General features: G+C 39.7%; 1 protein-coding gene across 1 annotated transcript; it reads right to left on the bottom strand.

Annotated features, from left to right (window-relative positions):
- Positions 1-32,910: 32,910 nt before the first annotated feature.
- On the bottom strand, positions 32,911-50,220 carry KCNG4 (potassium voltage-gated channel, subfamily G, member 4). The gene is made up of 2 exons (XM_010010661.1): positions 49,471-50,220; positions 32,911-33,696 (listed from the first exon to the last, which is right to left on the bottom strand). Exons 1-2 carry the CDS (start codon positions 50,218-50,220, stop codon positions 32,911-32,913), a joined length of 1,536 nt encoding a protein of 511 aa, XP_010008963.1.
- Positions 50,221-72,089: the final 21,869 nt, after the last annotated feature.

The following is a 72,089-nucleotide window of genomic DNA, read 5'->3' as shown; positions in this document are numbered from 1 at the left end:
GAGAGGTCTGATGTGTGTGCTTGTGCCTTCCAGCTCTGAGTGGAGCGTGTTCTCACGGTAAGCTAAATTATGGTGCCCCATTATCTTCTTACTGTTCTTAGGTAGTGCGGAAAAGGGGAAAACTTCCAGGAAACTGCTTGACCTGTCAAACTATTGAGGCCGTTTCTGTCTCTTCCAGCATCCTGAGCAGAGGCCCATAGGCCAGGTGCCTGGCAGGAGAAGACATGATGTCCAAAGTCCCTGCAGCAGTCTCCCAGGTTTCAGTAAGTGACAATGCACATGCTGTTATCGGTTCTCCATCATTTAGCAAGGAAAATACATGATTGGCCTGATTCTCCAGTTAGTTTCTTGTAGATGGTTTTGTTATAGCTTGACCCTGAGAATGAGACATTGCTGATAATAATACTGTTACCAGCGGTGTCAAGTTTAGATAAGGTGCTTTATAAGTTCAGCTTTATAGGTGAACTGTTCTGGATCAAACATGCCCATATCATGTTCCATTTTAGGGGATAGACAAGCCCTAGATGGTTTTGACATGCCGCTTAAAATGTGTGTCCCCTAAATTGATGTAATGCAGGGAGTCAGATCTGACTAACAAATGGATTCCTTAGGTCATTAGGGTTTTTAGTAAGTGTCAAATGGCTGCACTCTTGTTCTCATAACTTTAGGAACTGTTTTCATGTCAGGATAAAACATTTTCATTATTCATTTGCTCTCTAGCATGGAACAGTGACTGAAAATTTACAGGGTTTTGTCTCCTTTTTGAGACTGGGCTAAAAGAAAATGCTGTGCAAGGAGGACTGCTAGGATTAATGATCCTTCCACAGTGGTGTTCAGAGATTACTAAAATGGATGGAACTGTAAAAGGATGAATTCTCTTGCTAGCTTTTTACTGACAAGGTCTTAATTTACAGTATTCAGAGAATAAGGAGAGAATAAGTTTGTTGTTTTCTTTAAAATAAAAGGAAATTTACAAAGATAAATTTAAAAACAGCTGGTGAAACTTCTTTAAAATGCAGGGATATGTAGTTCCATTGCGGAATGATTGTACCTCGTATAGCAGTAAGTCATGGTCAGGCTCTGTACAAAAGCAGGCATATTTTCAGTTTTCCAGAGAACTCAAAATTAACTTTGCCCTTGTGAAAACATGATAGAGATTCCTGGTACTTGTGTCCTTAGGTCTGATTCAGTTCCTGTTTCCTTTGGTGGTGTAGAATTAGAGCTCAACACCATGAAAAAAGGCTGTTAATTTAACAGCTTATTTTTTTGTGCCAGTTAATGCCACAATCACATTAAGTAGTTAATGCTGAGGTATTAATTGTATATTTGTTGATATACAATTAATGTTGTATGTGTTAATATTGATATATGTTAATGTTGATATCTTTCCAGTAATCACAACACAGGGATTGGGAGGCAGCTAATGAAATGTAAATGTTAAAAGGCAGAATAAAATTTCCCAAAGGCAAGTTTTGCAAAGACCCTGCTCTTACCAAACCCGCTGTTGTTGATTGTGTAATGATCTCAGAGATGTGGAGCAGTCCTATATTTACCTCTGTTTTAAATAGCAGCCCTTCCAGAGGACTTTGTTCCTGATAGAAGTCCAGCACATTAGCTCAGTGGTAACAGTTTAGAAAAGATTATATTGTTATGTCTGTGTATTTTGTCATGCAATAAATAACAATTATGCTTTAATTACTTTGACTATCTGATCTTATTTGATCAAAAGCCAACGACTTTTGATGAAATCTTGAGAAATCTTTAATGTCTCAATTGCAACCTGAGTTGCTTGCAGCAGAAATTCTCAAGAAAAGATAAAAATACAACAATTATATCTCATTTATTACTTCCAGAGGAATAAACCCCCTTACAGGCTGTCAAACATACGTGAGGTCAGAACATTTTAAACAAGAGCTGCGCTTAGAAAACAACTGTCAAGGGAGAAGTAAATGTTCAGTATTATGACTCCTGAATATTTAACTGGATAAAGCAAACCCAGGTCTGGAATAGATATGAAAGTGATTTGAATCAAAACAGAAACAATTGACTGCTTTTTCAGATTATTCTTCAGCAACCAAACCAGATAACTTTGGTGTGAGTAGTTCTCACATGAAGTTAACTGCTGTTATGAAATGAAATAATTTTTGTGGCAGTTATTCCCCTCCAGTAATTTATCCCATATTTTGCATTTACAGTCTTTGATTAGCTTGCTATTGCCTGCCATCTGAACTGATCAAGGAGTACTCCCCTGGGTGCCTTTGGGCTGTGTGAGGGAAGGGAAAGACAGGCAGGGATTCATTAGGAGTAGACAGACTTCATTTTAGAAAGTTGGACCAAAGAAAAGTGAGCAAGGTAAGAGGGATATTATCACATTTCATGCATTAAACTTTCACTGTCTCATTCCTCCTCACTCTCCCACTTTGTTCTTGTACACAGACACTTCAGAACATTAGCTTAATAACTTCCTTATCATTGCTTCTAAACTTTCTGTGACTGGGAGAACAAAAACTTTTGTAATCTATACTTTTACGAAGGGAAAAGCTTGCTGATGGTCAACAACCACAAAGCCAAAAATCCTTTCCAAAACTCCTCTTGAGGTGCTGGAAGGAGAAGGATGTTACACTGTTCTTCCTTTACATCTACTAACCTGTCAGCAGCATAAAGCAATCAGAAATAATGCCAGAGTGTGACAATGCAGGGCACTATCTGTGGCCTAATAATACCTACTTCGTAATTCATGGTAATGTATGGCACTGCTTACTGGCATATCTAGGGCCAGGACAAGAGGAACTGTGCTCAAGTAACAACCTGTAAGAGGACAATCACAGAATCATAGAAATCAGCTAGGTTGGGAAAAACCTCTAAGATCATCAAGTCCAACCATAATGAAGACAATAGTGACAATGAAGAGATTACAAGATTATTTTATCTTTGTTATCTTCAGTGGAACCAATAGTTCTGTAAGGAAAAGGAGAAATTATGTGTACAACACCAGACATTTCGCTAGTAGAAAAGGCAACTAACTGTAGATACTCTCATTGTTAACAGGTGAGCCTTAAAACAAACTACTAAGATATGTTTTTCTTCACAAGGCCATCTGTCCTCTGGTAGATTCAGCCTTTGGAGATGTTGGTCAAAGAATCCATGACAGCACATGTTTAAAAACATGTACACAATCTACGTGATCAGCATGTGCACACTTCATTTGGTAGCAGTCCATTAAATGCAATAATTAAGCTATTTGAATTTTTGTATTTTGTATGTAAGGAGATTTTAAATTGAGCATGAGAAAAGACTGAAAGATAGGAGAGGTAAAGAAGTGTGGACGTTAAAAAGAGGCTTGACTTTAAAACTGCACCTTCCAATTCTAGCTCTGCCTTGATAGAATTTTCATGAGGACCACTGAATCCAGAATCCCATTATTTCTGACAGGCATCTGCACAGGAGAGAAAAGTTGGGCTGTGGAATTGTTTGAGTGCCAAAGGACCTGGAGGAATTCCTGACAAAAAATCTGCATTAGTGTAAATTTGAGTTGCTCCTTGCCTCAGTGCTACTGCAGTTAAGGCAGTTTGAGGAGAAAAGTAAGGGCCATACTTGGCTAGCACAAACTATTGCTGTGTTGGTCTCTTTTGGACAGTTCTAGAGATAACAGTCTTGCTGACATTCCTCTCTTGCACTGACAGTTTCAGGTTCACCCCTGATTTGTTGCCCTGTAGCACCAAATACCAGCTGATTTTTCTGTGAAGAGTCATGGAGTCGAACATCATTGGAAGGGAATGAGCAAAGGAAGGATGCACAGTACCTTACAAGTAAGATGTTAATGTAGATATATGAATCTTTCATTGCAGCTGTGTGCAGTGTGGACCGTGCACCAAAATGAAATAGTTTCTTCTCACATACATTGACATTTATGACCTATAGCACCTGAAGACCTTCATTTTTAGAAACTTGAAGTCCATTTTCTCCTTCAATTATAAGCATTCCAGAGGGCATTTCATTCAGGTTCCCCAAAAGAGCAAGCATGCCATAGATACAAGGAATAATTTTCTGTGCAAATTAAATATAAGTGATTGGATTTTTCAGTCAAGCAATTAGTAGTCACATTGGCTGGAATTCTCTGGAAAAAGGAGATTTGCAATCCAGGAAGAGAGAACTTCTTAATAGAGATACAGTTTCTTCTCTGGGTAGGGATGCCAGTGAAATTTTACCTTGCTGAGTCTGGCTGTGGTGCAGTGTTTTTAGTACAGATCACTACCTCTGTTAAAGTCACTGATGGGCTGCTTTAAGAGGTACCTGCATGACCATTCTCATCCCAACCTAGGAGCTGCAAGGTCCCAGCGAGATACAAAACTTGTGCCCAGCGAGATACAAAACAAAAGGTCGCTGCAAGTTATCTATCTTTGTCTTGAATTCTGGAATTTCCTGGTCATCCACCTTCAGAGGAGAGATAGATGAAGCTTTTTTGTAGATTGTACTGCAGCGAGAAGAATTGGCTTTTAACCACAAAGAGATATAGCTATGCATCAAGAGACATTTCAGTGCTTTATTTGCAAACATTGGGGTGTCCTTAACGTAAGAGGGACATGGAGCTGTTGGAACAAGTCCAGAGGAGGCCACAGGGATGATAAGGGAGCTGGAGCACCTCCCGTATGAAGACAGGCTGAGAAAGTTGGAGCTGTTCAGCCTGGGGAAGAGAAGCTGCGTGGAGACCTCATAGCAGCTTCCAGTGTCTGAAGGGGGCCTAAAAGGATGCTGGGGAGGGACTCTTCATTAGGGACTGTAGCAATAGGACAAGGGGTAACGGGTTTAAACTTTAATAGGGGAAGTTTAGATTACATATAAGGAAGAAGTTCTTTACTGTGAGGGTGCTGAGGCACTGGAATGGGTTGCCCAAGGAACTTGTGAATGCTCCATCTCTGGCAGTGTTCAAGGCCAGGCTGGACAGAGCCTTGGTTGACATGGTCTAGTGTGAGGTGTCCCTGCCCATGGCAAGGGGTTAGAACTACATGATCTTAAGGTCCTTTCCAACCCAAACCATTCTATGATTCTATGATACAATGATATTACAGCCTTGCTACTGGGTGCTCAAAGATGGAGGTCAAACTAACATCTGGCCCACTTCAGTAGTAGTGTTTGAAGATGTAGACAAACCATTTTGAACTTGGCTTTGAGCATGCAGTGTTACTGTTTATGCTCCCCAATTAAGCAAAGGATAGGCAGTAAGTGCTAAGTAATGTATTCAGATTTGCAGTAGTTTTCTGAGTTACAGAGTGTGCCAGACACTAATTAAATGTTGGCCAGTTTCCGGTTTAAATACTGAAAGTGCTCTCAGAGATGTTTGGGCTACAAATGAGGTGATAATATTTGGTCTCAGCTGGAAAGTTTGAAGAGCAAAAATTAATTTGAATACAAGGTTAGAACAGCAGCCTTTAGTAAAGGACACAAATTATGTTGATTTATTCTTGTTTAAAATCCTGTGTGGGGTATGGGTAGAGGAGCACTGTGGAGGTTACAGACTCCAGTGGGCTGAGGGGGAAATTTCCATCCAGTAATTGGAGGCATGAGTGCTGTAAACTATATCCAAATTGTGACTTATAACTACATGGTATGATTTATTTCACTGTTTTTTCCTGTAAATTATCATCACTGTTAATTGTTAGTGTTTTCTTAGAGTCATCAATGCTGTTGTTCTTGTGTCTTCTAACTCCATTTATGATATTTGTCATCCTATTAAAAGAGCTTCTCTGCTCTAATGATTATACATTTTTGTTTGAACTTCAGCTGTTGTCTCTGTTTAATGTATCTCAATGTACAACTTGTTTGCTGAAGTCTTCATTTCTTTCCACAAAGTTAATATAATGATTTATTTCCTAGTTTTAGTGTTTTTATGCACAATAATGAAATGTTCCTTTATGTTATTTCTTGCCGCCTTTTGGATGAGCAGTTAACTATAGGTGCGTCTTACCTTTTGAATGTTAACAATCTATCCATAATTTGCTGAAAATCTAAAGGATGACATTTTCTTGAATATTTCTTAAAGAATTCATTGGCATTTCTGCTGCTTCAAACAGACAAAGCTGGATGTATTTAATTATAAATACTTCCTGTGTGGAGGAGAATAGGGGATAATTCTCAGTGTCTGCACCACTAAAATGCTTTTTCCGCCTGTTATTGAGTTAAAAGTTTGGCAGATCAATCAAAAATTTACATATCTTAGACTAAGGACAGTCAAAATTTTTCCTCATTGAAATCTGAATTTGTTCCTTCCAGTTCCAACTCTATAAAGCAAAGGGAAAGATATCATCTGTAAATGGACAGAGATGTCACCTGAAAACAAATGGACAATCATGGAAGCCAGCAGGGAAGCCACATGACAAAAGGGGGCAATTACATGGATGTGCAGCCACTCTGAATGACAGGGTAATTAAAGGGCTTTGCAGAATGTGTGAAAGTGTAATACTGGACCCCTTGGGCAGTGATAGCCAATTCCTACTCTGCATGAATCTGGTGTTAAATTCCCACTGATTCCAGCATGATCACACTGAGTTCAATGCTGAGTTCTTTTGTAAAATCCACCCACTGAGGAGTGAATAAAACCAGCATTCATTTATTCAGTGTCATGATAGGAAAGGAAAGACTTTCTGACAGCACCATCCAGGCAAACATGTCTCTACATTTAGCTTCCCAAATTACTCATTAGAATGACTTCTTCATTTTCTGCCCAAACTGTGCACCAGTGCTCTCATTGCATGAAAATTGACAGTTGTCGCATCTGTTGTACGTAGACTGTGATATTCCCCAGATAGATCTGCTTTAGTATACTCTTCTTTAAATGTCAGCAACCTAAAAACAATGCCTGCAGTTTCCTGTCCATGTGCTAAAAGAGTTCTTGATGAGGGACAACAAAAAAGAATTATTCTGTGTTCATCATCCTTCTCCTAATTTTTGGGCTATGTTGTTAGCAATTCAGCATGATGCATAAGCAGTAAATACTATTCTGTGCCTCAGACCTAGACAGCTGGTTCCCCAGATTTTGTGCAGAACTGTTTTACAACCTGTTTGCTTGGCATAGAGCAGTTCCCTGCTAAATTATTCATTTTGTTCTGTGGCCAACAGACTGGATGCTTGTGACATGTCAAGTGAAATTCAATCACTACATCTGATGTAAACAAACTCTCAAGACTTGTCTCTTTGAAAGAATAGAGCTTTAATAATATGATCATCTTCTCCCTGTCTGTCTTTTGCCTCCCATTAATAAACTGAAGGCAAGATCCTTGCATTTGAATGTGGTGCAGTCCCTGCCCTTAGGCCAGTTTAGATCAGGTTGGGGTGCGAATGAGCAGGTATCAGAAAAGAAGGCAGTGTGCTTACAAGAATCCACACGAGAAACCACTGAAGTGAAAGGGGTCTCTGAACCCCAGTGGGATGGGGTTCACAGGGATCCTTTTCAACTGATAGTGGGGCAGAAAGACATAGTGCATTTGTGGACATGAGCATCATTTTATTTTTTTCTTTGGTAAAACCTGTCTTGTTTTGGAACAGCCACATGGATTTTGGAGTGTGACTTTGGATTTTTGAGTCTTCAAGCTGCTGGCACACAAACCAAATCAGTTGCCTCTGTGTGGTAGACTGATTTATTTTTTCAGCTCTTCAGCCAGGGGCTAGAGGATAGAGTGGAATATAAAAGGCGGATGTATTCCTGTTGTCCCTGCTGCAGGAGGGGAAGATTGGTGTTTAAAAAATGGCAGAATGGTAGTGTTAAATGTAAGCCTTGAGATTTCGATTTCCTCAAGTTTTAAATGTGGTGTGGAAGACACATGTATCATTTGTTCTACAACACAGCAAAAACCCATAGCACAGTTGCTGTTGTTCTTCTTTTCTTGAGGAAAAATCATCATTTGATTTAGTACCTTCTCTTCCTCAGGAAAGGCTTGAAGTGTCTTCAGTAGAAAAAATACAGAAAATTATTATCAAAGACAAACTAGAAACGCCACTACTGAAAAATAAGTACTTCTTCAAGCACATAATTTCTGGCAATATGAAGTGCTTCAAAGGAAAAAAAACCACTAAACTTGCCTTAATTATAGGCAATATATCAGGATAACATTCCTAGAGTGTGTTTTGGGGGTTTTCTTCTCTTTATCTGCAGTAGGAATGAAAATTTGTCACCATTTTCCTGAGCCAGACTGTGACAACCCATATCGTGGTCAGACGATGGAGGAGGGTTTGTAGGAAAGATGGCAGCTGGCAGATCTGTTCCCTTTGCAGGCACTCCTTGGAGAGCGAGAGCTGGCCCAGAAGCATGCACCCCTTGTTGCCACGCAACAGCCAGACAGAACCCCGGGTACCAGACGTAGCTCATCCATCATTTCATGGTTTTTCAGTATCTTTTCAAATGTGGCTACCAGAGCTGCACACAGACTTCCAGTCTGCCTCAGCCGTGCTGTAAAATAACTTTCTTACTCCTACTTATCAGTCCCACTCATATACACTTAAAACATGCTGTTAGTTTTTTATCCTACCACACCTCATCAGTTTGTGTCTTAGTTTCAGATTATGTCAGTGTTGTTCTGTCTCTATTCGTCATAATGCAACAAGGTCTCCTCGTGTGAATTTAACAGCACATTGGTCCTAACGCTGGACTTATCTCTGCTAAGATAAAGAAGACTCTCAGAGCAGGGAAAGTGTCATGGCTGTGAAAAAATACCCACTGATCCAAATTTCTTCTTTTCTACCTCTAAGTAAGCATTTCCTATGGGAAGCTGTGGCTCCAGCTCCTCATGGATTCAGTATGTTGTTATTTCTGTGACACAGTGCTAGGAATATGTTTTAGGGCTCTTTTGTAGCAGATTCAAAGACCAAGTTTTAACATCTTAATCTAATTTCCCCTTTTATCAGTAATAGGAGTGGCTAGTATTGAAAAGAACTACTTTTTTCTTTATGTTGGTAGAAACTGTATGTTCACAGCATGTGATAAGTGAGAGTTACACTTGTCTGTGTGTGAGAGAACATGTCTGTTCTTGGGTCTCAAAACACTGCCTATTTTTAGACTGCACTGATAGTACATGAGTATTTTCAGTTCTTCAATGCAAAACATTTCCTTTGATATTCAGTTGTGAGTGCTTATTTATGCAGTAAAATGTGTAACAATATACAATATCAAGCTGTAAAAATGTATGCAGGGCTGCTGCTGTAATCTCCAGTTTCATGAATGTAGTTTTGTCTAGCCCTGTGCAAAAATGCGAAGCCTGTGCCAAGCAGGTTTTTGAAAGGGTCACATAGCCGTAGCCCATTAGGTGAAACAACCAGCAAGTTTAAGAAGAAACTAAACCATAACAGCACCCTAATTGCATGGCAGTAAAATTCAACTCTTCTAGTTCTGGTTACATTATCTTAGAAATACTTTTACTTTATCTCGAGCTATAGAAGAAATCCATTAGAAGCATAATCTGAAAGGGACATGAATAGGTCATCTTTCGTTTCCTTCCCTTAAGGCTATGTGGGCTGAAAAACTTCACACAGTGTCTTGTTTCGAAAGTTGTCTGAGCATGCATGACTGCCAGGGGAAGAGTTAAGGTTATGTACTCTAAGTTTCCCACTTTCAGATGTCAAAATACATAACTTGAGCAGGGTCAGTAACACGTAGTCATGTAAGTAAGAGAAAGAAACTGAGAGGTGTCACATTTTGGAAATGGAACTGGAAAACCATATGATAAATGCTTGTGAATCAGTACTTGTCAACCTGTTATTTGTACACATTGTGATTTCATGATTCAGCCACCCATGAACAAAACACCATCTAAAGCTAGTGGTTATTCTCCTGCACTTTCCATAATCAAAGGCTGCTGCAATTAAGCTAGTGCAGAGTTAATAACATATGCTGGCAGTTTTAGCTATCACTTCTGTTCAAATCTGCACCAGTGGAATCTAGGGAACACAAACAGTGGTCGAGTCAGAGCACCTGTAATTATCACTGCAAATTACTGAATTGACCTTGCCAGAAAGAAGATGGAGCAAAAGTTCTCTTGTTAATTAATATCCTCAAACGCTTTTGTAACTTGTGTGTATAGTATGGAGATAGGCCAGATAAAGAAAAGGCAGGACCCAAGAGATACACTTCGGGTGGTAAATGATGGATGGGATACTGTCAGCAGTATGGGCATTGTATTTTCGCATGTGCTAATCTGTGGAATACCAATGTCTTAAGAAAAATTGTTAAAATGCTCTAAAAAGCTTACATAGTGGTGGCAATTAAAATTAATTGTTTCTTCATTAAGGTTTGCAAGTGAAAGTTCTGCTCTAGTGTCAAGGAACTCGTGGAATATTCTTGTTTGAGATGGTTGATCTTGCAATAGAGCAGTTTCCCTTATTTGCCACTGGCTTGCAGATTACAACACAGATTTGAAAGCAGCACCTGCAGGTAATACCTTTCCTTCTGTGGGAAGCAAATTTCCATCTCTTTGGGCCGGCACAGCTGAATGTGCAAGAGAAGAAGGGGTCACCAGATTGGATTTCTGACCTGCTGTTCAGTTTCTGTTCTACTTACAGAGTTACTTAGCTACGGATGGCTGTTATGCAGGACAGTTTGCAAGGTATTGTGTTGATAAACTGTGAAATCAAGTTGCTGATAATCCTGGGGATATTTGGAAATGCCAAAGGTATCAGAAAAAATGGACTGATAAGATTTATTTATTTTTTTAATTGGTATTTCTTATCATTCCAGTGTGTTCAGTAATTTAATTTCTGAGGCCACAGGACAATGGGCTGGGCTGTGGATGAAGCAAGTGCTGGGGATTTGGCTTCATCTAGAAAGAAGGAGGAGGAAAAGTTCTTTCATCCTTTAAATCAAAGCCAATGGCAACCACTGATCTCATCAGGAAATTACTGGTACTGTCAGAAGGAACTTCAGGAACATTCCTGCCCAAAACCACCTTTGCTTTAGAAGGATGAACGAGTTGCTTCATTTCACAAAGTTTCTTGTGTTGCATTTCCTGCTCTGCCTTCGTTTATTCTGAGTGGAGAGCACCCCTGCTTCTCCATACGGCAGTCAAGCTGCCTCATTTGGCTTTGAGTAAGATCACTTGAGCCCTGCCTGTTGCTCTCTGGGGCAGAACTGAGGCAAGGAGCTGCCCAGGTGAATGGTGAAGGTGATTTGTGCTTGCAGCAGTCTCCCTCTTGGCAGAGATTTCTGGTGCTTTGTCAAACTGTCTGGCTGCATCAGTTAATTGCTTGTTATAAAGTCCTATCAGAGCGCTTAAAGTTTGCCATGCACTTGTTAATTTGATTCTTTGAATAGTTTAGAAGTCCTCGGTTGTGCTGGGGTAACACAAAAGCAATGTCACAATGTACCTGCAGCATGCCTGCCAAAGGCAAGGGTAATCATCACTGTGTTGCCACCACTATTGATTCTGCCCTCAACTGTTTGACTTGAAAGATAAAAAGGAAATTAAGCATAACAGAGTGATAATAGAATGATCAATGCTGCTTGCCACAGACTTTACGTGTGCATTGAAAAGGAAGATGTTTTGCCAATGCTAGCCACAGACGTGTAAATGAGGTGATAAGTCTTATCTGAAATACAAAGCTAAATAGATGCGGCTAGTATGGTAGAATTAACATTGGTGCTTTAGTAACAAAGTGAGAAAAACAAGAAAGATGAGATGATGTCCTAGACTTTCAGGAAAGCACAGATGGTTCTGGTGGCTGTCACGAAATTTCTTTTTCTCAGTATTTGAATCATGGTTCTGTTTTCTATCATAAACATTGAGTGTGAAGAAGGAATTAGCGGCTAAGTCATTTTCCTCTGGCACTTTAGTAGCCTGGCTTGTGAACCAGAAACCTGTTGCCATAAAAGCTCTTTCTTGTTGCTAAAAGACTTCTTTCGGTGGCAATAAGGCCATCAGTTTGGGAGAAAATTTTTCTTTTCAATGGGATAGTCTGTAGAAGGAGCCTTCATTCAATACCAGAATTTGTGCTGAGCATCAGGGGCCTCAGATTCACCTAGTATCAAGCCTTTTGGTCACCAGAGTGTTCCAGAATACTGCTCTGGGGAGGAATACATTTGTGCCTCTCCTTGAGAATCCTCTGCAGTCAGTGGGTTTGGTTTCTGTAGCAGGCATGTTTGCAAAACTCTATCTCCTATCCTTCCATGTATGTAAGAGTTTCAGTGTCACTTCAACTAAGCTATTTTCAGCGTTCTGACTTGCTGCAAAAGCTAAGGGATGGATTTCCACACCCTGGCAGGCTTTTTTTCCACAGCCATTGATGTCCTTATTCACAGCACTTAATCCACTCTCTGAAATGTTTGTAGCTGTTTCCCTTAATAACATCAGATGATGAACTCGATAATGGGATTGCCTTATCCCAATCACAGCTTCAAAATACCTTGTGGTGTCAAAATTTCATTATTTTAATCTTCTATTTTCCACTATATGAACTCTTTCAATTCACTGTGGCTTTTCTACAAAATCACGTGGCATTGGCTTGTATAAAATATTTTTTTTAATATCCTCCAATGTTCAGTATCTTTTAATACAAGATTTTGTTCTAAAATTCCTTTTCCACATAGTAAACGGTTACTTCTTGTCATTACTGTCCATTACAGTTCCATTTACCTTTGTTTTTCATTTACTTTTAACCTCAGGTTAAAGCCATTCACACATCAATCACCACTTAGCTTTAAATCTGTGTAGATACATTTTATAGAACTTTTAATTAGTTGAGTAGATATCCACAGTGAATCATAGCAGTCTTCTAAGCCAGAATTACTGTAGCAGACTGACCACCACCTGAGCAACTCTATTCATGGTTTAGATGATGACAATCACTACATTATTGCTGGTGCTCTGAAATTGGCAGTCTTTATCAAAACAGGGCGTTCTGAAGCAAACAGGAAAAAATTGAATTGCTATTTGGGGAACCGTTCGAAACTGGAGGCCAATCACCAAAACCCAACATGTTTCAGAAATCATTTGAGTTTCAAAAGCCTTGGATGAGTAGGAATTTTTCAGAGTGCACTACAGTGGAATGGGCATTCAGAGAGCATCAGTGGTAGGTAGTAAGAATCTCACCCAAAAATATGGTCTAACAATCCTATATCTTTGAAATGAGCAAAAAATTGCAGGAATCACAGTAGGTAGATGACATGCTTTAACTGAGCTAAGTTCTAGAAGAATTAGTCTGGTGATTATGGGAAGACTACAGCTGAGTCTCTTTTTAAATCAGGTAATTTGAAATGAAGTCTCTTTTCTTTATCTGGTTAGTAAAGTCCATTGTTCTGAGTTTATGGCTCAGGTTGCTATCTGATGTTTAAAACAGCATTTCCCAGTGTCTCCTGACGAGTTTAATGTGATTTGAGACCCTTTCATTCTTGAATGGTGAAATTGCAATGAGATTAGGAAGCCGAATGGTTAAAATGAGTTTCCATTGCCAAAAAAAAGGTATTAGTAGATAATTCAGATTCAAAAGAGAAAAAAATTAGGTGACTAGAAGGCTGAAAATAATCCATATTGAGAGACTACCTGCTGTGCAGAGCAAGCATGGAGCATGGACTCCAGCTTCTTCAAGCTACAGTTCCTTTTGCTTTCTGATAATATGCCGGATGTAAGATGAATGTTTCCCAGGTCAAGTGTTGCTTGATTAAAATGGATTAGAGAAAAGAAATGTCGTGAGGGCTTGCCACATGCTGCTCTATGCACCTTACTCTGCCTGCCAGGCAAACAGGGACCTGAGCTATTATTCAAATAGCAATGACGTGTGATTTAGGTTTTTCAGATCTCTGCCTTTTATACTCTCATAATAGAAATCATTAGGGACCCAATGAAATGTTCCATTTGTCACAGTAAATTTGGGTGACTGGTGACATTAAGTGCTGTTATGGGTCTGGGTCATGATTACTGCTAAGCAGACTCCTGTTCTTGCTGAGCGACTATGCATTAACTCAAGTAGCTAGCTTATTATCTGTTATAGCTGTTGAATAAGGCCCAGTTTTTCTAACAACAGGGTGGGTAGGAAAGTGTCCAAGAGAAGTGTCAGCCTCTTGCATCTGAGGATGAATTCAGGATCAAGTCTTCATGCTTTTGCTTGGGTAAATCAAAAGTGATTAAGCTAATTCAGCTTTTCCAAATTGCACTTTTCTGCTTCTGCACACAGACTGAGGCCAACTCCTATTTATTCACGTTACCTATGTGCCTAAGAAAAGGAAAGGAAGAGGAAGGCATCTCTGGAGCTACACAGTGATGAAGATACAAGGAAATTACACTTCCAGGTACAAACATACAGGATTATCACATACCATTAAGTGATTTTCTCTTCTGTTGCACAGTTTATGTCCAATCTGTTGTGGCAGTCTTGCTCTGGAATTTTAATGAATCTCGGCCTTTGACTTCCATCCTCTCCAGACAGGTTTTTAGCTTTACAGCCAAAAATCAGGTAGCTTACAGCATAAATTCGCTATCTTGATTTCCAAACATGGGCGTTAGGAAAGAATTTTACAAATTCTTTCATAATTTTAAATAAAGGAATTTATATCTATTGACAGTACATAAAATGCTTCAGTGCACACTGTTTGGCTTGATGTATTTGATAGCTTGAAACTAGCTGCCTTCCAAACCTACAAACCTACGAGTGTTTATACTGCTACATGATCCTTGTGTCTGTGAGCAGTAGCCTGCACATCTTCCAGAATGAAGCAGGTCAGTTTGAAATTCTGAGTTTAGTCCTTTTAATCTGGAATAAAATGCATGGATAGAAGTTAATTCATTTGTATTACTGGTAAACCTCAGGCTTCTGTTATGACTGCTGTTCAGAAATAATAAATTCATGCAGTTTTCTCCTCTGAAACACTGACAAGGTATAATTATATTATGATTTATTTTGCTACCTTAGGACCAGAACCTGAGATATTTACTCACACAAAATTAGAAACCAAGGAGAGTAATAAATCATTCACAACTAGGGAACTAATTCTTTCTGTGTCCATTTAGTAGCCTGGGTACAGAATAACCCTGTTGTTACGACTTCTGACAAATGCGGAGAATAAAAGTTAGGTTTCTTGATTTCTGATTCCCTTTCACTCTGAGCCCTTTAATGCACCTCAGCCTGAGTAACAGTCATAAACAGTACTTCAGCCTTTCTGATACCAAGGATACAAGTTATCAGCAGAAGTTGTGATAATTTGGGACCCCAATTACCAACCTAAATGGGAGCGCTGGACAAGACATCCTCCAACTCTACCATTTCCTTCCATATGGATATGGCACATAGGTGGGATTTATCTCACTGGTCAGATCTTCTCCAAAAGCTACCAGTTGTGTAAGATTGTGTTTGGTTTGGGGAAGGAATGTGTTACTGTTTTTTGCCCATGATATTTTTCTCTTCTGCAGGCCATCCTATGCATTCCTGGTCAATAGCTGTACTACTGTGTGCTTTAAGATCACAACCAGTCACTACAACTAGTGATGTAAACCTCTCATGGCATCTAACCATATGGAGATGCAACAGTAGATCAGCAATGTTTTCAGGATAAAAAACGTACCACCAAGGAACTATTAATGTATAGGAAAACAAGCTGATTTGAGAAAACACCGTTACTATGTCTCTGAAAGAATCATCCCTATTTTCAAGCCTGAATTTTCAGGTACCTGTAAATCAGTATGTAGAAAATGATTTTTCATGACTAACTTATGTTCAGTAAGAAGATCATAAAATTCTCCAAATTCTGCATTCTTTTAATTTCCATCTGTCTCAGGGCATAACTCTGTGTGCTTAGTTAACAAAACACTTTTTTACATCCCTTCATAATTCTTGACATTAATGGTCAATTTTTCAGCTTCTTTATTCGAGTGAATGGTGAGCCTAGAATAATAAAATACAATGGAATCAGTGTCAACCAGAACGATTATTTAGTGAAAATTTGAGTAACTGAGCAGGCAGGTAGCCAGACCTGAATCACAGAATGACAGCTCCTGAGATGTGATGGATATTTCCTTGGATTTTCCACAAATCACTGCAAATACAGTATTTTGGGAATACATACCTGTGAATGTGAATATGAATTTGTGACTGTGTGGTTTTTGAGATATGTGTGGAAGGATCTAGGCCCTACGTATCAAATATGTGAGGTGCATTTTGGCCAAACCACCCTGGAAATGATGCTGTGTCTACCTTTGATTTCAAAGTGGAATTCACTGAAATTAGAAGGATGCATGTAAGATTGAACAGATCTTCTACCTTCTGATTTTGGGTCTGTTAGGAAAGTTATTTTCCAGTGGGAGAAAAAATCCACCAACTCTGCCATTTTATTCAGGCTTCAGGAACTGTTAATCCTCCAAAATGGCTGTTTGCAGACAGTAACGTCTGCTAAGTTCTTCCTCATGGCTTTTTTCATCTGGCCTGCACAGAACATGGGTATAGATGTGCTCATCCCTTACTCTTTTACAGATGCTGCTTTGGCAAGTGTGACTGCAGCAACGTCCATCAAAAGTGTCTACTCAAGAGAAACATTTGCCAGGTCTGTCTGCCAGCATGAGCTGAATTATCTCACTGAGGATATAATGAAGTTTGACCTTGCCTTTCCCTCTGTAAGACAATCATTAGGGAGCCATAGTAGAGCTGATAACTAGCCAGGAGTGACTTGCAGCAGATGCTAAATATTGTAACACTGATAACAGTTAATTTTTTACTATGAGATCTGAAACTCTAGAAACTTTATTCATTTCTGAGAAATGGTTACTCTGATTTTAAGGGACTTGATAGAGGAACTTTTGGGAACCGAATAAGCTAGTAAGTGAATATATGATCTGATTGATAAACATTCCATACTAGCCGTTAGCCTGGAGTCTACTGACTTTAAAGCTAGCTCACACTCTCACATCTAACAATGATGCTTAACATATGGACCTGGCTGAAAGTATGGATCAGTATGATGCCTCCCAGTTCTTCACTGAACACTGATTTGGTTCATGTTTCTTGAGAGGAGGTACAAGGCAACATTAAGTCAGGTTCTGTAAGAGGGATACATAGGAGATGAGGAGAAAAACAAAACAGAGAAAAGGAACAAGGACTTTTAAGCTTGTAATTTGCCTAATTGAGATGAATGTTTCATGTGCTTTATTTCTGACAGGTAGTCTTAACGTTCTTCTCCTGCAAGTTACCGCTATCTATGTCTTGTCAATCTATGCTGAGTTTCAGTCTCAGAGGATAGCCAACTGTGTGCTGCAAGGCTGACAAGAAGTATTAAAATTAATCAATTCAGGAAGTCTAAATTCTTATATTTTCCAACATAGTCCTGCTGAAGGGGATGTACTGAACAGACGTAACACCTCAGCCCTGCTGCTTCCAATTTTGTAGCAGATCGCTGCATCCATATCAGAGCATCCTTGGAGGCAAAAAGTGCCCACTACCAACTGCTGGGTCCAGACCTTGCCACAGGAAAGGTCTGACCCTGGAGCAGATGAGCAGGAACTTCCTTTCCAGCTGTCAGAGAGCTGCTCCCTCCGAGGTGCCTTTGATCCCAAGGAGAGGCATGAACTGATGCATCGCTATTAAGAGAACTAATTTCGGCAGCTGCATCTGTTTAATTGGGTCTCTCAGCAGAACATGACTGTAGAGGCAGCCTGGAGGGAAGTAAGCGATCACTCAGGTGTGAATTGCAAATGTTTGAAAGCTTCACTTGCCCCTGGATAAATCCTCCCAGGAGCTGCAATATTTGTGCAACTGCTATTCCTGGCCAATTTGCACTTGGATGGGAAGTTTCTTTTAGTTCAGGAGATCATTTAATTGAAGTATGCAAGAGATCCACTTCATATGTGACATTTCACTGTCATACAGCATGATACTAAATATTTTCCAGAGCTACTGCAGATATTTGGACATTTCAAAGGCTATTTTTGACCATTTTCATAATTCTGTGCGTAAGCTGAGCACTGAACTCCTGGATTTTTTGTTGGTAGCTTTCAAAGGTCCCTTAAATACTAAAACTCTCTTAAAAATGTCCAGAACTTAAGCCACCTTTGGAAATCTTAAGTATTATGTAGGAGGCATATCAGTTGTTTGTGTCTTATGTTACCAAGAACTGTATCATTGTTATCTTTTACCTGTTTATCAGAGTCCTGACTGCCACTGATATTTCCAGTAGAGAACTTGGTGAGAGGTGCTGCTGAAAGTATAACACCTAAATATAAAAAGAGAATAAAGAAGCATTGCTTATAACCCTGAATATTTTGATTTCAGGTTTTGCATCCAAAACTCTAGTTGTTTTTCTCTTCTGAGAATATATAAAGGTTGGCAGCACTCGCAGTTCTGTGAAAGCAACAGTCCCTTGTAGTAAGAGACTTTTGGTAGAACACGATGTGCCAAACTGATCTCCTTATTCTGTTAGATGGGTCCTGCAGCTGATAAGTCAGTGGTGAGAACTTAAATATGCTTTATACTGTGCATTCATATTAAAATAAATGTTGATTCTGCCAATAGTTTCCTTTAAAATAAACAGAAACACTTTTCACAGCATTTTCTTTCTCAGTGGTGTGCTGAATACCTCTTCAAACTTTGCAGCGACCTGACATGCCAACCTTTGTGTCATCTCTGACCAGCCATGCAACAAGAGAGTTGTCTGATTCATAGAAAAATCCATTATTATTAGTGCTAAGCTGTCTAAAACATGAACAATACTTTTTCCTTCCTGATCCCTCGTGTTCTGTAACACACAACTGTTGGAAGCTGCGTTCCACTAGGAGAGGTAGATGGGAAAGTATTGCTGTTGAGAAAAACTTTATCTTACCAAGACAGCGAGGGGGAAAGCCAGCTTTTGGGAACCCGCATGCTGTGAATTCTTTTTCCTGAAAAAGAAACAAAGCATTTTGTCCTACTTTTTCAGAGATTAGCTTTTGTTTAATCTTCCAATCTTCTGGCATTCTGAATCACTGACTACTCTAATAACATGCTAGTTAATCCTTATGAAACATGTAGTGATAATTCAGCCTAAGAAATAATTCATGTTTTACTGCTGCCAGCTAAAAGCTTCTGTTAAAAATTGTGCTGTTACAGGGAAAAGAAAAAGAAATGTGGTTTTTTTTTTGTCTCCTCAATTTTATGGTTTTTTTTTTTTTCAGTGAACTTTCTAATCACAGTGTTCTCTTTTGTTTTCAGGCATCTTCAGCATAGATAGCCAGTTCTTACTGGGTTTCATTTATATTCTCTTATAGCAGACCGAAGTTCCACCCTTTCAGTTAATCAGTAAGCAAGTAAGAAAAGAAAACCTTTTAATTATAGGTGGTGTTTATGTCAAAAGATCTGAGCTAGCGTCACATAAATCAACAATTTTAATTGTCTTGGGACAAAAAGCAGCTGTACAGTAAAAAACAAACAGAAATCTATAAATAGAAAAAATCTGCAAAATACCATTAATACTTTTTGTTGCTGTGAAGTATATTTGTTTTAAAGACAGTTTGAGACAAAAATGTCATATCAACAATTTATCTTAAAGGTATTTCAGCAATATTTTGCTAGTTCAAAGGATATGTATTCCTAATCTGTCACTTTCTGCTCTTTTTCTGCATAAAATATCATCCTAAGACTCCAGGTTCCAACAGCAGCAATCATACAAGCTGTCCAAAAGATAACTTTAAGTAAGTTTAAAAACTACCAGGTCAACATCAAATGTCTCATCGGACTGAGATGCACACTGTGAGCTGCTCTTCGTGGACCTGCTGTGCTGCTTCATGCCTGGTAAGTGATACTGAAACAGCTGAGGGGCTTTTCCAATGCATTAATATGTAAGGAGCAGAGAATTAGAGTTGGGTCAGGACGGAGCTTTGTAACCATAAGTCAGCTGTCAGCTTTGGCTTTCAGCTGGAATTTGTGGACATCTTGTGTGATGGTTTCCCAGGGTTTGACTTTTCACATGTTCTCAATAATGTGATTAATGATTTTGCAATGTTCTTGAAGTGGGGAAAATCTACTTGTTAAACAGTACTAATGAACACAGTGCTTCTACTGTTAACCTTACTGCATATTTACGGCTGTCAGATGGGAGGGGAAATGGTCACATTGTTTTGTTGGGTGCATGCCACAAAACGCACCCGTGCTTCACGGGCAAGTCAGGGCAATAGTGAGAATTGTGGAGACCTGGTGGTGACAAGCTTTAGGGCTACAATTAAAGCCACATTTCAAAAGTGCTTTCACATAGTGAGACAGCTCTTCTACACTGTACGTGTTCCAGCCCAGTTCCCTGTGCATGTTAAGACTTGCCTTCTTAACCTTGTCCACTGGGCTTCATTTTTCTCTTTTTAATTTGCCTCCTTCAGCTCTTCCCACTGGCTCACTTACTAGAACATCCTGCTGAGAGGTTTAAAAATAGTTGGCTGAAAATAAGAACATTACATAAAAATGGACCTACGAAGACATGTGGAAAATGTTCATAATAAATCATTCTCCTTCCTTTACCTTTTGCATCGACTGTGAACTATTTAAGCAGACATCTTAATTCTTTCTACAGGTAATACACTCAGTATACAATGTTGCTGGACCTACAGATAATTAGTGGTAAGTAACCCTATGTCAGACTTTGATTCAGTCATTTTAGTGGCTTAATGTGAAGGAAAAGTGTGTAGGCCAGACCAGATGGTCAAAATCACATTTTTGGAGGCTTCCAGTTCAATGGAACCACATTTGTAGGTGCTTGTCAATATAACATGGTACAGTCATAACGACTGTGTTCAAGAATAATTGTTTTAAGAGTTTTAGGCTGTACTTAAAATAGCATTGGAAATCACTCAGTGTAAAAACAAGCCATTGTCAAAAATAAATTTAAAGTAGTATAACAATGAACTGAAATCTTTTAAACATGGCATTTAATCTTTTGCCAATGTAAAGATACGAGCTCATTTTCAATATTCTCTATTTTCCTATTGCTCTTACATTACTAACTTGAATTATCTTTTGGTTTTGTGGTTAGGTTTTTTAATCTTGTTTACTTGTGTTTAATTTCAGCAGAGATTTATCTGCAGAGAAAAGGCAGAGGTCTAAAGATCTATTAATTTTGTTATGTTTCCTTCCCACCTACCTTTTCAAGTTTCAGAGGGATTAGGAGTAATTTGTTTGCTTTTCTTTATGCTTGCACACACTGTATTTGCATTTGTAAATGACAAAATACTACCCTGATTTTTAATACTTCTGTAATTTCGTTCACTTGCTCTGATACATTAAAAAAAGAAGTAATTTGTTTCACCAGGAGCTCCCAGGTAGCTTTTGAGCTGTTAGTTAGAGCTTCCATTCTGGAAAGGTACACATTAGTAATCAAGTCTATTTACCTTTTTCAGTGTGAATTCATTGTGAAGGAGGGTCTGTCCTGAGAGCTTTCTGTGATTGACGCCTCTGAACTGTGAAAGGAGCTGGTAAAAAGTCCATGACAAAACCCACTTCATTTTAATAGGAGCAAAAAAGCTGTATTTCTTAGAGAGTGCATAACACAGCATTCTTCTACTGTGCTATCTCATTGGAAAATTAATGTCTCTGTTTTCCTCCCTAAGGATATTATCTTCCACATCAAGATACATGTTTGTATGTGTGCCAGCTAGAGATTTTTGCTTTCTCTTCTTTCTTTTGATTGCTTGCAGAACTTCATAAAGGTACATAGAGCCACAGTAAGTGAAGAATTAGTTGTTAATTAATCAGGCTTGGGGCTAAAGGCAAGCTGGGATCATTATAAATGGTGAGGAATAGCAGCAGCTTTGGCCTCATGGAAGGTTCAGATGCCTGGGGCTGAGTGGTCAGCATGCTGGCAGACAGGAGGAAGACTGTCTTCTTTTCTGTAGGGAATTGAGGCTGGAGGATGTAAGGGGGGTTTCTCTGTCAATTGGTAAAGATAAAACTAGTTTCTCGTGTGTTGTTTATTGGTTGTAGGGTTTCTTGTATCCCTTCTGAGTGCTGGAGGAAAACATTGCACACGTTCTCTACATGGTATCTCTGCTGAGGTAAGCTGAGGGGTTTAATTAAGTTAGGGCTGGAATGTACTAAAAGTAGAGGAAAAACAAGTGTGAAGGCCAGTATTCTGGGATCTGCCAATGCCACTGTCTTTGTGGCTGACCAGAACCTGCATTCCTTCAAATCTTGTTTACAACATTTCTTTCCAGAAGGAACCCTAGGCTGAGCAATCTGCCCGATGCCACTTGGATAGTAGTTTGGCTAGTTACTGTATTCTGGGGTCAGATCATGCTTTTGGCAATGAGGTGTTCCCCTGGACTGTGTCACTCTATCTACTATGAATTAACCCCTACCTGTATAGCTAAAGGCATGCACTGAAGGCAGTTGTTTTTCTTTGGGTTGCTTGTAGTATATGGGGTAACCTGACTCTGAATACTTATGCTGACTCTTTAAATCTTCTTTTGTGTTTTTAGTTCCCTTAACACTAGAATACATTCCTGCCTTCTGGGTAAACCGAAATAAAACTTACTGTTAATTTACAATCTTTTTGCCTTCATGCTAAGCTGCCCAAGATATTTTACTTTTAATTTCACAGTTCTCAGAACCTCAGGGCAATGCAGCACCTCTAAACAAGCCTTTACGTCTATATTATGTCTAGTAGTAAATTAATGCCTATAGTTAGGAATGAGTGCCATGGTCTGCTGAGCTTAGAAATGTGCTCAGTGTTATGTGGGTTTCTGTAACTTTGTCATGCAAAATATCTCACAGATGTGGTTTTGCTTTCATTGCTTCTGGTGGGAACAAGGCTCAGGTGAAAGATTAGAGAAGGGGGTATGAGAAGACAAAAACATTACAAAGATCTCTAAGTGACTGTGGGCAGGTGGTGTAAATCGGAGCATTTAGAATACAGAAGGGTACAGTTGGTAACTGAGGAAGGAACTAGAAAAGCACAGGTTGTATTTGTTACAAGAGTTCCTTTGAGTCAAATGGAAATAGGTTTAGCAAGGAGTTTAGTCTGCAGAAGGAATCTGACAACTTTCATTGAGTTGTACAAGATGCATGAAAGCAGAGGAGGGATAAGAGGGGCACTGAGGAGGAGTATGCAGCAGATAAAGGCAGCTGTAAAAATCACTGCCACGTGTTTCCTCAGACTAGAGTAGTGTCTTCAATGTCTGCATCCATGGCTGAACCACTTGTATACCGTGTATATGTCCTGGAGCAATCAGCTGTTGGGCAGGAGTGCAGGAAGAAAGCAGGAATACCCCATGCTTCATTTCCTCCTAGAGAGGAAGAGAGGCCTGGCTGCAGGAAGGAGGGAGGTCTTGCAGCAGCATTGGTCTGAAGGAAGGAGCAGTGTTAGTCCTGTTACCTCACCTCAGGGGGCAGGATGCAATGGAGGCAGCAACCATAAAAAGCCATGAACAGCATTCTGGTGATGTGTTTAATGTGTACAAATACATAGTAATTTTTTTATAGGATAATGACAAACAAATAAAGGATGTAAGTACATCCTCCCAGAACAACTTCTAGCTCTATAAGGAGAGGACACATCTGTCTAAGCTCCGAGTTAGCTGCTCCTTTACCTTGCAGAATAGTGCAGGTACCACTAGGTGGCTGTCAGACTGAAGGTGTGAGAGAAAATTTGGGAGAGCACCTAGGGCAGACCAGGATTCAATGCGGGGCTTCTATATAGTGGCTTTGAGGTGGAGTCTTAACTATCAGGAAGTTTGGGGCAAGGAGGGAGACTTAATCATGTGAATTGGCATTGTACGATGCGAGTCATCACTGATAATTATAAATGGACTGATGTTTAAGCTTGGAAAGCAACAGGTAGTGATAGAACAGGGGGGCTTTAAACTGAAAGGAGGTAGATTTAGGTCAAATATAAGGTAGAAATTCTTCCCTGTGAGGGTGGCAAGGTGCTGGCACAGGTAGCCTAAAGAAGCTGTGGCTGCCCCATCCCTGGCAGTGTTCAAGGCCAGGTTGGATGGGGCTTGGAGCAACACAGGGAAGGTGTCCCTACCATGGCAGGGGTTTGGAGCTAGGTGATCTTAAAGGTCCCTTCCAACACAAACCATTCTATGGTTCTGTGTTTTAGAGGCAAGATGCTCATGGTCTGCTGTGGGATTTCATAGGCTGGAGACATCTCTATGAGCTACCAGTGTCAGGTTAAGTAAACCCTAGTCTGATAGTTCATATGTTGAAGAGATAGAGATCCCAGAATCAAAAAGAGATTAATCACTGAAGCATTTTGCTTTTTTCAACTTAGTGTTATAATTTGTATATCAGTATTAGAAGTGTATCTTAAAGCCCTGTAAGAATACAAAATGTTTGTCTCAGAAGGGAGTAACAAAATAGAGATGTTAAATAAGAAGGGACCAGCACAGTGGCTTGACTTTGGGAGTCCTGTTTGGCCCCTAGTCTTAGGCTCAGATCTGGCTGGAACAGAGCTGGAACACAGCCCCTGAAGAGTTAGCACATCATACATCCATCCGTGCTTCACTTTGTTGATGGACTGGAAGAGTGGGATAAAATCCTGAACAGTGATGTCTTAATATTGACTCAACACCAAAGTGGTGTTCCTGCAGATTCAGTTAAACTCATCTGGACATTTGGCACATATAGAATCATTGAATGGTTTGGGCTGGATAGAACCTCGAGATCATCCAGTTCCATCCCCCCTGCCATAAGGGCTTGATAAGATGCTTTTTCAATGATTTTCTTCAGTCAGTAGAAATACACTGATTGACTGTGTTGGGAAGGGAGGCCAGTGCAGTGTTAGAGATGCACTTCGCTGCTCGTGTGTAACTGCAGGTCACAGCTGGGGAGATGTTATCTTGAAAGCTGTCTGCCATGGCACAGAGTATTTACTGATCGTCTCTGAGCCTGTGAATAAAAAATGGATTGGCCCCAAGCAGCACAAAAGGCGTGAATGGAAAGAAAGAAAGAAGAAACTGTATCTGTGGCAACCAGTGAGCTGTGGTAATTGGAGTAATTTCTTACAGGCAAACCCACGGATTTCCTGAGGGAGAAACTCCATTAGTACTTGTTCCTCTAGACCTGCTTCCCTGCTGTCTCATGAGACCCAGTCATGCAAATACAGTTCCTTGGGACAATTTCCATGCATAAATTGTGCAAAGTCCTCAACTTAGAAGCTGCTTAACTTACCCACCACATCTTGGAAGAGAAAAACTTCCAAAATTAATACAAGCTTGATTATGCAGCAGAAAAGCAAAAGCTCGGAGAAATGAGTGCTATTGCTGGCTTGTTATGTGCAGGGTGCTCCAAGGCTTTTTGGCTGGTCGATCTCTTTATCTGAATAAAATGAGAATCACATAAATACTGGCAGTCCTCGGTGCTGCCTTTTAGCCAGGGTTGAGTAAAGAGCTATGACATTGCCAGCCTCTCTCAAATGAGCATGCCCTTAAGGAGCAGGTTCAGCACCTCCTTGTAGTTCTAATTGGAGTGTATTCACACGCAGGAACACAACACTTGTCTAATAATGCTTTACAGGCTGGGATATTCCTTGACATTAGAAAGCCTTTGGTGGCCCTTCTTCTCTTTAGTGGAAACAGGATTAATCAAGAACTACATCCCTTCTCTTCCAGTTTCCCAACCAGAATCAGCCACACTGGATATCTTTGAGGGTCTTATGAAACTCTCTTGCTTTTGGAAATGTGGGTATTTGGGAGCATTCAGTGTAGCTGTTTCAAAGAGTGCTTATCATGGTCATGGCAACATGGTCAGTGTTTTTAGGAAGATCAATGTGTATATATAAAACTACAGCATACAGTGTCAGGAGTGTAGATAAGCACAGAAAAACCAAGGCTTGTGTTTGTGTCTGGGTTCTTGTCAGCAGGTCACAGGGATCACAGTCCAACAAACTTGTGGAACCTGAGTGTTGGTTACCATTGGTGGTAAAAGGAAGGTTGATCTTTGTCTTCAGCTTTGTGACTGACTTTTTTGCATTTCAGAATCCCTTGATGAAGGAAGCGAATGACAGTGAATGCATTGCAGCAATGTAGAAGTGCTTAAAGCCTTATTCTTAACTGTGGTAAGTTGGATTAAGTCTATGGATTTGAAGAGTGATACTGATTTACACCATATGTATGATGCTTTTCTTTATTCCTTTGGTATCTGAAGCTGAGATACAGAAGCAGGCAGTGTGAAACACGGAGGTCTTTTATAAACCCAGTCAGAATCTGTGTTACTTCAGTGGAATTAAAATATAGTCAAGTATAAAATTTAACTGCCTTATCATAATATTTGGTTGCACTCCTTAGAATTTTCAGTATACTGGGTGATTCAAACTCTCTAGACTGTCACAAAGCCAGAGGCACTTATCAGCTCACAAGAATTATCAAACAACCTGCAAAAATGGGCCTTTAATTTGTTATTTCAACAAAGAGTGATTAAAGACCTGCAAACCTGTGCTGCTGACATATTTTGCTCCTTGGGGAGAGAATTTGAAACTGATTTATCTTTTGTTCTGTGTAGTCTTCCTTCCAGTGTTCTTGCTCTTGAATTGCATTTCTGTGGGTTTTGTTGTTTGTTGGGTTTTGGGAGTGTTTATATGCCACTTTTTATAATAACTCTGAGGAACAGACCCTTGGTTACAGTTTTATGCAGAAATGCAAAATTCTGTAGACAGAATGCAGTTTTAAATTCTGGTAGAACACTTCATAATCTTTGAATCACTTATGCCATAAATCTATTTGACCTTCAGTTTCCCTTGGGTATCTTCGTACCACTATGAAAGTAGTTTAATTTGTTGAAGTGTGCATGCTTACACTATAACAAGCTGACAACATTATCTTTATGAGCTCTGGAGACGACTGTACTGAGTCCTGCAATCACCATTCAAGGCATGGAGCTATGTATCAGGCTTAAAATTACAGATAGGTAAACTTCCATGGGTTTTCCCTCTTTTTCCTAAAAATATACTGCAAAAACATAGTAATTGTGCTGTACGAGTCTATTCTAGTATCTTTGCTGAACTGTGTAATATTTTTTTTGCCTTTAATCATGAGTAGCTTCATAGCTCTTTCTTCTCTCTGAAGCTTTGAAATTTCCTGGAGTTTGTTGTCTTGTGTTTGAGCTGATTTCTGTGAAATTCTCAACTAAGTCTCTCAGCGTTAGAGAGGCTTTAGCTAATTTTGTGTGGAACTAGGCAGTTTGGACAGCTTCAGGCTAGCTGGGTAAAAAGTAAAACATCAGACCGATGAAATATATATAATTTTGAGAAGTGGAACCTCAAGGCACAAGGTTTTGTGTTACCTGCTTTGTTGTTCTGGTGAAGATATTACAAGAACAGTGACTTGCAAGTGAAATTTTAATTAGAATTTTTTAGTGGGGATTTTCTTATGATACCCTCTAAGACACTAAAAGGACGGTTTTGTTGTTGGATGGACATGAAAGCACTCCCTTTGTTTTGTGAGCATTCTCTATTCATGAGTGCAGTTCAATTATCTTCAGTATTTGTCATACAGTACCTTTAAGGTTGTGAATTTTAATAAGAAAACTCTTTAATGAGATGGCTTTTTTTGTAGCAAAGTAGCAGATCTTCATGTGGGGTTCAAAGTGGGCAGGCAAAAACAAAAGCAGCAATGGAACTAGGAAGGTACTTGGTCTGCGTCCTGTCTGTGTGGGAATGTGCATCTGAATGTGCATCTGAATGTGGAGTTAAGGGCAAATTATTATGCTGTTTGAAATGAAGTGAAGCATCTTGGATTCTCACAGAGGCATTGTGAGAGCTTCATTGCCCTGCAAGGTCAATATAAATTGTACCTCATCTGTTTTAAGTTTAAGTAGAAGAAAAATTCTTCATCATTCCGTTTGTTCTTACTGAGAATAGTCACAGTTCCCTGGAAGCTGATGAAAAGAAATTATTTTGAAGTAGCTGAGATAAAACCTGTTATGTTGTAGTTAGTGTCTAGCTGACTAATACTTGACTGAATGTGAGAACTGGCAAGCAGGAAATTTCATAAGATATTATGACTTTATTATATTTGTGCATGGAGCTCTAGACCAATACTTTAAGTCCTAATGGATTTTTTTAAACGCAATTATCAGGCATGAAGCAGTAGACCTTTTCATTTGAGATTTAAAATTCTAAGTGTTTGTTTCAGGATGATTATGTTTTATTACTTAGTTATGGTACTTATTACTGACGATATAACAGACTGTAACTTTCAGAAGAGAAATACCCTAAGGGTCTTCTACAGCCCTTCCCTTTTAGACATCTGTTTGATTTTTACAACTTGTGTAGCTATGGCAGGAATCAAGTATGGAAATAATGAAATCCGAGTTGGATTTTTATCCCTCTTGCTGAATCTACTGTAATATTCTGCTGAAGTGCTCCTTAAGCAGTTCTATTGGTGCTGATGGTCCAGGCCTGGATTTTCACATTTCTTTGGTACTATTCTGAATGAAGATGTCTCTTAGAGTGAAGTAGCTTTGGGCTGGGCTTTTTTCCCCTCTGCATGAGCTTTTCATGGAGATCAGGTACTGGCATAAGCGAACTATAGGAACACTAAACTTTGGAGAAAATAAGTTTTTTGAGGACTAGCTTCTATTGGAAGTACAATGGTAAAGACAGGAACACAGGGGGAAGGAAAACGCCTTAGTTCTTTCTCTTCATCATCTTTTCCTCGTGAGTACTGTTTTAGTCAATAACTGAGGTAACCTAGAGTATGAGCTTGCATCCTAATACTGAAAGTAAGAACTGAAGCTTCTTGACAAGATCTGCAGCCTGTCTGCAACAATTGGTGTGCCCAAAGTAGCTGGGGGAGTTCTGTAGGCGTTGATGGAGCTGAGTGCTGGTGTCCTGCAAGGAAAGAGGAGCATTCAGCTATTCAGCTCAGTCTCTGTGCTGTGCCTGCTTGGAAAATCCAGTTTAATGTCCTGTGCCAGAAGCCAGCAGAGAACCCAGTGTACATATTGAGCACGTCATACATTCACAACCTTGTCCTCTTTCACAGGGCTTTGCCAGGTATTCTGCCATGGCTAGGACTCGGGGAATTGGTCAAAGCCTCCTTTAGCTCAGATAAGCCATTGCTACAGAAGCAAAATAGTTCACAAGGAATTCAATACTTTCAGTAAAATGTGCTAGAATATCTAGATTTTACAATGCAGAAACCACACTCCATTTAGGAAACGTGGGTATTATATCAGCCTTTTATCAGTTTAACATGTGGCTAATAATTTATTACTTGTTGAAGTAAAAACTTTCTAATGCTCCTTCAGGGAATGTGCTGTACTTTTCATTTCCTTGACCTTCTAGATCCTCATCATTATTTATAGATCACTGCAATGTATTAAAATAATTTTCTGAACAAAAAGAAAGGGGGAAAAACATCTTTCATTACAAGTAAAATCAGAGGGTAACTTCTATCAGCACATGTGCTTAATTGTTCAAGATAACTACAGAATGCTGGTTGGGTATGTTTGAAATAAAAATATGGACCAATGCAAGTTTTAAGTACTTCTGCTATAGTTTATGCAGAGGATATACAGTCCACTTAGTGAATTCTTTTGCATTTTACCACTGAAATAGTGTACTGTTGCCTCCAATGAGTTTATATGACTTAAAGAATAAACTTGGTAACTTTATAATAAATAATAGTGACTGCATGCAAACTTCAGATTGCCAGAGTTGGATGAAAAGCAAATTTTAGGTGATCTAACAGTAGGCAGAAATAAAAAAATACCGAACCTGTGAAATTAGAGTTCATTACTGAAAAATAATAATATATCCATCTTATGTAATGCTTCCCTACCAGAGGAATTAGTGAAAGTCAATGAGGAGAAACACCTCGAAAACAGCCAGGACGTACAAGGGCTGCAGAGAGAATATGAAACAATCTGCAGAATCCTTAAAGAAGTGAGTTAGGTAAAAGCAAAGGTCTTAGCCCCTCAGTGCAATTCCAACATTATAGGAAATTTGCATTTAGTCTTTGATCAAAACCCATTTACTGTATTTTGGTTCCAAGTCAGACCAGTAATTGGAAGAGTCCTGTATTGTGTTTTCATGTGACTCTGCCACACTCTGGTGTCAGAGCAGAGTATCTGTCAACTTCCCCAAATAAAGCCTCATGGTGCGGAGTTTTGTGCATCTCTTTACTATACAATAGGAGTTGTTGCTACATCAGAAGCTTAAAAAGAGATGCAATGCATTGATGAGGGCTGAACAACATGGTTTCCCCTTGGATAATGAGTGCTGTTCCTCTGCTGCTTCTAGAATTTAGATTCAGGGAAAAGGCTTTGAACTAAATGAAGCTGGATGCGAGGCATCTACACTGCTCTTTTAATTATGTCTGGTTATGAAATGATAAGATCTTGGCAACAACAATATCTGCTAATTGTAACTGCTTGTTCTGAATTTGTTTCTCAGTTGAGTTATACAGCACTAAATGTTCCTCTCAACATATTTTTCCTTCCCTAGTAACACAATGAATCATGAAGGACTTTTTCTGTGAGAGCTGGTGCAGCTCAGACCCAGCTATAGGAAGAGATTGAGTTGGAAACAGAAATATGTTGAAAGTACAGGCACTCACATCACTGTTAAACAGTGGTGATTTGCTTGTTTATCTCCATGTAAAGAACATACTCCATGGAAGAACTTACACAAGCTTAAATGGTGAGTCAAGGTTTGGGCTGCTGTGAATTTGGATGCATGTTATGTCCACAACCCCACCTACATCACAGAACCTGTTGGATATTAAACTGATCTAAGTACTTGGGCAGTAAAAGACCCAGTATTTTTTCCAGCCATCTGCATGTTTAGAACAGGGTAGCTGGGCTAATTTTCTGTGGGACCACATGTTGAACTAGCTCCTGCACTAGTAAGAAAAGTGTTATTTAGAAAAAGCAGATCAGTTCCACTACCTGATTGTATTTCCAAAGTGTGAGTCAGTTGGGACAAATAGCTTTTAAAAGATGCCTGTTCCGCACCAGGATACATGTTCTAATAGGCTCAATCAGCTCTGTCTTTGGCTTTACCAGACCAGAGGGGCAGCAGTGGGCTGTGCTGACTGTTGTGGCAGTGTGCAATTGTTTTTCCTAAGAAACTGGAATAACTGTAAAGAAATACAAACTATACCAGAGAAGTGCAAGTGGCAGCACCATGTATAGGACCCTGGAGTGGCCTGGGTCATGCTCCAGATTGTGGTTGGAATTTTGTCTGGTTTACCACCTAAGTAATCCTACTAAGTAGTTCTACCGAAGTAGTCTTGTTGTAGAGAATTGTTGGGAAAAAAAAAAGCTAATTGTAAAAAATAAAAAGTAAAATGATTGAACCTATGTATAAACCAGCAGAAATTCCACCCTTTGTGTGGCAAATATAAATGCCTGTCATCTAATGTTGGCTTGTTTCAGTTGTGTTGGAGCATCCCATCTGTAATCTGCTACGGTTTCTGTGGCTTAAATCATAGGGTCAATAGCAAGATAAATCCAAGAGATTAATTTGAGTCACGTGCTCCAAATTGTGCCAACAACTGTGCTTTTCTGTTCTTAAGCTATGCAGTGCGGCGAGGATAGTATCTAAAACCCGAAACTCCCAAATGCCTCTGTGAAGTTGCATAACTCTGCAAGTGACTATGTTGGTACATCCACGTGGGAGACAGGTCACAACACTGGGAAGTATTCCCTGGGCTCCAAATGGCATTGTACCATGCAAGAGCAGTGCCTGCTGAAAACGGGAGCTGGGTGGTCGCTTTGCTGCACTTTGCTCCATCACAAGGTTATGGGGATCTTGGAAAGATTTAAGAAATGGAATAATGAAAGCTGAAAATATGATTAAAATGTGATTTAGTCCTTGATTCGTCTCCGTACTTAAATACATGCCCAGCATTAAGCATGTTAAAGTTCTGCAGGTATCAACAGCAGTCCTTGCAGGCTGAGGAGCTGTGAGTTGACACAGCTGTTTTCACTAACTGCATTCACAGCATCTAAAGGGTCAAATTGTAAAAGATCACCTAGACTACCCCATGAAATAGAACTATTGAATTCTTAGTCCTATCGCTCTCTTCTGGGTATATTTGGATATTCCAAAAAGGATATCTTCCATTTGCGCTGGGAAATCACTCCCACTACCTCTATTCACCTCATTCTTTACCCTTTTAATACTTCTGAGCTATCATCTCATTTTCAGTAATTCTATTTTTTATCTTTCTTCCAGAGAAGCCATCACCATTCAGTAAAAAAGATAACACCAACTCTTTTCAATATGGTCAATAAGCTTGGTTTTTTTTATTCCTTGTTATTTTTATTCCCCATTATTATTTTAAATAAGTATATGAAAAAAGTCTGAGAACTTTTGCTTTCTAGTGTGAAATGTTTACAGTTTGCACACTGCAACTGCACTTCAAGCAAATTCTCTTGCAGACACAATGTATTTCATACAATAACAGTGCAAATTGGTATTTATAGGTTGATCATCTGGCTACAGGCAAACTTTGAAAGCTTTCACATACAGTGCTTTTATTTTAAGCTTATTAGTGGCTTTACATACAGAATTCACTTTTGTATCACAGCTTCTTCTGTATGCCTGGTGGATGAGCATTGTATAAACACTGGTGCGTAGCCTTGAAAGAGTGCATTCTAGTGCTTGGCGCAAGATGTTAACTGCAGGAACATTAGAAGCTCAAAGGCAAATAAAACAGCAAGTGTATTTGAGCCAACAGAAGCTGTTTTGTTTGTTACTCATTCAATAATAGGTATTCACCAAGATACACAACTGGCAGAGTTTATTCTTATTAGTTATAAAGAAGAATGAATATTTATTATTGAATAAACTGACTTCTGACATTCTCAAAACCTCCAGCTCCATAATGATGTGCTGGAGCTAGATGTGTTGGCTTGAGTGCTTATTATACCTATGCTGGCAGAAAGCAGTGTTGTAACTGATGTTGTTGCTTTGCTTTTGTTATTATGTTGTCATACAGATGTGTATATTTCTGTTCCTGTTCTTGGAATGCTTTACAACCAGGCTTAGTTCCCTGTGTAAATGTATTTAATTGGTGATGCTGGATCCTCCAGAATTAAGCTGTCTGTCTCATTGAAGGTGTCACTTTCACCAGAGTGATTGGCATTTTTTACTCTGTTAAGCCGAGACTGCAATCGTTCATGTTCCTTTCTCAACTCTGAGTAGGAATGGGAGAAAGTGTGGAATATTGATGTTGCAGGAAAAGACATGATAAGAATTCCACTGAGGATGCTGCTGAGAGCCACCATCTGGCCTGGGACACTCCGTGGTACCATATCTCCATACCCCACGGTGGTCATTGAAATGATAGCCCACCAGTAAGAAGCAGGTATGCTCGTAAATTCGAGCAGCTTCCCAGATTCATTCTCAGCGAGATAGACCAAGGGAGAAAACAGAGTGACAGCAACGCATAAGAAGAGTAAAAGCAAGCCAAATTCCCGTGTGCACCTCCGGACTGTGAGGCCCAAAGTCTGCAAGCCCAAGGAGTGTCGGGCAAGGTGCATTACATACAGGATCCTCAGGGCTCGTAAAACCCGTAGCACCAAACTAACCTTCTCCAAATACGTGTTGCTGCTTGGCCTATTTTCCTCCTCATTTGAGTCATCCTCTGAGAAGATGAGGGAAATGTAATAGGGTGAAATAGCCAAGAAGTCAATTATATTTAGGGGTCCTTTGAAGAACTGACATTTGCTCCTTGCCTGAATGAATCGGAGGCAGAACTCAAGGGAAAACCAAGCCACGCAGATGGTCTCTATGACGAAGATGTAATAGCACTTCTGGGAACACTCACCCTGGCACAAAAACAAAAAGAGAATTAAATAAAAGAACAGTCTGAGAACCAGCATCCAGAAATACTAAGGAAGAAGCAATATGTACCTGTTTGAGTCACTAGTATCAGAAACAGACAAATCCCTACCAGACAGTTGTATGGTAGCCATCTTTCAATGGTGTATAGGCAATAATAAACACATGGGATATCTGAATTAACAGATGTATCTACCTGCTTATTTTTCATAGAATCATAGGATTGGAAGGGACCTTAAAGCTCATCCAGCTCTAACCCCCTGCGAAGTTCATTGGCAGCAATCTGAACCTGTTTTCCATGGTGTGTAATTTGAAATTTCACGCAATCATAGAATCATGGAATGGTTTGGGTTGGAAAGGACCTTAAAGCTTATCCAGCTCTAACCCCCTGCGGTGGGCAAGGGCTCCTTCCAGTAGAGCAGGTTGCTCCAAGCCCCTGTGTCCAACCTGATCTTGAACACTGCCAGGGATGGGGCAGCCACAGCTTCTCTGGGCACCCTGTGCCAGCGCCTCAGCGCCCTCAGAGGGAGGAGTTTCCTTCTAGTATCTGTCAGCTTAAAGCCATTTTCCCTTGCCCTGCCCCTACAGGCCCTTGTCAAAAGCCCCTCTCCAGGTGCCTTGTAGTCCCTTTAGGCACTGGGAGCTGCCCTCAGGTCTCCCTGGAACCTTCTTTTGTCCAGGTTGAACAATCTTAACTCTAAGTCTGTCCCCGTAGGAGAGCTGCTCCAGCTCTCTAAGCATCTTTGTGGCCTCAACTGGACTTGCTCCAACAGCTCCACATCCTTCTTATATTGGGGCCCCAGAGGTGGATGCAGGACTGTAGCGGGGGTCTCCCCAGAGTACAGAACAGGGGGAGAATCCCCTCTCTTGACCTGCTGCTCACGCTTCTTTTAATGCTGCCCAGAACACGGTTGGCTTTCTGGACTGTGAGCACACACTGCTGGGTTGTGTTGAGCTTCTATTTTTATTATGTTGCTTCTTCCAGTCTAAATGAACGAAACTTATCTCTGTATAAAGTCTTGGCATGCAGCCTGTGAGTCCCGAATAAGTCCCACTTTCTGCCCTCAAAGGGAAATTAATTTGAACTTGACTGGTTTATAAGCCTGTACAAAAATCAGCTTCTCTTTGAAAGATTAATGTTTGAATGTCTCTGTAGAGTTCTGGTGCTGTTTGATGCATGGTGCTTTCACAAATGCTGTGTGCACTGGTGCAGTTAAATGTTGTTCAGAGATACTCATTGAGTCATCTGGATCTTTGGCTCAGTAGTGCCATATATAAATTTTGTTTATGTACATGCAAATGTGTTAATCTAAAGGAAAATAAATATCAACCCAGTAGTTGACGACTGCATTGAAGTCTGCTCTTCCAGTTTTGAGGCTACATGCTACAAGCAGCATTTTCTTGGTTCTATTGAAGGAATTGCTTTAATTGAACTACCTTGTACTCATATTCATTATTTTCCTATGCTACACTTAAAAAAGGAAACTTAGTTTGGCCTATTCCAGGGAAATGTGGAGGCAAATGTAAATGAACTTGTAATTATTTGGGCAAGCTTTGTCCTTTAGTGATGGGCAGCTACTAGATAGCATCCATCCAAAGAGCGAGCTAACAGATGCACATATCGATTACAGGGACTGAGGTTTCTGCTTACTGTATTCCAACTGGCAAAGAACAAACTAGGTCCTGCCATCATTTTTCGCCTTATAAGAGATAAGAAATAGCAATGAGAGCAGCATCTACTGCTTAGCAGCTGAATACCTCCCCCTGAAAGAAGCGCATTGTTTTAAATACTGATGTCACTGTATTTTTATGCACCCTATGCTATTGATACATACATTCTTATACCTGTTCAGAGACTTACTTAATGGCTTTAAACTTAAACAGGGGAAGTTTAGGTTAGATATAAGGAAGAAGTTCTTCACAGTGAGGGTGGTGAGGCACTGGAATAGGTTGCCCAAGGAAGTTGTGAATGCTCCAACCCTGGCGGTGTTCAAGGCCAGGTTGGACAGAGCCTTGGGCGACACAGTTTAGTGTGTGGTGTCCCTGCTCATGGCAGGGGGGTTGGAACCAGATGATCTTAAGGTCCTTTCCAATCCTAACTATTCTATTCTATGTTCTTAAGAAACCTGGTCTTGTGATTGGACTAATGCTGGTTGATTTTTTTTTTTTTTTTTTTTTTGAGCATTGTGAATAAGTTTATTGAAGAATTCCACCAAACAGGTACTTGTAAGATTTTTCAGTGGTATGCTGCTGTTTACATTAAGTTCTTGCATCAGTGCAAATATTACAGTTTAAGTGAACTAGAGTCTTTCATGGACTTTGGCTAACTTTGAAGCAGCCTTGTGTGATTTTTCTTTACTGAGCACATTAACAAAACACTGGCATATGAAGTGTATGGGCTCTGAGTTTTTGGTTAAGATGAGAAATCTCAGCTATAATTGGGAACCAGAGAAAGGGCTTGACCAGTATTGCAACCCTTTGAAATTCCAGGCTGGACTTAGAATGTGGGTTGTCACTGCGTGTTCAAAACAAATGTAGGAGGCGGTAATTTCATTTTAGATTTTTAAGCTGCTTGAAAATTAATATTTAGCAAATAGCTCTTTCTAGCTACAACTGAGGTACATAAGGGCTTAGCAAGGTTAAAGAGTCTTCTCATATTCTTGCTGAATAGTGACACATCTCTGAGGTATTCACAGCTGCAGAAGATCAAGCAGAATTAGAGATGTTGAAGGGCTGTCCATGCAGAGAAAGGACTTCCTTTTGGGAAGGCAACGGTAGCCATATCTTATTCAAGAATCACTGCAGACCCTTGGTTTGTGAAAGGCTTTTTGTAACCCCTGTAGAATGAAGTCAGGGCTGCTGTATGTGTCTTTCCTGACTGCCTGTCTCTGGAATTAAGTGATTTAGAGGAACGGTTCCTCATACAGTCTTATCCATTCTCACAAGGAATGTTGATTAAAACCACCACAGGAAACACATATCCCTACTACTAATTAAACTTGCTACCAATGCTGTTACCCTCTGCATTGCAGAGTGTCCGTTGTGATAGAATTACTGCTGTTCTCAGGAGTAACAAGTCTCTTTGTTCAGGCAGTGTTTATGTCATTGGCTATCTGAGGTTCCCCAGGTAAAATATACCTGATGTATGCGTTTTCCCTATCTAAGTCTCAGAATAATTTAGCTCTATAGCACCATTTGGGGATTTTTCCATTTTCTACACAGTAGACTGTCAAGATCATAATTTATCTCTTAGTAAGCATTGCCAAAGGTACAGAAGACTTGGCCCTGCTAGGGGATCAGGATATAGCTCCATTTGAAGTCATTGCCACGGCCATGCCTAGAGTGCATTGATGTTTGCAGTCTGCTGACTTGGCTTGATAAGAGTGCTTGCAATCAGCAGTTGTGTTATGCAATGTTTCTCTGAGTTGTAAATTACTTGTACAGTGCAGCCTGGGATCTGCAGAGACCTGCCCAGGGTCACTCTAATGATGTGGCCTGGGAATTAGTCATTGTTGCCATCAAGGTTGCTTTTATTTTGTTAATGGGTTGAATTTCCAGTACATCTGTTGTTTATTTATCTTTATACATTTATAGGTGACATTGCTCTCAGATCATGATGTAGCTTTTGCTGTTCCTTCCTTGGAAAATGCAAGAAAAGAACTGCTGCAAGTTTTAACCATTAACATCTAGGGTGTCTTTTGAATTGAGTATGAAATTTCAAGGTGTAGCATTGTAAGGACTGCTTGGGAGATTGTTTTTTTAATTTTTGCCATCCTCAGTTGCCTCAGGTTTCCCCATGGAAAGTTATATACACTTCAAGAAAGCAATTTCATGCAGTCATCTTCCTAAATTATTTCATTTTTCAGAAGAGGGTCCTTCACATCAAAATTTTCAGGAGTGTTACTTGCATTTTATTTTTCCTTGGTGCATAGTTGTAAATGTAAAGGACAGGGAGCTCTCCCCAGTTAGCACATCGTCTGTTTTGCCCTGTTTCTGTTGATTTATCCATGCAGCATGGTAGTTTCGTATGGAGGTGACTACCTCAAACCCTAGAAATAATGCAGCTGAGCTACACCTGCAGCAAGGCCCTTTCACTCTATTACACAGTGCAGATGTACCATGACTTATTCAGTCCATATACAACATCTGCCAGAAACGTCCAAGCCTCTTCCTCTGCCTGTCTTTATTCCTCTGTCACCAGTGTCTGGATAAAGAGTATAAGACCCTAGCTCTGTGGTATTAAGTGAGAACATGCTCATTGATTTCACACTGGGAGATTGTTTTCCTCCAGTGAACTTGTATGTGAATGTTTTATATATTAGGAATACTTGTATATATTATAGGGTATATGTGATGTAGTTTATCCTTTTGAACATCCTGTTCAAAAGCAATGAATATTGGAATAAGAGGGAAAAAAAGAAATATTAACTACTGAAGCCAATTTCTGTTTCTCTCGGTATTTCTGATGATTTTTAGACCTCAGAGTGCTTTATATTCCCCTTACAACTGTTGTCCATAGAGCAGGCAGAATAATATACTGACTTTAAAATACTGTGTTCTTACCAAACTGTGGATGCCTGTATGCCAGAAGTAGATTTCAAATTTGCTTTTGTCACAATTCCCATTAGATGCTAGGTACTTTCAGCAACCCGTCAAATTATGGCCCAAGTGCTCTGATCCGTGAAAGTTTGTGGGTTGGTTTTTTTTTTTTCCCTAAATGATCAATAAACCAATTTCTGCGCCACAACAACTTCTATATATTTTCTCTTTCTGAACAAAACAAACACATTTGGGAAATTCTAGTGATCAGTGCCTGCCAACGCAAACCACAGCAAACAACTCCCTCCCATAACCTCACCATTAACTAGAGCAGAATTCTGAGTTTCTATTTTCAGGTCTTTGGGACAAATTTGTCACCAGTTTTAACTCCTGTGCACATTTTTGTACCCAGAATATCCTGGTGTAGTGGAAGGAAAACTCCAAGCCATGTGGTGTTGACTGCGAACATGGAGGGGAGGATGAGGTTTTATTTATCACTGACCACAACATATTTCAGACGGGCTTTTCAGCGTAACCCCTTGACATGTTTTACTCTACTGTAACGTTAATCAATACTCAAATTGTCATTGACTCTGATGGGAGAACTGTTATCACAAAGCTAGTGGTGAGTGAGTGTCTGAGTCTTTATTCATCATGCAGATTTACTTTTGAACAACGCAAGAATTTATCAGGATTTATGGAATTTTTGTCTAGGTGAAATTCTACAAAGTGTGATATAAATGTAATAAAACACATGCCTGGTATTGGCCGTATGTATGAAAAGGGTATTTGGCTCAGCAACAAAGGAAACATTTTGTATGCAAAAGGATAGATACTGAGCCTGATGCCTGAAATACTGAGTGATTTCTTAAATTTATAAACAGTCTCAAAGAAGCAAAGAGGCTGTTTCAAACTTCTGTACCACTGGAGATAATGAGCAATTCATGCTTCCTTTTCATTATTGCCTTCCGCTGTGTAAGTCAATGGCTCATTTTCTGCGTCCTCTTATGTGTTGGAATATTTATAGTGTTACAGTAAAATTGCTCGTTTTAGGATACTTTTATTAACTTCTTTTTAGATATGAAGAAACAGGCTTACAATAAAATGTAAGAACAGCAGTACTGAGTCTGCTTAGCCCAGTGCCCTCAGTCACACAGGTGAGTTTACAGAAAAGAGATTTATTCACTAACTCTGAATTCAAGCTAAATGAACCTGAGATACATGCCACTCACAAGATAGATAAGATGAACTTCCTGTCCAAGTGCCCTCTTAGTTTACCAGCAAACGTTACTTGAAGTGTAATGACATCTAGGATAATAGCAAAATCAGATCTCAGAGTTATGCTGCACTAACCTATCTTACAAGCGGTATAAATCTCCTCTAGTGAAAATAATATCTTTACATGCGCCAGTAATTGTAGCGATGCCTAGGGAGAATGAATCAGAATTTCTCCTCTGGAATATATATCTTGTCTGTCCACCTTGGATTTCAGATGCAACTCACTTTGTTATATTTTCTATACAAGGAAAAACTTATTTTTTTATACACAGCTGGGTGATAACACCAATGAACTATTCTTGTGCCTTCAGGCTCTGCTCTGAGCTGACCATTTGTGTCCCACTTGGTTGCACTCTAAGACACTATATAATTAAAATATGCTTTGTAAAATTTGTTCTGGATCATTACCTGATTTGCCTACTAATTTCCTACTGCAAAGATTTAGCCCAGTACCTTTTGCAGTGGATATTTACCCTTTAGTCCATTTTAAGGTGTTTTTCTGTAAATGCTGAAGCAAACACAAACTAGTGATAATCTATATTTTGTAAATTACGCTCTTTAGTGTGCTCCTCTTATAAAACTCTTTGAGGATTCTGAGTATTTGAACCTGAGTCTGCTTGGCCTGTTGGCAGCTGAAGACTGTGTTGCGCACTGATAGAAAGGGTGTTGTATTTTGTCTCTGGTCCCCTCACCACTGTCAACTGGAAATAGCAGAGGGAGGCATGCAAAGTTTCTCTTAGTCTGAGGAAAGACGGGCGATAAAATCCTGTTATTCCTATTATATTGGAAGTGCCATGCTGCATCTGTATTGGGACAAGAAATGGTTGTGTACCATTTCTGCCCTCGATGTGATGTGACTCTAGGCGGAAGTTCATCGGCAGCAATCTGAACCTGTTTTCCATGGTGTGTAATTTGAAATTTCACACAATCAAATCATGGAATCATACAATCACACAATCCAAATCATGGAATGGTTTGGGTTGGAAAGGACCTTAAAGCTCATCCAGCTCTAACCCTCTGCCACTGGCAGGGACACCTTCCGGTAGAGCAGGTTGCTCCAAGCCCCTGTGTCCAACCTGGCCTTGAACACTGCCAGGGATGGGGCAGCCACAGCTTCTCTGGGCACCCTGTGCCAGCGCCTCAGCACCCTCACAGGGAAGAATTTTTCCCTGTATCTAAACCTCTACCATCTTCTAGTTTAGAGCTGTTCTTCCTTGTCCTTTCACCGTGTGCCCTTGCAAGGGGCAGTCTTTTGATAGGGTGGGTCTGAGGTGTAAGCCAATTTCTTGTGATCTCCTTTCTATGCTTGCCAGTTAGCGCTGTTCCTAATAATGTTAGTGATTTCAAGAGTTTTGGCAAGTAATCTGTTTCCTGGTTAAATAGTGAAAGTTGCACCAATGCTTGTAGAACATTGTGCTAATATGTTGTGCTAGATCTGTATAAGAATCCTTTCAGAATCATGTCACCCTTAATGATTAATATTTTCAAAGCTTTAGAGTGGAAAGCAACCTGTACATCAGTAATATGAATATATATTGCTTATACAGCATATTTAGAGGAGAGGCAACCAATATTATTTATGAAGCCAATTTGATGAAAGTCCTTGAACCCAGTTAGAAGTCATGGTTGAACCATGGTATGCAAACACTGTTATTCCCAGGGTACATTTATGGAAACCAGCTGGCTCATCATCATAAAACAAGTGTGTGATAGACAGAAAGGATCTGAAACCTCTTCCCAGCTAGATCCACTGTAAATGCAGCCGTGATTGCTTCCAAGTAAAGGCTGTGTTGGTGTTCAGACACCCATACTAAAAAGTTTCAAAACAAAGCAGGGAAGGAATTAATAAGGCAATATGCTTAACTCTTCTTGATTCAGACTCCTTTTGGAGTCTTAAAGGAATTTCCTTAAACATAGGACCTGGACCTGGCTCAGCAGTCCACAGTCAAAAGGTAGGCTGCCAGAGCATCATCATTCACACCAGAAATCTGCCTGTCTCTTTGGTTGATGCAAGGTCACAATTCGCATCTGCTAAACTTACCCTGGCAGGTCCAGATTTTGTTTGGCACATTCAAGTACAGCCAGTTCCTGCTCTAATCCTTCCCTCTGATCCACACACTAGTTTATGGACAGAGGCCAGTGTCCTCTGAAGTGGTAGCAGATGGGACCAGCCTAAGTTATGGGGATCGACCTGCCTTCTGCCCGCTTGTGCTACCCAGCGCTAAGTAGAGAGGCTTATCTCAGCAAGACTGCTCTTCTTGCAGTCTGGCCTTTTGGCCCACTCAGAGATAAAACATTCAGCCCTCTATGTGGAGGATTTAGAAGCAAAACTCCCAGGAATTTTCCTTTCTAAGCCTAGGGTTGGCATTTCCTGGGCAAGGTGCTGCTTTCCAGCATTTTGTGCTTCTCAGGGTTGTACATGTACAGTGCATCCTGGTCTATAGCTTCTCTCTGGGCATTTCCTGCTGTGGAAAAAAACATGACCTCACCTAATAGTGAAAAAGCAAGCTTTGGTTCTTGCTTTTGCCTGCCCACAAATCCAAGGTCATGGGTCTACAGAGTGAGGCTACCAGTCTAGAGAGTGGCTAGGCAAGAGCAGAGGCACCAAGATATACTTGGGTATATCTAGCTCTGGGCTGTTCTTATCACAGTCCACAGCAGGAAATGAGCAGATGCAGGAGAGAAATCCCTTTTGGCTGTAAAATGATGACTCGGTGAGGAAGTGTTGTGCCAGTCTGTGTACCTGGGGCTGCGGGATCCGTCTGCAGTGCTGCAGGTAGTGCTGAATCACTGCGACCGCATTGCTGCTGCTATTTGAAAGATTAAACCATGCTCTGCGGAATCAAATGGCAGCTAGGGAGAGCTTGAAACCCCTGTGTTATGGATCACTTCAGTACTTGGATTTATGGTTACAGGCTGATGCAATAAAATCAAAAGGTTTACAGCCTGCTAAGAAAGAGACTGTAACCTGATTTACAGAATGATGAGCCTGTTAAAGGAGTGTGTATTCTGATCACAGAACTATCTCCCACTTACTTTGCTTTGTGGGTAAGAAGCCTGGACTTATGAAAGCAATTACTGTAACTAGTACAAATGAGGAAACTAAACTAATATTTGGGTTATATTAGTGTGGACATTACAAAGAACATGGAAGGAAATTATTATCTCTGTGTCCAACAAATAATTATCTCCTGTGGGGCAGAAGTGTAACTGAAATAAAGTATTTCAATTAACTTTTAAACTTGGGTCCTTATTCTGCAAACACCATGAGAATCAGTCTGAAGAATCCAAGTTTGATTTAAACCAATTGGTGACCCCAGAGTGTCTGTGCTAGGAGAAGGATGTGAAAGAATTATCTTCTTGTTTTTCTAGTAAGAAATCTAACAGTTCATTTTGTAACTGAAGAACTAATAGCCAAAACGACAAGGTATTTATCTGGGGCTTAGGAGGATGACCTTCAATTTCCAGTTTTGCTGCTGATCAGATCATTTGCTCTGTTACTGTTTCTTCTCTACTTCTTTCCTCATTGCTTTGTAAGTTCTTTGTAGCAGAAACTACATCTTGTTGTACCTATGTAGTACACGGTGTATGGTGGGGTCCCAAATATGGTTGAATCTGGTATATCGGAAAATGCTAGTGCTAATAGGAGGTGCTGATGCCGTGGGAATAAACACAGCATATAATAGTGCATTAGCCCTGATGCTGCAAAGAAATTAGCAATTAGATTTGCTCAGAATTAGAATACCACATTGTGGATTTGACTGCAGCAGAAGGCTGAAAAGTCCTCAAAGATTCCCATCACATTCAAGGAGGAATTTCTAAAGCACATACAAATTTGGGTAGTTATTTATTTTTAATACTTGTTGCATTATTGCTATGATCTTGGAGGATGCACTGATTTCAAATAGCATTTTCCAAAGATAAAGTGCCTCCCTCAGAGGAAATACCTATCTTAAGAAAGGCATTTATTAAGCAATCATCTGTGCTGAGCCCCTTGAGATGAATCAAGTGGGGAAAGTGAACAGAATATTTCTCTATTAGAAGCATTACAAACCTGAAAGTAGCAAAAGGGTAAGAAAAGCCTCACTCCCAGCAAGGAACACGTGTGCTAGCACACTGAATAACCGTGGGTTGACCTCCAGCTGCAGAGCAGCTGGAACAGCTGGGTGTCCCCCCAGGATAGCGTGCAAAGCCAGGAGACTTAGTGCTGTTGGGATACAGCCAAAACTGAATGCACATAAGGCAAACTAATAACGTCTAATTGTGCTTTCTGGACATTGGACCGTGCACTGGCAGAGCCAGCCTTTGAAAGCTGTGCAGAATCCATGTGCTCACGGGAGTGTCCAGACTTCCTGAAGAAAATTGTTTTCTGTGGCAGCGAGGATAAACTGGGATGCAGATGTTCAGAAGCACCCACCCCCATTGGTTCCCACTCTTTGGTTATGTAGAGCAGGACTTAAGTAATATGAACTTTATCAATGTTGTGCATGTTAGATTTAATGCTGAAATATGTAATTCTGTTGGCAGATGCTTGAAAAACAGTCACTTACAGTGTGGAACTATGAAATCAGAGTCTTAATGGTGCGATTTCAAGGTGGAAGCTTTTGATGTTACTGGACAGATACACAAACCTCGAAAGGTAGATCCTGTAAAGCAACAATTTCTGTATATGTTGAAGTCCCAGGCCTGAATATTCTGATTTCCATTGTTTCATAGCTTCTTATTTCATATCTTCCTTCGATTGTTGTTAATTTAACTAATTCAATCCACAGAACAAGTAGGTTACCTGGACTCTACTGTGTCTATTGCTAGTAGACTGGAAGGTTTTTTCTGCTTTGGTGAAGCATGATTTCCTACTTTAAAATGCTACAATACTTCTGTTGCTGATCAGAATGGTTAGAAGAAATCAGAAAGGTACTAGATGACTAGATAACTTGGGAGAGTCTAGTGTCTGCAGTATGTGTCCTCACAGGAACCCAGAAAAATGTACTGAACAGATGCAGTAAAACCAAAGCACATCCAGCTCTATTTTGTTCCAAGTGATACGTATATACCAATGTATTTATAGATACGCCTATACACATACGCCTTTATAGTCTTACACTTTTTAATGAGCATTAGTTTTTCTTTCTCTTCACAATAAGACCAAAAAATTGTTTTTTTCTCTCTAAGGTAAAATTACTCCACTTTTAAAGAAGATGTGTTTTTCAGCACTTTCCTCTAGTGTGCAAGCCAAATATTCTGGTTCAGCATCAAACAGTGAAAAACATAAGCCTGTGCCTCCAGAATAATGGTGTAAAATAAAAAAATTAAAATGGTTCTATATATTAGATATTTGGATCTTTTCCTCTGATCATGTTTTCTGGATTCTCAGTGCAACTAGAGACTAAAACCTTACTCTTTTAAAAGGAATAAGATTTTCATATAATCAGACAACCTCAGGAATAGGAACTTTAACAAGATGACTGGTCTAGGTTTCAAGATAATTCATTGTATCTGGCAATACTGATTGCAGCTTATGTCAGTTATGTTCATTAGGTTACATACAATACATAAAGCAATTACAGGCTTCTCAAGGTCAGTTAAGAGCAAATATAAAAATGAGTAGTAGCAAGATCTGACCACTCACTGATCACCAAAAAAGAGAAGGATTAACAGTGAATAGATGTTTCTTTCTCTCTTAAACCACATTTAAAAAGTGTGATCTTTTGGGAGACATCTACGCTGGGATAAGGAGATTTGGTGTTTACCGGTGCTGAGGGGCAGGGAATGGAAATGTATGGGTTTTCTTTTTCTCCTTTCATTCACTGACCTTAATTTGTTTCCCTTCCTGAAGAAAAGACCTTGCTGTGTCCTTTCTGCTGAGTTGTTGCTCCAGAGAATGCCAATTTTAGGGACTTATTAAAAGAAATACCTCTTCCTAAGGAAAATCCCATGGGAACTTCAAACCAGTCTCCCTGTCCAAGCTCTTCTGCAGTGGTTTTATTCATAGTTCTCTGCTGTAATGATGTTTTTTCCACTGGGTTAGGCATGATGAGCAGTGTCTATTTTAGTTACACCTCTGTTATAAAGTGTGTGGGACTGGGACTTTCGGGAGGCTTTGAGGGGACTTTTGCCTTTTCTCTAGTGGGATGATCTTAATTCCTTTGAGGGAAATACTGTTAGATTTTGTCACTTCAGCTTTCTTACCCTGTATGCATGGCTTCTGATTCGGATCTGTAGTTCTCTCAGGCTACCCATTCAGATCAATAATAAACACTTTGTCACCTGCAAATATGCCTTTCTTTTCCATATCTACATACACACATGCCTTGATTGCTATATCTTGGTGATACTATATTTGCTTCCTTGCTGAAGGCAGTTTGTTCTCCATAAAGAACAGATGCAAATATCCTGGATAAGGATGAATTGACATTGGAGGAGGTGACATTTCAGTTGTTTTATGCCCAAATAATGTAATTTAACTAATGAGTCCTCTTTCCTTAGCATCATGTATAATAAATCTTTTGTATATCTGTTTGATTCAGACTTAGACTTAAATTTGTGATCACTAGGGATCATTTACTGCTCTAAATAAGAAGGGGTACATTTCCACATAGGGATACATATAGGGATACATTTACTGCTCTAAAATTTTCCTGAACTTTTGGCGAACTTCACCCCAGGTCTGTTTGCTCTTGGTTAGAATTAATGGCAGGTGCTTATGTGACATAATTACAGGACTGTTTGCCCATCTGTCTGTATTTTTTTCGTATCTCTAATGAGGAGGTTCCTAAATGTCATTTGACATATTCTAGAGCATGTGCATGGTACCAATTATAATAACTTGTTCTTTATTTTACTTTTAGCTGTATTCCTGTCTTTAAACTATCCCTCCCCTCCCTTGCCTGCTGCCCATGGAGGTGGCTCCTTCCCTTCCTTTTGGTTGCCAGGGTGACTGGGCTTCCCTGATGCAGATGCTCTTGCCTTGGCTCCTTGCCAGCCCTCCCTCTCCTGGAGACTGGAGTTTTCCCTTTCCCTCGGATGGTGAGGACTCCTGTTTGCTCTTCTGCGTGCTCAGGCAGCTATTCTCCCTTCTAAGCAGACCTGGCTTTGCAACTGCTAAAGGACAAGTGATTTCATGTGCTTGCAGGGTGGGATCAGCCGAGCCTCTGAGTGAAGTGGAAATCACCTTGTATTATTTTTCCTTTATTTTTCTGACTCTGGCCCTCCTCCTTGAGCTGCAGTCCAGACAGATCTCACTCTTAATGTGGCTGTGATGAGAAAAAGGATCCTAGAGTGGTAACATTTGCAGCAGAGGTAAAGCTTTTTCTTATCTGTATTTCAGAATGGATAAATTCAATTTCCAGTGTCAGTGACACTGGAAAACAGATCCTTGCGGTACCTGTAAGCACATTTACCACAGAGGTTTTGCCAAGCTTTAACTCAGAAATGACTAAACCTCAGGATAGAGCATCTTTCACTCGTCTGAATTCAGGTGTGGAATTACAGGTTGTTTAGAAACTTTTTTGAATGAATTTGACTGTTTTCTGTTGCTGAGCAAAGAGATACTGTGTGATCTTTACGTTCAGCTCCAAAAGCCAGAATCTCAGGTTCTGAATGCCTGTCCCAGATTGCTGGTGAATGTGCCCCCAGTTTGGAATCACTTTCAGAGTTGTCCCGTGAACAATTTGGAGTTACAAATCAATGTAAAGTTGCACTTTCCCTGAGTATGACTCAGCCACAAGCAAGCAGTAGTAGGTTTAGTCAATTAAGTTCCCTGAGTTTTTTGTCCAGTTCTAGCTAAACGCTCTTTTGTGAACCCAGTAAGAAAATCTTAGTTGTTGCAGGTTAAGAATTTAGGGATGGAAATTTAGGGAATTTTCCATCTCTAGGGATGGAAAAACTACTGTTTAGCAGTTCGTATTTCCTGCTTTTCCACAAGGCATGATTATTTTGTCTCGTATATTCCCCTATGTTTTATCTGGCACCATTTTAAATTATTCAAATAATAGGACTTTTACTACTTTGTTCTATGCTTCTGGGGCACAATGACAAAGTGCATTAGGCTGGTGCTGCAAGTGTAAATGAGGTAATACTTCCAAATATTTGGACAAATGTGGTCCCTTGCTCAAGTTCATCCTTCATCCTCTCTTCCTTGCTTTAAACTCTGCACACAAACCCATCTTTTGATCTTGTTTTTAGAGTAGTGAGATATATATGCAAATCAAGAAGTGTTAATGTCATCTGTGTGTTATAGGAAGTCCAGGAACAGCAGCTAAACTGCAGCTACCAGATATACTTATAACCCTCAACATGTTTCCCTTTCTAACATACAGCTATTTTTAAAACACACAACATATTACATCTAGCTGAGCACTGAAACATTATGTGCTTGTTCTCTTGCATGAAAAGTATTTATAAACGCTTTTTCTGCAGTGGCTGGGAAATGAAGATAAAATGCATCGGGCTACTTCCATTAACAAAGTTAGTAGGAAGCACTTGCTAGAGCAGAATTTGTAATGTTTTTACATCTAGCTGTAAGAAGGATGTTCTATATTTAAAGCACTTCCTTCGTAGAAGCACTGGAACAGTGTTACAGTTTTTCCTGCCAAAAGTAATAGCTGTGGAAGGCTGCAAGAGCATCAGACTTAGTACTGAAAGGTAATAGTCTTCCCATGCAAATATAAGTTAACATTCAAGGATCTAAATGGGACAGGGGATTATCTTAAATTTCAGCCTTGTGTGCAGCCCTTAGTTTTATTCAAAGACATCAAATATCATGACTTATCTTCCCCATAACTGTGTTGCTTTGATTTACTGCTGGAGCAATAAAATACACACATATTTTTGTAATGTGCATGACATGCTGTGTTATAAGTGTAAAAATGACTTTATTCATCACTATACAATACCCTGAGGAGTTTCTTATCTTGCAGCAGTGGCTGGGACAGGGAGTTTATTTGACCTGGATTTTCTCAACACTTTCGGAAGGGCAGTTTGCAAATGAAGTGCAGGATTCATTAAAGAGATTAGTCAAGGTTATTCGATGAATTTGAACACTACTACATCTGAAATAACTTTGGATTGTTACTTCCTCTATTTTCTTATTAGAAAAATAAGTCTTTAAGATGCTGAAAAATTACCAGCAATGTTATAGAGAAGATTCTTCATGTATGATACAGGTTTGATTGACTTGCCCTGAATTAATGTGGGTAACTTACTTGAAAATGTTTGAAATGCAGTTAGCAGTTCAGGTAGTATTTGACATTACTGTTACATTATCTACCTATATATGTGAGCAAATACAGAATTCTATTAGCATAGAATTATGATTTTTGGAGGCACAGCTTTTAAGTACTAGTTCTGCAAAAATACTTAATCTATCTCTCATCCTTTAATCTTTATGCAACTATTAAAATGTAATGTTATAACATTATAAAAATCAATTAATAATTCTTCCTCTTTAAAGACTTGACTGCATTATCACAAGGGAAGATACCCAGCTATTTTAAAAGTTGTCAGAGGAAAATATTTCTTTAGCTGATGTGACCAAACAAGAGATTGCTTGTAGCTAGAGAGTAAAGCATGCTGAAGAGAAACTCCACAGTGTCAGTTTGAGAGTTTCAGTGCTAAGAAGTTAATACAAGCTACACCAGCAACTGCTTCTTAAGAAGGAAAACCAATGCTGTATCAGAGAGCTGCAATATCTAGTCTGTCCAGAAGCCAGTGACATACTTTGTTCACATTATTCTTGACTGAATATCACTTTGAAGATGATAGAACTCATTTAAACCACTGCTGCATTTTCTGTTATAGACCGTTTCATTGCCAGCAACAGTTTTGAACCTCATCACTATGGATTTTCTGCATCTTTTTTAATCTTTTTAAATGATATATGTCAAGCAAGACAGATAAATTTCTTTTAATTCTGTAGTTAGACCAGTTAAAAAGCACTTACTTACCCTGTCTTCTTCAGCTCTTAAGTCTGGCATTGTGCTAACACAAAGGCTTACAGCTGTGGTGGCCACAAAGAGAATGGAGAGACAAGCAAAGACTTTCCCTGGGAGTCCTGACTGTGGATTTTCCACCATATCTCTGAGTCTGTTCATAAACTGTCCAAATCTGGTTTTCTCATCCAAGACACAGGTAGCTTCTTTGCTCTTCCGAAGCTCCTCTTCTTTGCGTACCTCGGCCAACTCTTGCAGTTTTTGAAATAGTTTTCGAAAGCAGCAGTTCTCCAGGTTGGATTCCTCAATCCCCCAGTATCTCAGCTCCTCCTGGAAAGACAAGGCACACATGTCTCTTAAAAGCATTAGCTTCCCTGCTGCTAGAAAGCTGACAATCATCCCAAAAGCATTGGGGTTCCTGTCAAAGAAGAACTCATGGGTGTCTTCATCATAATCATCACACAGCTGAATTATTTCTTCATAGCTGCTGCAAAACCTGAGTTTGCTCAGTCTGGTCAGGGGAAATTCATCTAAAGTGCTCCAAGGTAGCAGGTATTTGATGCCTCCCACATTTATCATGATCTCTGTCTTCAGATCGACTGCAGAGACTTGTTCAGGATGGTAAATCCTCCTGGCTCTTTGGTAATGGACCCCTTTGACAGAAGGGGTTTCAACGGAGACAGGAAAGAAGTGGCTCAAGGAATTACAAGAAGCGTAGCTAATGTTACTATAGTCTTGGTCACTGCCTTTGGAGAGAATAGGCATCTCTAAGAGTTCTCACTGGGACATCTGAAATGGCATCAGAGCAGGGTTACCTGTCAGCCAAAAGATACAGGAGGGAGGAGAAAACATAGCAGAGGTTATTGCAAGAGAAAAAGTGTTCCAGGCTAAATCACAAAATTAGCGAGTGCCTGTTTAGTAAGTAAAAGTCACCTCTGTGCTTCTTCCTGAAATCTGCAGCCTGTGAATGAGATGTGCTTTGCAGCCTCAATGGTTGTCTGGCAACACACAGGCACGGAGGAGAGCTAAAGCCTCATTCAGAATTATCGCAAAGGATTGGATTCCTGTGAGTCTAGATGTGATCAGGTCGGTCTCTTTTGCGAGCAGATCTCGGTCATCATTAGATTGATGTGTTTTCCGGAGGCTGTCGCTTTGCTTTCTTATTTAGATAAACCCTTAAATACACACTAACTCAACTAAGCTGCTTAATAGTTATTAGAGTGGTCAATTATCTGTCATCAGCTGGGTACAAAGTTCCTAATTGCTTTGACTTGAATGCTCAGATTGCAATTCCTCTTCCTTTCACTGCATGCCTGTTTTGCCTGCCTCTCGGGGGTATTGCAAGGGTTAGCTAGTAGATGTTTTTAAACTGCTTTAAGAGGTAAAGTGCTGTATAAATGATGACCATTCTTTTAAACCTGGTCTCATGGCACCTCAAATGGCTGAGAAGATACAGGGAACGTTTTCCTACCCTGGAGAAAACTTTGTTACACAGACAGAAAGCAATGTACTTTATCAGTCAGAAGGGAAAAGCGATTGAAAGATGCCTCCCCTTACACTTCTCCCTTTCAGGAGCAAACCCCTGGTTTTGCTCATAATCCCTGAAGATTCAAAGGCATTTATTACCCCAAATCAGTGAACTGCAAAAATTGCAAGGAAACTTCCCGAAGTTACTCACCACCGTGCCCCGGGCTGCTTGCTTAGTACCTGGCTTCCCCGCAGGTGAAGTCCACATGCCACAAACTGACCAACAGAAAGACCTGGGGATGCTTTACAGTATGGATTGCATGAAAAATCACTATAGCACTGTGGAGATCGCAGCCTCTTTCCTCTTTCTCTCCTTTCCTGCAAGGGAAAAATATTTGTATGAGTTCATGTAACATATGTTGTACTGATAGATCCTTTACAGAGGAGACAGTGTCCGAAGTGGCAGGTCCTCTTCTGGACTCCTGAAGCGTCCTGGTGAAATATGCTGAGTGAGAGCTGGTGGATCCTGCCCTCTCCAGGATCTATCTGTCTATCCTCTGCTTCCCTTGGGACTGTCAGTGTGGTCCTGAAAGAGGAGGGGAGAGGGAAGGGGGAAGGGCTTAGAAATAATCTCTCCAGCATCCCTCCATCTATTCAGCAGGCAGCAGGCAGCAACTGGGTAAGTACACAGAGTACAAGGACAGTCTCCGACTAATGAGGTTTAATGATAAGTAAATTGTGGCAAACGTACTTAATAAAACAATTTCAGTACCTTTTAGCTCTTTCCATTGTAGTCATACCAGAGTTGCTTGCTTTGGAGACACCAGTCAGATTCCTCAGGAGCAGTTTTCATGTCCTACATCCCTCTTAAAACTAGGATTTGCTTTTAAATATCCTTAGATGGAGGGGGTAGTTGGTTGGGTCCAGGGATGCTGGGCCTCCACATTCCTTTGGCTATTAGGGAAGTGCTTTCCTCCCGTAAAAGAGAGGGTCTCTGGCTTGCAGGAATAGATGCTAAGCACGCTGTTTCCAGATCTGCAGTGCTTTTCCAACAGCCAAGAACTTTTTCCTTTCTTTATAGATGATGGAAAATGAAACATAATCCTTTTTTCACTTTCTCATACATGGCTGTAAAGGAGTGAGCTTGTTGTGATGCTTTTAGATTCTGTATTGCCAGTAGGTCTTGGGGTACCTCAGTCTAAAATTGGGGTAGTGTGGATTTGACCTGTATTCTACTTGCTTGGCCTCAGTGAGAGGGTTCAAGAAACTACAATTAGATCACATTGACAAGTACCTTCTGCGGTACTTCCAAATGCAATAAGAAATGCTGAATGCTATAGCTTATGTCTACAGTGTGGCTGAAAGCACTGAAGCTGCTGTAACTAGAGAGGTGTGTGAATCTGTAGGATTTACGTGTCCCACTGTGAGTGTGAAGGTCGCATGGATAAGTGTTGTGAGCTTGTCTCACAGAGCTGCTTTTCTATCATTTGGACAGTGGGTACAGGATGCAGTGATGCCCTTTGCTTTCACTAGGCTACTTACCCTTGTAATATGTGTGAGACTTGTGCTCTGCTGAACTGATTCACCTCGGAAGCAGATGCTGTGGGTGTTTATCAGTGCTGAGCAATGCTGTGGCACAGCCTAGGATGGGAAGTCTTTGCTAATTGGACTTTTAGGCACATCTCTCTTGGCCCACGTGGTGCCCCGAAGATTAACGTCTTATCAGGCTTCACCACTGGGGGTTTCACTCAAGTCCTAATTATTGCATCCACAGAGAAAGACCAGATAGATGCCTGAAGGCAACTGAGTTCTCGGAGCATAGCTCAAAATCACTTAAATCCTACCACCTTTGTGCAAGATGCGGTTTGCTCTGCCTATCAGTCTTTCTTATGGATTATTTCTGCAAAGCAAAAGCAAACCTATTCTAATTAACTTTGGATGGATTGTTTCACAAAAGGATAAAACTAATTAACATTTCCTTCTTACCTTGCAAAGCCCTTGTGTGGTGGTGTTAAAGGTTGTATTTCTGAAAGCAGCTGACAAGAAGGTGAGTAAATTCAAAACCATGAGTAAATATTGTACATAAGTAATTTGAGTGTTATTTATTTATTCATATTCAAGAAATACATATATTTTAATTCTTAGAACTTCACTTGCAGTGCTGCATACTCTAGTATTTGCTTTATTGGGATCCGCAGCTGTATCTGTAGCTAGATCAGGACCTCATTGCCAGCTAGAACCATACAAGTGTCTGTCAGTTAGTCCTTAAGAGTCATCTGTCTTCATAAATGAGACAGAGAAAGGATAGAAATATTTTTATCTGAATTTTATTAAGGGGAGAGGCAAACATCAAAAAGATAAATAGTTTATTTGGTGCCTGAGCACGCCAGGCCCTGAACCCAGGTCTGAAGGCCTTAAACATTCACACCCGAAGCTGTCCTTCCACCCTGTCCAGTCTCTGCCTTCTGCTCTCCTGGACCTTACTCCCATGTCTGTATGAGATCCTCTTAGTAGTGGAGTACCTAAAACTGTTAATGGTGACACCACAAAATTGAAATCTCTGCTCAGGAAAGACGGGCATATTCCTGGTTTAATTCTAACCTCTGCTGACTTGTTTGTTCACCTTTCTTATTGTTCTCTTTTTCATAACTACTGCTGTAGTTTCCCTGTTAAATTCCCTTTGGATTTTCCCCATTCAATATGAACTTCATAATCTTTATTCTCTTTTTCTGTTCTCTATTTCCCTTACAGTTTCTGAAATTGCTCTCCCCATGCTACTTAGCCATCTGGTTGTATCAAATTCTTTTCAAGGCCCTTTATGCCTTAAATGCAGTTTCCATATGCTTCATTTCTTTGTTGACACGAATGACATCCCTGTCTCCTCCCTGTTGTTCCGCTCCTTTTGTTGTTTGGCCATTCTACTTTAATTTGGTTTAGACCTGCTTCTCTCATCCCCTTTGTACAACAAGGGCAACATGCTATTGTTGGGAGAAAAGATGAGCAGAAGAGGTAGTTCTTACACAGATGGCTCCAGGGACAAAGCAATTGCATGCTGTCTCTCATCTGGACTAACCTTAGCCCTTTGTAAACCAAGGTTAAAGCCTCAATCTGAGCTGTGTGATAATTGATAGTGTAACTTCGACTGCATTCAAATTCAAACACACACAGCAGAGATCTACTAGGCTGGCCTGCAATTTTGTGGGTATGATGGTGCAGTTAACATTGTCTCCCAGTGATGTGCACAGGAGAATCTGGTGAGAAACACCCATTTTGGTGAGCAGATTTTTCTTACATAGTTCAAGAAAGAAATCATTCAGAACTGATATGTGGGTATTGATAATAGTCAAATGCTGTAGAAGACAGGAAAGCCAGTGACATCCACTGTCACTTGCTTACCTGTGATTTCATCTCTTGTATTTCGTTCTCTGCAGTTATGCCAGAATCCTGTGTCAAGCAGCACATACATACAGAATATAGATATACAAAACCAAGGACTTTTCTTCATAAACTACATAATAAAACTGTAGAATTTATTGGCACATGATGTTGCAGTGGCCAAAAGTGTAAAATATTCAGAAAAGGACTGAGCAAATTTGTGCAAGGAAGCCCACCAGGTAGATCCAACATCTAGCACGAGAAGTCAGTGACCCATGGATTACTAGGCAGCAGGGAGGTATTTTACCACAATGCATATGTTTGCCCTGTTCAGGGTTTTTTTTGCCTAGATTTTGGATAGATGATGTACACGGGGGCTTCACAGACCTGGTGAGACTCTGTGGAAATGTTCTTATGCTGAGAAACCTGAGGAGGGTAGCCTAGGCTCTAGTAGTTTGGTCATGCATTTTTGGTTTGATCGTGTACTACTTACAGTATTTCTCTGTTGTAATAGAATAAAGAGCTAAAGACAGAACTCTGATTATATATGTGTGCACACGTATATATATTCAAGACTAATGATGTCTGTATATAATGGGAAATCATACAAAGGGGTCGACAGCACACTAAAATTGTATGTGCTTGCAGGTCTTCCAATCATTCTGCAGGGAGCAGTCATGTAATTTAATACAGGCACTGCTGTCAATCTTCCTTCCTTCCCAACTGGGCTTTTTGTAATGCTTAAATATAATACAAAGGTAATTACTTTGCCTGGCGTCTGTAATGGAAGACTCATTTCAGGCTTTTAAAGTCAGAGACAAAACAAAAGTGTAAATCAAAATAATTATATAAGGAAATATGAATGCATTTAAGAAGAGGAGCAAAATAAAAGGAAAGAAATTAATTTTAAACACCTGTACTGTCTTCATTCATTGGCTTAGAAATTAGCCCGGTGCGGGATCTTCAGTTGGTACAATTTCATTACAAAGTCATTGGATATTGTTTCTTTTATTAATTGAGTACACAGCCTTTTGAGGGCTAATTCTTTGCTAAACCTCAGTGTATAGGCCTGGCCTTTCCCAGATTCTCTGTGTTTGTGCCATGTGAACTTTTATGATAAATAAAATAATTTTTCATTTATTTGCAGAACACTTGACATGGAATTGAAAAGAGCATTTTAACATTCAAAAATTAGTTTAAAGGCTTCCATTGTGTTCACAGGTGGTTAACACTTCTGGAAATAATTGGATTTAGATAGCCTTGTTACATAGAAATTCAACATCTTTTTAGGTCCTTGTGTTACTCACTGGGCATAAAGAATAGCTTAACCTTCTTTTCTTAGTTTGATTATGACATTACACATTACAAGGTAAACTTTCAGGATTTATGCTAACATTTTATTCAGTCCAGAAGTATTAGCTTCCTGTTCCTGTTTATTTCCTCATAATTTGTTTTTATGGAGCAATAGAAATACCCTTTCTTGCCAAATGCCTAGTTTGTGGGAATAATTAAATTGACAGTAAGGGGGTAGATTTACCTCTTCATTATTCAAGTCTTACTGAGTTGCAGCATTATTGATTCCAGTAGAATAATGCTGCAATCAACCAGGAATATGTGACAAATTGGGTGATGGGTACCCCTGATTTGTTAAGCTCTTTCATAATATGTTGCTAGGTCATCCCAACCCTTAGAAAGCCCAGTATGATCCAGACTCCTGTTGTGCCACAAACTGTCTTGAAAAACTGAGTCACATCTTGTTGGCAGTGTTCTATTCCTTATTTCCATCCTTGCTTTTGTAAAAGTTGCTTCTTTTTTGTCTGTTGAGTTTGATGAAAATCAAAAGGGGCCACTTCTCATTAGGCAAAATACCACTGAAGCAAATGAACTACTCAGATCTTTCTTTTGATATGTAAATGTAAAATAAGGTTCATGATAAGTAATGAACAAATTTCTGTGTCCTTTCACTCTTCCTTAGCATGAAGACTGAACCCAGGATTTCACTTCAGAGAAGTTTCCCAAAGTTTTCTGTGCTCATTTCCTCTGGAAAATTGAAGCTGTTAATGGACAGTACCCAAGGAAACTGATTTCAAATGGATAATCATACCTGTGCCGACCCCAATGAATTTTGCATTAGTGCTGAATCACTTAGGTTTAAAAGGGGATTAAAATGTTGTGTGGCTTAGCCAGAGGAAACAGAGAGTTGAATGCAATTGCATAGAGCTGAGTGCTACTCTCTCTCTTCATATAGCAAGAGATTGATTGAGTGAGATATGCCCAGGTAATGTGAGAGTCATGCCTTAGAGGAAAACGATCTCAAGTCTTTTGTAAGCTTATCTGGAGAATAATTCCCTCCTGATTGCAGTTCCGGTGATCAGTCTCACCCTGAGCACCACACACAAGTGGAGCATTTGAGGAAGAAGTATTTCTACCATCTCTGAGCACTGGTCCATTAAGATTTGACAAAACTTTCTGTGGAAAACACGTTCAACCTTCCCTGCCTGGAATCCAAACCAAAGGGCACATCTGTCTAACTGCATGCCCATCAGTAAAAAATACCTGGTTTGCATTTTTGACTCCACTGAGAGGATTCAAACAGTCCCTGGTGATATCGGCATGATCCTCTGCAGGCAGATTTGGGCTGTGCACTTTGACGTTTCCACTGAAGTTGAAAACATATTGACAATGTAAAACCTTGGGTGAGATAAAAATTGGAAATGAGATAAATATTTTTCTTACCAAGTGCTTTTCATTTCAAAATTCCAAAGCTCTTATGAATCACACCATTTTCATGATGGATATTAAAAGAGTGATTCAAATGATCTACCTCAGGATCATTGAAATACCATGGGTACCTAATATATGGTCCAGGTTACAGCCATACAGGTGCAACTTCTACTATTTCCAAAGACCCCATAAAACCTGATATTTTACTGCCATCTGAGTGCTGAGGTTGGGATTTTATTATCATTTTTATGCATTTCTACAGTCAGTAACAAGAGACATGATTAAGAAAGAGAAATCTTTGCTTCAAAGAGAAGCTATCTGAAACTATTGGCACAGGGATAGGTAACAGGGAAATTGTATCTGTGCCACCACATGTTAGAGAAAAATAACACACTTTTTAGAATTTGAAGAGGGAAATGGGCAGAAGAAGGTGTTGCAAATTTGTTAGGTGAAGAAACACTTCACCAGATGTTCCAGGTAGCATGAACACAGTTGTAACGTGCTGAGGAGAATTCTCACTTGGGGGTTACGTATGTGTATAAGTATCCTTGATCCTGGAGCTCACATGGCCATGGGTATTTGTCTGTATACATACATGTATCTGTCTGTGCACTCCTGACTTACTGTGCACACTAAAATGTCTGCAGTTGGGCAGTGCAGTATTGAAAGTGAAAAGGTAATATTGTGGTTACAATCCAGAAGTTTGTTGTTAATCTCTTACCGGTGTAAAATTCCTTCTTTGTCATCCCAGGCATATCAGTCAATACCTCTGTGCCTTGGTTTCCTAGTCATAAATCAAATAAATATAACTACCATGGTCTTATGAGGAGAAACCCTATTTATAATACTAAGACATGACAACAAGCTCCCAGCCAGGGAGGAGGACAGGAGGCACTAAAGTTTGCTCTTCAACTATGCTGGAAAAGACTGCTTTTTAATAGGTGGGTAAGTTACTGGTAAGACTGATTATCTAAAGTTACGTGGCTCAATAATAAAATAAAGTAATGCTTTCAGTTTGCTGAAACAGTGTTAAAATTGCATTAGCTACTGTGACAAACTGCCAGATTAAAATGTGAATTGCTAAGCAGGTGAGGTGGGTTTGAATACCGAATGTTGTTGATTTTTCCCGCTTTCCTGCTATGATTTATTTCTCCAATAATTTAAAACTGGTGAGGGAAAGTGTGAGATTTTTTTAACTGGTGAGATTGATTACTTGATCTTGTTTTTTCTAATACCATACTGTTCAAATAGATTACCATACAAGTCCAGGTCTTCATTTGTGATGCATAGAGAGCTAGAGAGATTAGAGAAAATGGTAGGCATTATTAAAACTAAGCCAAACCTGAGGGAAAATAGACTAATATGTCCACTATGGGGGACTAACCTAAAGCAAAGCAGCCATTAAATTAGGAAGAGAGATGAATGCAATGAAAACCAAGTGTCTGGAAAGTAGAAATGCTGTTTGGTTTTATAATATGATGGGGCAGCATAAAGCAAGACATAAAATTACTCCATTCATAAGATGCTTGTAGAGATATTTAAAACGGTGATGCCGTGGAGCATGGATTAAATGGAAATAGCATTAAGGTTTCAGCTCCTGTGGCTTTGGATTTCATTGTTTGTAAAAGATTTGCAGAATTTTAAAGGAGTGGGTTGGCAAAGTCATCTGAAGACATGAAAGTTTTGTCTTATGAAAAAAGGAAAAAGAAAGGGGGGGTTAATAAGAATTTAAGTGATTATCAAGTGACTTGACAACCATCCACAGTTATTCACTGGGTATTAACATGAAGGGAAAGGAAATACTGCTTTGAATAGTTCAGGTGAAGACAAAAAGTTTCAGTCTGAAAGCCTGGGCTAGACAATAGAATATGTTTTAAATAAAAAGGGGACTTTCTCCAGTGAAACTGGTCTGGATGAGTGCAAGCCCTTGGTGTACGCAGGAGGGAATGTTGTTTGAGAGAACGATTTTTTACCATTGGGTCAAGTAAGGGCAAAGTGTGCTGCTGTAAACTGTAACAGTGATGATCCTGAAGGGCTGGTGAGACAGAGAGGAAGCATTGGAAGATGCCGCTATCGTCCAGTCCTTCACTGGGGTGCCTCCTGAAGCTGTGCTGGCAGAAGCTGTTGGGTACTCCTCTAGTACTAGTCCTCCCCATGCTGCAGAGAGGCAGGTTGTGTGGTGACTTCAACACCCCCTACTCTCTATTAGGAGCGCAAACACCAGTCAGAGCATTTTCTCATTCACTGCTCTAATTTGTGCTGTAGAGCCTCTTACGTGGAGCTTAATTGATGGATACTCCTGTTTCTGCAGTGCTTTCTTCCTAGTCCCTTTAAATAATTCATATTCATCTACACCTCATTCCTGTACTCCTTTTCATTGCTCCTTTGATAATTAAACAGGACATGAAAGGTATGTGAGATGCTGAGATATTACCATGGCTCAAAATACACCTGACGTTTGAGTGAGGTAACTTAATTACCACTTGGTCTCTTATTGCTTGCTTGGGAAATAACCAGGCAGTTGTGTTACATATAAATGTATGACACATAAGCAAGAGAGAAAAGAGAATTTGGAGGCTCGTTGTGGCTGTGATATTTCTTCATGTATTGAAGTCAGAATTCCTGCAGTTCATCTTAACCATTTCGTGTGGAAAAACACAATTAACATGTCACCATGAACCCTTTTTCTTGAAGTAAGCAGAAATTATCATCATATTTAGTTAGAGTTTCTTTACCCTTAGTAAAAACTCATTGGGTTAGACATGGGCTCTAGAAACTTTAAGTCTCTGGTACTTTTATATTAGTGCACAGATTTACATTTCACGTAGCACATACCTGTCTGTGTCAGGGAATTGGAACCAGATGATCTTTAAGGTCCCTTCCAACCCAAACCATTCTGTGCCTCTATGATTTTGTTCACAGACTGTGCCCAGGACAAATTCTGTCTCCAAGATGTCGCTGTTTAGAACTTCCCTTTTTAATAGTTGTATAGAAGGACCTAAGTAAGTGGCAGCAGTTGTCAAAGATCTGTCTCACTTAACAAATGAGACTAGTTCTAAATGTGTTCGTTCAAGCTGTTTATTTGTGTAGCAGAAAACAAGAAACTACTTAAAGGATGATGGAGATCTCAGAAAGGCTGACTTTCTTATGTTGCTTGTCCTTCTCTACTAGGTATACAGCTGTCCAAAAGGGACTGTCTTTCAACCTTAATGACCTCAAATTGATAACTAAATTAAATGTATGAGTCCAGGCTTTGTGCGTGGGCATCAATTTTCCTTCTAGCAATATTTAATCTGCTGACGGGATTAGAAATAGGAAAATATTTTGATTAGGATGAAATAACCCAATTTTTCATAAGCTCATAAAACAATACAGGCAGCAGAAGTATCAGTAAGCTTTCCTGATGTTATTCTTGATGGGCTCCTTCAACTCCCTGGTTCCTAATCATATACCTAATGAGTTTTCATAAGCTTCCATACTCTGATTGCTGCTGTGGTTTGTTGTGCAGCCGTTTTGTACTACTGCTGCATTAACTGTCCCTTTCAGAGGAACTTCAACCAGCCTGTTTTCCTCTCAGGAGTCATCTCGGTGTATTAGTCCATGTTGATGGAATCAGGCAATATAGTGCATCATTTTATTCTTTAGGTGAAAATATAGTGTATTATTGCTTGTAATCTCCTCCAAGCCCTCCTGATCACATGCTACCTCAAAAGCTTGTAAGATAAACAGATGCTAACTGCTTTCTTCTGTAAATGCACCAGCAGATAAAAACAGGGAGAGTGCATGAGGTGCTGTCATCTAAACACAAGATTAATGGAAGGTATCTGTTGAAAGCACAGTCTACTCTGAACAATGAGTAAAGGAAAAACTGTACGTTTACTCAGCACCTCCAATTCCCTACTTGAACACAGATGCAGAACTACTGCTTGTACTGATGGTGCTGCCCTCCTCTAGCTTAGGGGGTGCAATCCTGCTAGCAGAAAAGCAGCCAAATCTTCTTCCTTTCTGTGCGTTGCCAACAGAACTGGTTACTAACTTTTTGGTGATGAAGGGGACCTAAGGGTACAGATGGCATGACTTGGACTGTATATTCTTCATTAGAAATGAAATGACAAGGAAATTACTAAAGCTGACTGGAAAAAACAGAAGTGGTGTCCTGGGCTTAGGATGAGATATTAATTTTGAGAAACAGCTTTGTGAAGATTTGTATTACACATTTTGGCAAGCTGCAGGGCTTTAGAAGGACTAGAAGATTCCAGGTTCACATTCTGGTAGTGCCCATAATTATTTTACTGTTATTTTCACGTGAACTGATACTATCTTATAATTTATATTCCAGCTCACAGGAAGAAGTGTTTCAGGGTATTGGAACACAACAATACACATCTACCTTGCCGTGTACTTTCTTTGATGGTTTTGCTGTATTATGGCTCTATGATTTCCCAATGTTTTGTTACATTAATATTACCTAGAAATCAGCGCTCTGGTTCCTGAGACAAAATTGGTTTTGCTATTACTTGTCATTAGTGGTGTTGCAGCAGAGCTTAATAATCCAAGGAATAGACTTGAACACCCTCTTGCTTGGTAAAAACACAGGACAAACAGATGGCTGTTGTCTCAGGAAGCTCACCCTTGGAATAGATGCAGCAGACTAAGCCAGGCACTGTGGGCCTTTTTGGACATCAGTATTGTATGAAAATATTTACCATTTTAAAGGCAAAATTGGGTCTCCAGTGCCACTGAGAGATTCTTGAGTGAATTCCTGTAATTGTTAATAACTGGCCAATTGCCTGATACATATAATTTCAGGGCCAAATCCTTTTTGCCTCTGTCCCAGGATTATTCTGTGCATTTCAGTCATACTGGATGCTTTACTGTTAACTCTGAGTAGAAAATATTCATATGGACATGATAAGCAGAATCTGTCAGCACTTGTTCAAGATAGAAGAACCATATGTTTTAAGGCCAAGGCCCAAGCTGAATGTTTTAGACTCCAGTAAATTAGTGCTGAGCTGTAGATCATATGCAGAAAAGTCTGTGGAGAAGCAGTGTTAGTATCATTCAGATCTTCAACTTTAAATTCACTTCAGGCGTTAAGAGTCTTTGGCTGACATTAGCACATCTTAAGCTAATGAGTCCTTTGAATTGCAGTCTCTTCCAGAATCTTATTTACAGTGGACTTAACTGGATAATGGTTATATGTTTGAATTCCATCATTTAATAATAAATTCCATTGATAGTTCTTTGCTTTTCTGATGCTTTGTCCTGTTAGAGTCACACCATGTATCTCTCGTAGGGTCTCTTTATAGGAAGAGCAGATTGCAGTCAAGTAGTCAGAAGCTGCATGTCTTAATACAAGATTCAGTAGTCTTCAAGATACCTTGTTTTAAAAAGATCTTGATTTTATTACATTTGCAACACTAATAAAAGGTTCTGTGCAAAACTTAGTGTTTGTTCAATAAGTGGTTTGCTTTTATGTGCCAGTAAATGGAAGCTGGAGTGAATTTGTTATAAGAGACAAACTCTTCTGGTTGGAGATGCGATATGGAGACACAAGCATTCCCATATCCTTGAATTTCCGATAAATTCAGGTTTTTAAAAATCAATTTTTAATTACTGATCCAACCATGCCCAGAATACAGAATGCTGATTTACTAATGGTACTTTTTAGTGTTGTTGGCATAGCAAAGTGCTTGTGACCATTGCACCAAGCCCCACCACCCTGCATATTCCTGGATTCAGGAATATTATATGCCCCTCATAGGACAAGGTTGTGGAGGGCATGTCAACATCAGCAAATATTTTCCTTCCTTTCTCCTGATACACTTGGCTACAGTTAAGTTTGTTTAGGCTGACCTAAAGGCGAAAATATAACCTATCCATCATTTTGCTTTTACTAAGAATTATATCATCTTTAAGTGTGCATGGGCACTCTCCAAAAGTACAGTCTCATGACTAACTCATTTAAGATTATATACTCATGAGAACCCCCCCAAAAGTGCCAGTTGGCTTATTATTAATTTTTTCATGACATTATGCTTAAAAAAATCCAAAGCTTTTTTCCTATTATTGTTTGATCACTTTTATGCAGAATCCATAACCTCCTTAGTTAGATGCCTCATAGTTCAATACATAATCGACAGGAAACTGATTTTTTTGCTATTCCTTGTAGCATTGTTTCAAACAATGTTTATTTGTTTCAAATAAAGAAAATATTAAAAAAAAAACCAACAAAAACCTGAATTCATTTGTGGGTAGATTCATGTGAGAATACATGAGACTTTTCCTACAGTTTCTTCATCTTAAAGCAGTTACCTTCTATGCTGTTTATTTGTCCTATTGGGTGGGTTCACAAAAACCTAATTTAAATCCTTCGGTGCTTAATCTATGCCATAGTTTTCCTTTGTTACCTGAGGATATCAGATAACATGTTTGGGCTTAACAAACAGGCAGGAGGGTCCTGCTCTGCAGGTGTGAATTTAGATGAAGATCCAACCCTTTGTGGTATGGTTACCCATCTGTAGACTGATGATGTTTCTTCTCTCTGTAGATTTAAAGCCTCTGGGAGATGATCAGTCTCTCAGTATGTGTCTGCACAAGACCTAGAACATAAGGGGATAGTTCTACTGGAAAACTCCAGGAGCTCCTCAGCAAAGAAATAAGAAGAAAATAAGTTTTGGAGGAAATTCCAGCCTTGTTTTATTGTCTAAGTTACATTTCTCCCACCTCAAACTCTCTCCATAGTGGAGTAGGGAATACTGGGTTTATGCTAATGGCACTAATATTTGGTTTTCACACTGGTGTTCACTGCTCAACCTTTATTTTCTGGAAAGGAAGTGTGTTCATTTTAAGGAGTCTGACCAAGGACTGAGCTCTCATGAAAATTAACCGCAGAATGACCATTAATATTCCTCATTTTAAAAAGCCAGTTTCATGGATCTTGTAAAGGTGATTTTTCAAGGGCCCTGGTATTTCTTCCTTGAACTTACATTCCATATTGTTCTTCCAGCTCAATGTTTCTGCTGTAATAATGCTGGATATAGAAATGATAAGTACTACAAATGCCTTTGATATTCTGGCATTTAGTTTTTGGTTTTTTTAAGGGACATTAATGCTTTAACACCTGTATGAATAAGGAATAAGTCCACTCGTGTATATGAAGTTGCAGAGTCTGGAATGCCTGGCCCACACTGAAGGTACAATGAAGGCACTTATTGAAGGATAATAAACCATGACTTTTTTGCTTGGGTATTTCTGGATTTTTAGATATTCATTTTGTGGTCACTTCTATCCGGGAGTATTTCAGATGGTCTTGTCTAGTGCTGATTAACATGACCTTTAGATTTTACCTATTTATTTGTCACCTTATCTAGTCAGGAATAGAGACACATGATTTCTGCCGGTGTCTGACTTTGTCTGACACCTAGCACAGGGGAGCAAGTTATGTTGTGACTTTTCGGAATTGTTTCCAGTTGTAGCATCAGTTCTGCATCTGATTTTACCCCCTTCAGAACAAAGTTATCTTATTCCATGCGATTACACTTAACATTTGTGAATGAACCTCTGTCGTCTGTATTTGTGCCATTAATGCTGCCATTGATAGCATCTAATGAGGATGCTACTATCAATCTAATATTTTTAATTGCTTTCTCCTTTTGCAGTTTGGTTCCACTGTTGCTAATTTTACTGGTTTTAAGGAAAAGTTGCTTCTTATCTGTTATTGAAGTTCATTCTCAGTCATTCTGACCCATGGCAGACACCCCAGTCTTTCAGAATGGGAAAGCTGGGCTCCTAAAGTGACCAAATCCAGTGAGTTATCCAGCAGGAACAGAGTGGGAATGTTTCCAAAGCATTTGGGAAACCATCAGCCACTGAGCTGCACCAGCTATCCACACTTGGGTTATCCTGGTAGTGGAATGGTCCTCTGTCTGAGAAGAGATGGGCCTTGTCTCTTTGGCAGCCACCTAGAAGAGATGTCAGAAATGTGAGGTCCCCGCAGATGCCTGTTAAAACATCCTATTCTGTGAATTTGTTTGAAATCAGTAGAGCTCCTGTGGCAGGAATAGTTTTATTCACTGGTAAGTTTAGTTTTGCTCAGCTTTTGGAACTGTTCTTCTCTGACATTTGATATAAAGGAAAATAACTACCTTCCCAAAGGCTGTTTATCTTCCTTTTAATATATAATCCTGGTGCTGTCAAATACCTTATTAATGGTTCAAGAAACAGCAGTGGTTTGATTAAAGTCTTCTTTTGGGTCATGAGCAGTGAGAGATCATCATTAAAACCACTGCCTCAGTCATGGAAAGAATCATTCCAGGAGAGGAGGTTTAGACACTGTCATCAAAGGGCCCATCTCTTCAGTGGTATCGTGTTTGTTTTGGAATCGGCCTGTTTGGTGTTCTTTGCGTAGCAGATGATCTTGCTGTTCTGCCTTGCTCTTCTATCCATCCTGCCTGCCTTTGTGCCCCTGAAACCTGAGGCAGCGGCTTCCTTCACAGCCTGTCAGCATAACAGCGTCGCAAGGTGTCTGGTCACAGCCACTGGCTTTGCAGGAGAGTAGCCCTGGAGTTTCGTAGCAGTCACAAAATACAGCCAAAGAAAACAAGTACTGAAACGTTTTGATAGGAATGAAAGTGTTTTTCCTGCGTTGGCAAGGATCAGTTATTTACTGAGAGAGGAACATGGCAAATACTCATATTTACATCATTTCAGAAGCTTTTTCTTTTCATGCAGTGTATATTCAGACAATGATGTATAAAGAACATTTCCTCACAGCCATTTTTATATGGATCACTTTCATGCATGTTTTGTAAGAATTGTTTACTTCTACTGCGTAACGCTGCATAACTTTATTTTCTTAATTCTTATTACTTGTGTTGAACATATTTGCGTGTGTAAATAAATACGTTTGCATACACACAGTAGGATACAGACATGTCACAAATGATGAATGACATGTCATACCTGATTTTGAGAAATTCAGGAGGCAAAATCACTGCTCTGGTTCCTTTAAGAAATCTTTGGGATCTCACTAGACAGGAACAGGGAGTTTTCTCTTTAACATTTCTACTGGACTGATGCAGAAATCATTTTCTGCATATAATTCAGTGTTACAATTTCCTGTAAAGAAATTCAACATGTTCCACAGCATCTGCTATTTCAACGCAGTTATTTTGAGAGAATTAATGCTCTTTTATTAGCTAGAGTAATGAAGGGCAAGTTATTTAAATGGCTGATGGATTATTCACACTGGCTTGTCTGATGCAAACAATCATAGGGGTTGTACTGACTTAGAGTTCGCAAGCAGCAGATTTCAGGGTCAGTCCTAATTTTGTCCTTTCACATTCCACATTCAATGAAGCATTCAAAGTTCCTTGCAAAATTATGTCTGAACTTGAGTAGTTTAGACATGCCTGCAAAACCCCAGCCACTGCAGTTGGTGAGGCTCCGGCTTATGGCTAATATTAATGTCTCATTCAGTAATTATCTTATGAAACAGGCAGATTAAGCAATCATATGGCCACACAGATGCTGAGCACTGTCATGTGGGTGACATTGGCAGATTGCACTTGTATTAAACATTTTGTCTAAGGAAAGGTGAGGAAAGAGAATTGTGTAATGATGTGGCTCCTCACCTCTTTTGCTTCCCTGTGTTAAGTATCTCTGGGGCAGTGTGTGAAAAGGGTTTGAAAATTGTGTAGAAGGTACCAGTGAACAAACTGGCTGTGTAAAAGCTAAAGCTTGTCTTTGATAGAAAAGGAAATAAAGAGAGAGCTCTCTAGAAATTACATTCTTCTGGTCTAAGTTGCTTGCATGGGGTCCATTATCACAGGATCTGAGTATCTTGCCAGTTTCAATGCAAGTATCTTTACCATCTAAGGAGGGGTAAGGAACTGTTATCCCCATTTTTCCTGTAAAGGACAGAGGGGCAGCAATTGCATCCTTCCTTGACTTCTACTGGAATGACCTCTGGTGCACTCCAGGATCCTCTTCCCCTCTCTATCCACACCACGAACCCTGTGTAGATATATTGTACGTCCTGCACATGGAGGTTTCTTTCCCCAGGAGCCATGGCATGAGCAGAAGTCCCCATGTTGCCAGATCTTGCTGCAGTGTAGAATCACAGTCAGCCAGAGGGAATAGTTTGGATCAAGGAGTGTGGAAGTTCTCCTGCAGTCTGTACAGTAGGCAAAGCCAGAGTAGGAAAAGGGTGCTACTGGTATTGAAAATCAGACTGAGATGGGGGTGGTGAATAGTGTATGGTGGAATTACAACCCTAAAACCCCACAATCACTTTCCATCCTGCTTTGGAGTGAGCTGCCCTCTGTAGCTACTTGAGTTCTTGAGTCTCTTTAGGAGCCCAGTGCTTTGCTTTTGCTTCTTCACCCCATGCTCAAGCTCAGTGGGGACCCAGAAATGAGATGTGCTTTCCGCATACCTCTCTGCAGAACACTCCTGGGTTCAAAACATGTATAAACCCATCAAAAAGCAAGGGTGGGAATCACTTTTCCTTCTCCTCCCCGTTTTTTGTATGTTGTTGTTTATGCTAACTAGCTGTGTTGAGAGACAAAGCTCTATCCATCCAGTGGTTCAGGTTCCTGCCATCATGTTTCAGTAGAGTCAGAGCTGAACTTGTGGCTGCTTGCCGCAATCAGAGCTGCTTTTCAGGATACTACTTATCCCATTAGCTTTTGTTTGGCAAAAGCTAATTTCCTGCCTACGCCAGACTGGTCAGAGCAAAATCAATTCCAGCAGACCAAATTAGGCAAAAGAACAAAAACCTTCATGTAGGTATGAGTAGTGTTCACACTGATGCAAAGGCGAGTCCTCCCTCCTTGCCTCAGCTCTTTGTTCACATAGAGTGCATGGGTGTTCTGATGCAACATGAGTGCAAATGGGAAGCAATTGGCACCACAGGGCTGTGCAGAGGAGAAAAGAATCACCATATTCAAAGTAACTGTGTCTGTATGCAAATTTATACATTTTACAATGTTGTGCAAATTTGGCACTCTAAACATTTCATAAAATACATTCAATTTAAAATCGCTGTATATTTATATTTAAAAGCTTGTTGTGAAAATTCCAGGAACCATACGTCAGGTTCAAATGAAATGATCTCTGAAATTTCATAACTTCGGGCAATTTGCTGCTGGTGAATTCGAATTCAAAGAAAAGAACTCTATTTCTAAACCATTCTGGAAAATGGTTTGTTCCTGATTAATTCTTGCCTGTGAGCTCTGAATTCTTGTGGCTGGTCACAGTGTAATGAGTAAAAATGATATTTTAGTAAAGTGGCCTGGTGCTGTGGTTGCAGCCATGTCAAGGTCAATAAAACCTTGAAAATCTAAAGGATTAAAATACCTCATATACCCCAGGATTATAGAGAAGAGAATGGGAGAAAGAAATAAGGAACAAAAAATTGTATTCAAAGGCCTAACTTTAGACCATAGCCTTTCAAATGCAACCATGTATTAATTCAGCATCACTCATTTCCAGCCATTATGGCTGAAAATGACAGAAATGCTCCAGTTGTTTTGAATGCTTTGGGTTTGCATTTGAAAGTAAAACTGCCAAGGTTAAAGGAGCCTTTTATTTGCTTGGCTTTTTTTGGGTCTTTATGTTTTCGGAGTCGGATAAGCTTTATTACTTCAGTTTTCAGCATGTATCTGGAAGATGTTTGCTCATGTGTTTTCTATATTCAGCATACCAACACCAACATCTTTTCATGAAATTGTGGATAATTCTGGCTCACATGTTTCTGGAAAACAAAGGCTGAGCACTAAAAATCAAGGGGGAGATGAGATATGTATGTCTCAGTTAATAAGTGTCTAAAGAGAAGAGGCAATTTTGGGCTCGGTCTAGTGGTTCTTCAAAAGTATTTCATAAAGTGTTCCCTGTTAAAAGGTCAGCCCATCAAGACATAATAATATCCTTTGTTAAGAGAAGGGTAGTTCTCTTCATGAGAGTGAGATCCCTCATCTGAAACCCTGCAGATTCTCTGAGGTCTGGTTTAATTCCTGCTCCTGGGATGTGGCCATCACCAGTGCCTGGCTTCAAAATTCCCATCAAGGAAGGCTTTCCATGCCTGGGTTCTCCAGTAGTGTGCGGTTTTAATGCCTGGTTCCACAACTTTCCCTCCCCTCTCTACTTTCTGTGAATAAGTTATTAAAAACAAGGGAAAACTATCTCACCTGAGGATCTGTAGCTTTATCCTTTCAGTAGGTCTGCCCTGCAGTCAAACACAAATGTGACTGGCCTGCTGCCTGTTTGTGAGCTTAACTAATGCCTTCCAGCCCCAGGCTTGCATATTCCAAGAAAGAAAAGTATGTGTTGTTAATGAAATGCAGCAGGCCTCTGGCATGTGACTGCATGACCCTGCAGTTTAAAGAGTCCTAGAATCAAACCTGGGTCTCAATTTTAAATCTAACCCTTTAAACCTGTCAAATGAGTTGACCGTGACCCTTAGTTCTCTGTGTGCCACTGTAGAGTGAGAAAGGTAATTTCTTATTGTCATACCTTTGTAATATATTCACCTCTATTTCATAGAGAAAGCTTTATCATCATTCCACTAAAGCTGTTATTTCGCAACTACTCACCTGTGTTTGCTGAACACACATTTTTTTTTCTGTTTAGCATTTTATATATGTTTTTTTGCATATGTCAGAACTCTCTTTTTTTCTTTTTTAGTGAATGTAGAAGTATCTAGAACAGCAGGGTTGAAGAATTTAAATATTTAATATAATGAATTTTTTAATATCTTCAGGATTATATTTGTGCCTGAAAAGAATGAAAAGGAACATGTACTTCTGCCCATCTCTCACACTGTCATGAGCCTGGTCCAACAGCTACAGACTTGCTAAGCAAAATAGGCACAACATTTTAGAGACTGTATATTAGGTGACGTTTATTTAACTGTAAGGAGTGTTAGTGTCTAAGGTGTTGTGACAATGTGTATGTCACATGTGAACGTGTTATGCATACGTGTATTTTCTAAAGCATAAGCCCAGTAAAGCAAATGGAAAACTTCTGTTGACTTCAGGACCACTGAGAAACTGGAGGTGACTTTGTGGTGCTCCTTGGATTGGTTTTCTTGGTGAGGGCACAGTCTCCTTGATATTTGTGTTCTTGCCATTTTTCACCCCATTGCCCAAAGTGTGTGGAAGAAGATATTTCGCTTTCCAGACTTCCCTCCCACCTAGCTGCATTAGGTTGATAGTATGCTTTTTGGCATACTCCTCTTGCTCCATCTCTACCAGGGACCTCTGTGGAGATGCCCTGAGCATGCTGTGATCAGTGCAGGTATGAGCCAGCACCTCCAGGACCCTGCAGTGCACCCAAAAGAAAACATTTTGAGGGATTTTTAAATATTCCCAGTGATTTTTATTATGTAGCTTTTGTGGCTGTGTCTCTTTCAGACTCAGGACAAATTGGTCATAAGTTTTAAATTTTAAAACAGATTTAATAACTTTATTAAAAATGTGTCGTCTGGTATATTATCATTTTTCAGGTTAGAACCAAGTTAATTGCTGTGTAGTTTACTAGAAAATCTCTGCTCATCTAAAGCTGTTGTTCATCCCAAGAAAGACTGTGATAATGACACACTTCAGAGACAGGTTGTTGTTCCAAACATGGATATTACTCAAGCTGACACCCTCTTCAGGGGTTTTTTTAAGTGTTCAGAGGAGAAGCAAACTTTATTGGTTCTTTTATTCTGATTTATAGTGCTTGGAGATTTCTAATGATGCTCTAGCAGTCTCAGGAGCAGCAGAATAGCGAGCAAGGGAAAAGTTAATTAATTAAATTACTCTGTTTGACAAGTTCAGCAAACTGTTACAACATATTTCTCATATTTCTCTTACAGTAAGTGGCATAACAAAACCCAGTTTCTGGTCTGAATTCAGAGTTCTGAACAGCATTGCAGTCTCTTTATGTGGTAGCTATAATGTTCAGCCTTTGCAATAACTTAAGAATATGTTTTCTTAGTGCTAATTTTTGTTTGAAATTGGGGAGAAGGGGTTATATTTTTCAGTGTTATTGTCTGCTTAAGAAAAGATCTGTAAAGGAAAAGCAGATGTAGGAGCAAACTCTAGCTATATAAGCAGGGAACAGGACAACCAATGCCAGCACTGTTAAGTACAAAAGCTGCTATGTTGCAGCCTGTCTTTACAGGGCAGTGAGCTGTCTTAGGTTACTGGTAAATTCTGGTGACCATATTGTATGTGGATTAGTTTTCTGTATACCTGACACTGGCAACAGCGCTCATTAAGCAAAAGGAAACTAATCCTTCCCTTTTGTCTGATAACGTTCTTCTGACAGTTCTCTGTCATAATTAAATAGAAAAGCATTTGTTTCAATGACAAGGAATTATAAGGGTGCCCAGGCACCTGCAGTTCAGTGTATCTACAGGCAGCACTGAATTGTTTTGAATGAAGGAATCGTGTGACTACAGCTTACTCTAAGAAGTATGATTACATCTGATACCTGATTATGCCACTCTCTTATCTGCCAACAGGCTTCTACAGAGCATGGATCAGCCAACACTTTTCCTCTCAAATATAGGGTGTTCTTGCAGCATACTAGAATTTAAGTACTTACAATACAGAGTGTATGTCTGTCTCCCAGCATTAGTACTATTTCAAGCATACGTACTGCTCTGCCCTTAATAACTTTTTATTCTGAAACATCAGCTGAGAAACTTCAGCTTGCTCCAATTAGACAATGAAATACCTGTCTGTGTACCTCTGTGTGTGCACATGAACACCAGAAAGAGTACTAGAACCAAAGCAATCTTTAGTATTTATTCTGATCTGTGTAACAGGGTCACAAAACTCATTCCATTGGCCTTGTGTCAATCTCACTAGCTTGTGGCCACCCAGAGCATTCACTCCTGTCAGTGGTTAGTTTTCTCACTGCTGTACGTCTCTAGTTGGATTTTGTTGTGTCTGTTCATATATTATATCTGGAGTAAATAATGAAAACTAGAAAGAGAGAAGCAGGTAGATCAAAAGTACATTGTCTGCTCCAGTGAGGTGCTCCAAATAAAAATAGTAATTTTTTCCTTTTTTTTT

The sequence above is a fragment of the Nestor notabilis genome, unplaced genomic scaffold, assembly GCF_000696875.1.
Source record: "Nestor notabilis isolate BGI_N333 unplaced genomic scaffold, ASM69687v1 scaffold4573, whole genome shotgun sequence".
Lineage (NCBI taxonomy): Eukaryota > Metazoa > Chordata > Aves > Psittaciformes > Psittacidae > Nestor > Nestor notabilis.
This window is presented reverse-complemented; position numbering and strand designations above follow the sequence as displayed.

Coding starts and splice junctions, on each gene's coding strand:
- KCNG4 (XM_010010661.1), bottom strand. CDS start 50,220: ATGCCTATTCTCTCCAAAGGCAGTGACCAAGACTATAGTAACATTAGC. Junction 33,697..49,470: donor TAAGAGCTGAAGAAGACAGG/GTAAGTAAGTGC, acceptor TTTTTGTGCCAG/GGTGAGTGTTCCCAGAAGTG.